Source organism: Chiroxiphia lanceolata, chromosome 3, assembly GCF_009829145.1.
Source record: "Chiroxiphia lanceolata isolate bChiLan1 chromosome 3, bChiLan1.pri, whole genome shotgun sequence".
NCBI lineage: Eukaryota > Metazoa > Chordata > Aves > Passeriformes > Pipridae > Chiroxiphia > Chiroxiphia lanceolata.
The window spans coordinates 92,878,720-92,950,808 of record NC_045639.1 but is presented as its reverse complement, the minus strand read 5'-3'; the positions used below and the strand labels follow the sequence as shown (position 1 = coordinate 92,950,808).

Sequence of the window (72,089 nt, the reverse complement as noted above, 5' to 3'; positions counted from 1 at the left end):
CTTAATTTCTTTCTTATATTGTGATGACCAGAAGTGCACACAATAGTCAAGGTGAGGCCGCAGAGCAAAGTGGGACAATCCCCTCCCTCGAGCAACTGGCAATGCTGTGCCTGCTTCCCCCACCTTTTTGTTTTAAAACCCAAATCTCCATTTCCCTGAAGAACCAAACCTCTGTATGCCTTGTGTGTCTGTGATTTGAGGCTTTGTAGCAGTTTTCAGTAAGGTGTGAGCACTCACAACAGTCCTTGCCTGTGTGTTTTAACACTTTATGAAAAAAAAAAAAATTGTGAAAACCAACACAACTCTCAGTGAGTTTGCCTTTCTGGAAGCCTTTTGCCCAAGATTGTTTTGGAAGTCAAGTCATCTTGGTCCTAGTGAAATTAGTGGAATAAGACACAAGTTCCATTTTTTCTCACTTGAGCTAAAATGTCCTGACCTCACTGAAACATCACAACCATTAGGTCTTTTCACATCTTTTACACTTTATTTAAAACACTTTTCAATGTGCTCTAAATAAAGTTCCTTCCCAACAAGAGTACACATTTGTTTCCATGGTTTATTGATGAGAGATGATTGCACTGAGTGTTACTTTCACAGCTAAAACGGCTTTCTAAATCTGGAAGGTGCTTAAATAATTAAGACTCAATCTGGCTGTTTAAACATAAAAAATAAGAACTTCAGATGCAAAAAGGCATGGAGCAGGACATAGGGAGTGTAGGCAGAGAAAGGCTGGTAGTAGGTGAGGAGTGAGCAGTACCCTGTTTGGGAGATGGATGTGCTGCTTCCTGGTCCCCATGCTGTGTCCCACAGTCAGGGGAGCGTGCCCCAAGCCCACCAGAGGCTGGTACGTATCTGCTGTGTCTCCCTTCATTGTGGACCTTGCTTTTCTCGCTTGGTTGGTGGGGTTTTAGTGAGGCTCTGTATGCCCAGGGTGTCAAGCAGCTGGCACTGGAGAGGTAAGACACAGCTGCTGGTGGGGGAAAGGATGAGGCTGGGGGGAGTTTTGGCCTTGCCAGCCCTGCTCCAGCATGAGGCTCTCTGCCCACCTGGTGGGCTGCTGGTTTTTCTACTTCCTGGCCTCCCCAAAGTGCTCATGCTGTTATCAGTAAGAGAACAAAGGCAAGGTCACATAATGGGAAATGTCATTTCAGAATTACACATTTGGGACAACTAAGCAAACAATATCAAATGTTTTGGCACTAAACGTTTAGCATTTAATGAGGTATAGGAGCTGACCAGTGTCATTTTGGGCTGCAAATGTACTCAGTCCCAACATCATCCCTGTCCTCTTGGAGCACCTGCAGGTTTGCCAGGAGTGAAGACATTGCCATTGACCTATTAACCGAGCACTGATGTAATTGCTGCTGGTATATTTGCTCAGGATGGGCTTCAGAGACCTCGTTATCTGAGTGCAATCAATGAGGCTGGGGTTCAGAAAAGGACAAATTAAACATTATTAGAGATTCAGACAGAAGGATTGCTAGGGCAGATGTAACATAAGTTATATCTTGCATTTAATTTTTACTTGTGTCTCATGACTATTATAATCCTGCCTTTTGAGAGAGAAGAGGCAGAATCTCAGCACTGTGGCAAGTTGAGTTCTAAGTGACTCAGTCTAGGCAGCAGCAACAGAGGTGACAAAGAGGCCTCAGCAGACAGGATTATCCTCACTAAATCAATGGTAATCAAAGGAAAGTGGTTAGATGCTAGTGTTTGAGAGTATGGTAGGAGGCGAACAGCTGGAACGACTGAAAGTAGGGTGAAAAGTCAGTGAGGGCTACAGCACTGGGAGAAGGAAAGAGCTTGGAGTAGAAAGCCCATCAGTGTGGTGTTTGAAATCAGCCTGGATAAAGGGGTAGGAAGTGTGTGTTCCAGGGAAGTGAGCCCAAATGGTCTTTTGGGGATGAGCTACCAAATCTGTCTTCTTTTTAAAAAATCTATTAGAAATCCTACCTACTGTAATGAATAGGTCCTTGTTTTGATTAGAAACAATAAATTTTTTCCAGAAATAAATTAACAAATTGAACAGAATAAATAGCCATCGTTTGCCACTCAGTCATCTTAACTGGATTTTTCAGTTCTGCCTGGGTTTGCCTTGGCATCCATCCAAGTTGACTGTGGCAGCTCCATGTTCTTTATCAATGAGATAAGTGGGATGTGATTACTGTTCTTCTTAATCAGTGAACTAAAGAATCAGGCTTGAAATTTCAGCATGTCTTCTGAATATGGTGTTTTCTTCTCTTGTGCAGACCACAAATGCTTCATGCTGTTTATACAACTTTGTCTAACTTTTAAATACTTGATCTTCATAGAAAAAGCTTCCAACCGAGGTTTTCTTCACAGTGTTGTCCTTAGCAGCTCTCAGAAGCAAGTGACTGGAGGAAACTGCTATTTTGAGATTCCAGCACAGAACTGGTGTGAACACGCTCACTCTCTGTTCTGAGGTACGATCATGTCACAAACTGGTGTTACCTTTTGAGGATGTTTTTTGCTTTCTGCCATTGAGAGCAAAATTCTCACAAGCTAGAGTGGAAGCAAATTTATAGCCCTATGTTTTTAATCCAATTTTATGCATTTTATGTTAACAGCAATGACTTTTCTGCATTTCCTCTTCCTCTCACATCTCCTCACAGCGTGCAGTGCTGTAAGCAAATAATTAAATAGAATTGAAAACCCACACTGACTCACCAAACTTACAGTGTATTTTAAGAGCCAGATTTACCCCAAGAGTATCCCACAAGACCAAAATATTTTGTTTCGTGCCAAATAATTGTGGAATTTTCTCTGTCATTGGTGTTAGTATGTTCTCTCTCACCGTGCGCTCATAATCTCAGAGAGACAAACATGATTAATGTCCACCCTTGTCAATGCTGCTAAAGCTTTAATGACCCAAGCTGAGAAAATAACAATCTCCAGGAATCTTGCCACTATATACTAGCTGGTTTGCCCCTATAGCACTGCTGGGGCTGCTAGGAGAAGACGCACAGAGAATAACAAGGTGTTTCTGGTAAGCAAGTAGTAAAGGAGCCAGGTAGTTCCAAAATGGCTGTGAAGAAAGTGGTCACTTAACCCAGAGGCACCTGGAGGTTAATTCAGTTAACACATGTGGGTAGTGCCCATATGTCCTCCTCAGTCTGTCTTCTCTTTCTCAATATCTGCGGTAGAAGTGGCAATCAGTAGTGTCTTGTTCATAACCCTGTACTCAAACCATACCTCTCCTCCTGGAGAGGTGCAAGACACAACCCACCTTAGCCCTGGGCTTTTGCTGGTGGCTGCAGAGTGATGGGGAGGGAGTAGGATGTAAGGGTCACCCTGGTACACCTCTGTCCCACTACTCTGCTGTGACCCCAGAGAGCCCTGTGAGCCCAGCCCTGCTCTCTTTCCCTGCCTGCTTTTGGATGTTCCCCTCACAATTTGGATGCATCTGCAGTTAAGAGTAGAAGCTCTTCAAAGGGGAAAATGTATTGTCACTTCAAGCAGTTTCTGCTGCAATAGAGTGATTTTATAAAAGATAATGGTGATCACAGTAGGTGAATCAAGTATGAACTGCATTATTTTGCATTAGTAATTGGATGCTTGTTCCTTACCTGTTCCTGCTAAGGTGCCTTCTTGTTGACTTACTACGCAGATTACGACATGCGGGTTCTTCCAAATCACCATAGATCCATCATTGTCCACAGCAGCTTGTCACCAATTTTCTGCTTTATCTCAAAACTATTGGGACTGGGATTCAGAGCTGTCATGTTACTCAGTATAAGGGAGCTGGTAAGAGTACAACCCTGTATTTCCATTAAGAGTGTTAGATGTTCTGGTTTGAGAAGCAGTTAAGGGCAGCATTTGCAATCCCTCTTCATGTGTCGTGCTCCCCATCCTTTTGTCTTTAATCACAGACAGTGTAAACTGAGATAATCCTGTTGTGGAGAGAAAACATTGTCTTACTGCTTGGAGGGCACAGTAAATCATGCTGTCTTAATGCAAAAAAGAGATGTGGGAAAGTATTTTTGTAAATGCTCTGATTTGTCTGAAAACACATGCATGAATCTGGATGGTTGTCATTCCGCATTGGAATTTTTCAAGTACTTAATTCATTCAATCTGCTTTGTTGCTGGACCTCATAGTGCCAACTCTTCCTTGATAGTCAACACAGTTATTGTCATCACTGCAGTCATGTTTTTGAGAAGGCTGTTTCCCTACAGAGCACTCAGATCCTGATATAGCTCCTTTCCTCTTTCAGCTTTAAGTGTTCGCAGAAAATCTCTTCTGCATTTTGAGAAAACCATTATACCTGGACATTTCTCCTGAGTTAAAACAATTGTATACAATTTTATTAATCTGTTTTACTGTAGGGTCACTGTCTGTTCAGACCAACCTGCAGCCTGCCTTCCTGGCTGCAGGATACTGAAGCCTCGTTACACAACACTCAGCCCTCCACTGCCCATCTTCCCAGGAGAACCTGCGAATCCAACATGCTGTCTCTGCTGCTTGCTCAGCCCACGTCCTAAGGTGAGAGTAACCTTTTTACCTGATATAAAGTGTTCAGATATCCTTTCCCACTTCTAAAGATTGTCCCAGCTCTCACCTGGAAAGGCAGAACCTGCCTTTACCTTCTGGCCTCTGCAATCTTCTTGGGACCTCCACTCACATGGCCTGGGAAAAAGGAAGGCTGGGAACATATTTTACAGGCAATTGGAAAAAAGAAAAAAAGCCAAGAAAAAGATTAAACATTCAAAATAACTGGTGTTTTAGGGTTTTTCACCTTCTCACTGATCATCTTCAGAGAGCCCTCTGCAGATGTGCAGCTGAAAAGTGAACCACCCAAAGCAGTGACTGCTGTTGATATTTCCAACCCTGCTGCTGTCCTCAGGAGAACTGTTAGGGGACCCTGTGTCAGTTCCTCAAACGTAAGCTGCCAGCAGCACACTGCCAGCTATTGGGAATAATCTTTGATAGCAACCGATCCAGGTCAGGTTTTGTGTAGGAGGTATTTTAACATAAGCTTACTTCTTATTAGTTGAAAAGGAGTTTGGTTTTCTCTAGGAAGGAGAGCTGGTTTGGCTTTTTTCTCCAAGGAACACATTTTTTTCTCAGCTGTGAACAATACTGGATGTAAGTAGACACTGAGATAAATAATGGTGGATATTCCTCTCTTCCTCCCTCATTCTTTGCTTGTTTTGACCACTTACATTGTAAACTGAGGGCAGGGACTCTTTCCCACTATGTGCATGCAGAGTACACCTCAAATATTCAGGAGATAGGAGAAGGGTATGGAAATGTCTTAAAGATGATTGAATCCATTCCCTCACCTAGTGAGATTTTCCTAGGCATATCCAAAGATATTAAACTATTCCTGTTGTGCAAAGTTAGCAGCCAAAAAGAACATCCCCAGCCACACAGATTCCCACATCCCAAGTGTATATGTTGAGACTGTGCCTGCCAACCAAAGTCATGTTAAAGTCCACAGGAGGTCATGATGGGGTCCTGGGAAAGAAGAGGAGTTCTTGCTTGGAGCAGAAGCTGCCGTCTCTGGGGGCTGGGTACTGCTGCTCTTCAAAGAAACAAACCTGACTGACATTTTTGAAAATAAATTATATTAAAAACAATGCTCTGGTCAGTCTTATTCATTTCTTCTTGAATCCTGTGCCTTCCTCCAACTGTGTTTAAGCAAAGTATCTACCAATGACTTCAGCATGAAAAAATATTTAATATACTCGGATTTGTTTCCAAAACTATTTTTTTCATGCTGCTGAGGTGACATTTCTCCAAAGACTCTTCTTTTATGAATAAATGCATTTGAGTTTACAGTCCTGTCTTTTAGCTTTACTTTTTTTTTTTATTAAGCCTTACACCTATTTTGATGACACCTAACATTTGTCCTGTGCCTCTGGTAAATAATTTGGTCTATAATCTTAATTCCAAATTCCTGCTTTCATAATTTTTTCCATTTATAGCATTTCCAAGCTGCAGTCTGCTAAAGCTTGTTTATTTCTCTGCCGTAATTTTTGTTTCTAGTCCTTTGACACAAATTTTCATTTTGGTACTTGAGCAGCCTGGATAACAATAATTAGGGTTTCTTGCATTTGTTGGTCTATTTGAAAAGGAGGATGGCATGATTACAGTATTGTCATAAACTAGGTACTGGCCTTTCACATCCATATCCATCCTATTCAGCTGCAGGGTGCTGCTGATGTGATGTGGGTGCTGCAGGTGCTGCTGCTGATGTGCTGACTGCTTCCCTGAGTAGAAGTCTAGTACATCCACATCTGTAACCAACCACTTTCATGAAAGTATTGAAATTATGAGATCCAGTCCTTGTTTTTTGTCTGTCCTTATTTCTCTCACATAACTCCATTTTAAATGAAGCAAGTTCCTCTTTTTGGGCCTTGTTACAGTTTTATCTCTCGAATTTATTTTTTTTTTTTTTTTGTGATTTCTGTGGTAAAAGATTCTGTTTCTGAACTTCATCTTATTTTCTGGTTGGCTGTATCACTGTCTAATAGCTGTTATGATTTGATGACTTTAAATACTAAGTTTGTATCTAGTCGAATTTTAGAGGCATTTTGTATTCTTGTAGTTGTCTCTTTGTCCTTCAAAAGGAAGCTATTTGGTATGGTTGGACTAGAGGCTGTTTTTATTTTATTGTTGGAGTAATTTTATGCACTGAATTTTTCTGAAGTTGAAAGTTGTTGTGCCTTGTTCACTGCTGCCCCAAGCCTCTGTGTGGGAGTGGTTGTTGTGGGATGTCCCTGGAGCCTTTCATCTCCAGGATGGCTTCTCTTGCGTCAGGACAAAACAGCTGGAACTCAGAAATGCCAAATTACTGCTCTTCAATGAGTTATCACATTACTTCATCAGAGAATCAAGTTGTTTGTGCTCTTACTTCCTGTTGGAAATGAGAAATGAAGTATATCAGCCTAAACCTTTGCAGATCAAAGATACCATGCTCTGCTTTTGCTGGGGACTGAGAGCTTTTAGCTCCCACTCCTGCAAAGGATGTTGGTCAGCTGCAGGCATCTGAGCCCTTACATATATTTTAACAAGAACTAAGTTCAGTGTATACTGAGGACAGTTACTGCTGCTACCAGCTCTCCTTGGCATAGCTCTTCTAGGCATATATATGAGAATGCCTCTGTCCTCATAATTATAGTATCGCTACCAACATGCTATAATTAGACAAGTTAAAAATTGTCTGAGCTCCTACTTATTGCTGCAACGCGCTAAATTCCAGATGCTGTTATCACTGAGAAAAAAAACACTTAGAAGCTGCAGCTCCAGTATAGGTGATATCCTCACACCCTCCTCCCCTTTCTCTTGAACAGAGCTTTTTTTATGTGAACTTAACACACATGGATGGTCTTTGTAAACAGCTCTTCTTCTCTTTTAATTATGTACCAGGAGAAGCATTAGAGGCTCAATGGAGTGTATTTTTTTTTACATAATTCCTTTATGCCACTTGCCAGCCTTACGTGTCAGGGGTTTTTTTATTTTATTTCATTTCATTTTTATTTCGTATTTTATCTTTTATTCTAATGTGTACATGTGTATGTGTACATGTGTATTTTCTGTGTTGGAGGCTGCATAGAGTATCCTCTGGAACTCGGGAAGAATAGCCAGTTCACTCCTTTATTCTGCATGAAATATCCCTGCTCCTTGTTCCTTACCTCTTGCAGATAGCGGGTGCAAGCTCAGGACAGCATGGACAAGAGGTTCTAGCTTTGAACTGCTGCTAAATTCTATGAGCTGCCAGCTTTGATGGATCTTGGATTCTTCAACCTACTTTTATGAGGAAAAAAGGCATTGAGGCCTATTTGTTTTTTGCTATAACCGCTCCTTCTCGTATCATTTTGACAAGGTAGTTGTTATATCCCTTGTATGGATCATTGATCATGTCACTTTTTATAACTGTCACATTTTTGCTCCAGCCCTGCAGTGAGAGCACTAATGACTGGGAAAGGCAGCTCAGAACTCAGACATCTGCCCTGTTCTCACGAATGCAGTAGCAGGAGACTCGTCATCAGAGGCTGTCATCAGAAATCCCCATTCTTTACATAGTTTTGAAGCTCTTGGCAGACTTTCTGCTTCCACCCACACGGTAAAGGCTTGTCTAATAACAGTAACAGCGTGAAGCCCATTAAGATCAGAAAACTAACTGAGCTCAACTCCCCCTTTTGATAGTGGAGAGTTGTTTTCATTAAAGGAAAGCAGGAAAGTGGGTTTCAGTTAATAAAGCTGGCTGGTTTCTGACACTGAAGCAGCAATGCTGGACCCTAAGGTGGGCTGAGGCAGCGCATCTCTTCCTCAGCCAAGTTTCACTATGCCTGCTGCAACGATGTCCTGTCCAATCCACAAGGAGTTCCCATGGGGGCAAGACTACTAACCTCTCCTCCTGCTTCCAACAGGTTGCTTTGTTATGCTCGGACCCTGAGTTTTATTTCAAGATACTGTGCTTGCCTTTGCTCTGTCCTTTCCTCAACCCTAGCCTCTGCCAGACTAACTTAAAAGCTGCAGTTATCTGATTTCTTCTGGAACATCACTCTGATGAGGAGGCTTAGCATTCCCAGTGCTGGAGCTTAAGAGGATGACTGTCCCCAGGGGTGGCAGGATGGAAGGCTTTGAGTTCTACTCTGTGTATATTAGCACCACAGACTGGTGTCTGTGTTTAATACATTAATCAGTGTTTCGTACTGCATTGTTGTACTATACAATTTGTAGAATTGATTTGACATGAATCAGCAGGGGAAGCTTATGCTTCCAAAATGAATGATGTGCATAACATTAGCTTTTTAAAATACTCATCCCTAGTTCCTGAGCACAGCACAGCATCATGCACCTAACAGCACACATGTGGAACTGTGTCAGCAACCTGCCTGGGTAGAGTGCAGTAAAGACCCTGTTGAAACTTACTTAGAAATGTATATTTAGAAGAGAGGGAAACTGTCATGGTGTAGATTTGATGGGTTTCTTTTCTTAAAAAGAGCAGGGCCAAGAGGGAAAGGTCTAGTTTATATTTTTACAGAATCAGGGCTCAGCTTCTTCTTAAACTCAAATTGCCATTGATTTTAACAGCAGAAAGAAATGAGCCTCACATTGATTTACACAATGACTAGAAATTGGATTTCATGTGGCAAACTGTTCTTGGATCATGACTAATTACATCACTCTGGGTAAAAGCTATTAAAAACCCTGTAGCTATCATGTTCCCCTTTTAAATGCTATTTTATTTGAAAAACATCCCTTGTTAAGGGAAAAAACCAAATTCTGTACTCAGTTCAGTTTTATCCACTGGAGAACACTTCTGCATTCTGTAAGAACTGTAAGCAGATGAGTGAAATTGCAGATACCAGGAATGATGGCTGGAGAGCAGGGTCACCCTGGCTTTGTAGGTCAGTGCTTGCCGGTGGACCTACGATGCAGGGAGCAGCACTCCCATCGTGGTATCTGCTTGGAGGGCAGCCGCGGTGACTCAGGTGCGGGCGTTTGGCCCAGCCCTTCAGGGAAGCTTGTGTTTTGTTTTCCGCAGCTTAGTCAGTGCTGCCTCACAGCCTTTTGCCTCAGGATGTGCCATTGCGGGCCACTCCCTGAGGTACTTCAAGGCATGTTTTTTGCTGGTGACGCCAAAAGTTTTGGTTAAAGGCAGGGACAGGTTGGGCTTGGCTTGGTTCAATGCTGCCTCCTCTTCTGGGAGCGCCTGGGGAGGTGCCCAGGGTGCAGCTTGAGCTGCTGATAACATCCCAGCAGATCTGTAGGGACTAATTATTCATGTCATGCCCTCTTCACATTGCTTTAGCCTTAGCTGAGATGCTCAAGGCAAGTGGTGCCAGGGCACAGCAAGAATGTCTCTGGGGTGCATGGTGGAGATGGGAAGGCAGCACAGGGCTCCTGAAATGAACAGGAGGGGCAAAGTTCTGAGTGTAGTCTTGAAACGGAAAACAAGGACTGGAAAGGAAGTATCTTATGAGACTTCTGCAAACCTTCTGAACCTTAAGGGAGAAAATCAGTGGCATTATTCAGAGCCTCTGCTGAGCACAGTGTTTGTAGAGTAGGTATCATTAGCAGAAGCTTTGGTTGGTAAGAGAGCGACAAGTCTCTGCTTGTGTTTAAACGGTCCAGATTTTTGTTATAATTTAAATTTAATTATTTTAATTCTAGCAACCCGTGCTAGACATGGCTGTCCTGATGCCATACCTGGCACAGCATCTCAGCCAGCACCACAGGTAAGACTTGCTCTTACCTGTTGGGAAGGGTAGTTGGCTGGGGCTCAATGGACATGAGTCAAATAGAAGTTTGGGACCCAAATTGCCTCCATCCTTGTCTAGTACCTAGTCTGTTGGTCTCACTTGTGTCCAGGTCAGTTTTGTGTTAGTAACATGAATCTCCACTTGGGATTTTCTACCCCTACTGACTGTCCCACTGACTGATGCCTCTTCCAGTCTAATTATCTATGCTCTTCTAACCATGACTATTAAGTGCACCCTTACAGCCCAGCACAGGGATGTTTCAGCCTTGTTCACCAGAGGAACACAAAAGTCTCTTTCTTCACACTGTATTTGCCTCTTAAATTAAGAACAAACTGATCTCTGTAGTCAAGACCAAAGTTCCTCTGTCAGAACAGTTTGATCCCTCAGATGAAACCAGATCATAAAATCATTCACCCATTGCATATGCAATTTTTTTCAACACCAATACCGGCATTGCTGGCCTCTCTCTGCAGGTACTTTCAGAACATCCTGTTTTTCTTCTAAATATATGTACTTCCTTCCTGTGCCTCCCTCCTTTTTACATTACATGGTATCACTAAAATCACAAATATTTATGGTGTTGGCTGATCAGTTTAGTTAGCTGAGAAAACGAATCAAAAAGGAAGGTCATAAAGTAAAACTGAAAGCTGATGGAACACTGGAAAGAAAACAAAAGGAAGTTATCTTAAGGGGAAAGCTGAGGAGCAGAAAGAAATCAGGTAAGGTTTGAAGATATGGTAACAAGGGAATGCTGCCTGGAAAAGAAGATGACATTTTGAACAGTCTAAATAAACTGTAGAACTGCAAAGAATGCAGCCATTCACATAAAATCTATTGTAACATTCTCTTTTTGAAATGCTCTGGTGGCAAACCCCAGAACCATATCTTATTTTAAAACAACAACAGAAGTTGTAAGCTTAACTTTCTTGGAAACCTTTGCTAGCACCAGCAGTCCAGCCAGCTGAAGGCCAACCATCTCCATGGCTTCACCAAGCACCTGAATCCTCCTACTGCCAAAGAAAGGCAAAAGACCAGAAGCGAAAGATACCAGGGGCTGTCACCACCAGCTGGTCACGATGCAAAGGGCAAATAGTGGGAGAGCTGCTGAGCGTGGTAGGAAACACAGCACCCTGTGCTCCAAGCCCAGCAGCAGCTCATCAAAAAGCCCTCATCCTTACTGATCCCTGGTGCTTTTTTTGTAGAATGCTAATCATCATCTGGGCAGTTTTCCAGCCCACGTGATTGCAAACTGCCGGCTGAAATTACCTTCAGCAGTTTGAACTGAATTTGATATCTTTCTGCATGTCCTAGGAGTGCTGGGGAGATGTCTTCATATCATGTCGTGACTGCAGCTCCTGACTGAAGGCATGTAGGTGATGCCCTCCTCCCTCTACCTTTGTCATTTTTTTCATGTCTTAGAGCAAGGTGGTTAATAATGTTGCAGTGGTTTCAGATCACACAACTGGAAATTGCTTTCAAGGTTCAAAATGTAGCCTTATTAAGAGCTATATGCTTCCAGACAGAAGAAATCCCATATAAGCGCTACCTAGTATTTAAGGAAGTGTAAGTGCAGGAAATTTGACAGAAGTGCCTTGGCAGCTTCCCAGGTGACTGCTTCTGTCACCTGTTTGCTGTCAGCCTGCGGGATGATCATGTAAAACCTGTTGGCTGGAGGGATGTAAATAACTAGTCCTCTGTCAGAACTGCCACAGGCAAAGGCAGGGCAGGACTCATCCATGCTACAAGCAAGGCCCAGCAGCAGCCCATGGCAGCAAGCCAGGAGAGCCATGGGCCACCTGCCTCCGGTGCACTGACTCCCAAAATCCTAGGACTTGCCTGCTTGGGTCCTGCTTTGCTCTTCCACCTCTCTGCAGGACCATAAGCAAAGTGTCTACAGTCTTGAATTTTGCTTATGCTGATGAGAAATCTGGAGCTGCTGTCATGTGTCCAGATTGCAAATGGTAACTCATTAATCACAGTGCTTTACCCTGAGCATACTACTACAAGAAAAGGGACCAAATTCTTCTACTGGCTCTGTTTGGGCAGTTGCACAACTTCCAGGAGATTAGATGAGGATCTGGCCCCTAATCTACCAGGAGAGTCACAGTTACTGTTCAGAACTCCTCCTCCCAAATCCTTTGAGCTCTCAGGCAGTTTTCCTGTTGCAAATTGCCTTGAAAGTATAAAAAAAGAGTAATCTGTTGAGGCAAGCTCGGCTGAATGTTTCATTGTTCCTTTGTTTCTAAACACGTGGAAGCTGGTTTACTTCTGCTAGTATCCCATTAGAGAGGAACAACTGCTTTAAAAAAAATGTGGGAAACACAAGGGAAAACAATTCTGGTTTAAACATGATTGACCATAAACCTAAATAGATACATGTCTGACAAAGAAGAAAAACTAAATAGATTTATTCCAGCTATCTATGAAGCAAACTGTATATTTTTAAATCTGTAAGAACAGATTGTTTTCAATGCATGTTCAAAAACAGTGGCATTGGTAGCAGGGAGAAAAAGTTTTAATGCTTTGCTGGGGGAAAATGGCAATGGCACTTTCCGTCTTTTTCAGCAAACCATTCTCCAGCTGTGGCAAACAGCCAGGCATGGCTGGGGCACACTTGCATTTCTCCCAAAAGCCATGTTTCCACTTTCCCCTCCCAGCTGTAGAATTCAATGCTTGCTCTGAGGTCACTGAGTAAGCCTGTTAGACAAACACAAAGTATTATTAAACTTGAAATATTCCTGAGCTGTTCTTGTGATTTTTTACAATATTACCAAGGATATGCTAGTGCAATATTTCTTTCCAGGCAGGAATTGCAGAAGCCAAACACACGATGATAACTACAGATATATTTTGTCATCCACATAGGGCTTTACTGAAAGTACAAGAACGAGCTCTAATGCCTGCACACTCCTGTGCTTGATTTCTTACTCTTTCTTCCAGAATCCACAAGGAATTTAGCTTGCAGCAAGAGGTAATTTTGGGTTTGCTATGAAAACAGCACAAAAGAGTAGTTTTCACCTTAAAATCTTAAATTGTTTGCGAATCTTAACTACCAGAAGATGAGACTAATTTAAGAAGACCACTTAAAGCACTTTATGACCTAATTACACTTTCATGTCCTCTGGCTTTAAAGGGGCTTTAAAATGTGGATATGCTGCAGGCTATTTTACCTTGCCAGAAAGATGTGTATGTAAATACATGTGTAAGTAGTGCAATAACCACCATCTTCTGTTGCAGTAATTTGAAATTTTGTGCCTTTCTCTTACACCTTCTGCGAAAGGGACTATTGAGGACATGGCCTAAATGCAGTCACCTACTGTACTTTCTAGATTTTATAAAGGGTGAAGCTTTTATCAAAATTAAGTTTTTTGTGGCTTTTGTATTGCTTTCCCTGTTCTTTTAAAATGCACAATTCAAATGCAACATTCAGAAGGGGTGAATGCTCTTCAGAAACAGCTTTCTCTCTCCACATATTTGATACTAATATTTACTGTAGTGAAAAGGACTGGGCAGCAGGCAAGCATGATGTACTCTTGGTCTGCCTTCTTCTTTTAAAAATGTTAAACAAACTGTTTCCCAAAATATATTCCATGTATTTGCAAAGGACTTTAAGGATATTGTCTTCCTACATTAAAACAAACCCTGAGTGCGGGTGTAGGTTATGTAACATCACCAGCAAATGCATAAGCAGACAAGAACAACAAAAGATAATCTGTTTACCCATTCCAATTGCAAAACCCTCCTGCTGGATGACTCTCTACTGTCACTTATTGTCTGTGTAATGCTGAGGTAACCTCAGTGCTGTAACTCTGCATTTATAGCAAAGGTGAGAGAACTCAAATTTAGCAGCCTGTCTCATGTTGATTTAAAATGCTCTGGACATCCATTACTGTCAGGCAATGGTTTGCACATAAGGGCAAAATTGGGGAATGAAGCATTAGGTCAATAGCACTGGAAACATATCTTGCTCTGGAAATTCCTGTGAAGGAAGAGGGGAGGTGCATTTGTGTTTAGAAGATCAGGAGGGTTTCTCCAAGTACTGCACATGATCTAGGAAAAGGGTACCAAACTGGAAGCTGAAAGCAAGCATCAGCAGAAATGAGGATGTGAGGATATCGCTTATCACAAATTCGGAATATAAGGAGATGCGAATGTTTTGTTCTGAATTAGGTAAAATCAAATTGTTGATGTGACTACCTGTCTGTCATCTGACACAGGTAAAGACCCCACAAAACATTTACAGATACAATCAGATTTGAATGTACAAATTTGAGGAAGCATGATAACTCCCATTAAAACTCCTTTGTCTTCTGTCCTTTATCCTCCCCTCTGTGCTGCTCCCTCTCTCTTTCTCCTTTCCACCACTCATTCCACCTCAGGCCTTCAGAGGAAGGAAGATCTGCTTTTCTGCTGCCAGCTACACTCTTACCCCTGGCTGCAGGTTGCTACCAGATGTAAGATATGTGAACTCCTGTCAACTCTGCAGCTTTCCAGAGGTGCTGGCATTTTTGTGGGTCCTGAATACACCCAGAAACAGAGGAGCAGGGAGTCAGGGAGTAGGGACATCTTTTCTGGAGATATCCACCTTCTAAACATCAGGACATGCTCCTTACATCCTCTCCAAACTTTCTGATGCAATATTTAGGGCTCAACAAACTTCACCTCTGCTCAGCATTGGTGAGACCACCTGGCATGTTTTGTCCAGTGCTGGGCTCTCCTGGACAAGAAAGGTGTGACCTTACTGGATTGGGTCCCGTGAAGTGTCTGAGAGATGATTAAGGGACAGGAGCATTTGTCATATGCAGAGAGAAAGGCAGAGAGAGCTGGGACTGTTCGGGCTGGAGAAGAAAAAGCTTGGGGGACATCTTGTTGGTGGGTATAAATATCTGATGGGACGGTATGAAGAAGGCAGACCATCTTCTCAGGGTTGCCCACTGACAGGGAGAGAGGCAATGGGCACATACTCAAGCACAGGAAATTCTATCTGAAATAAGAAAACACTTTTTTACTGTGAGGGTGGTCAAATACTGGCACAGGTGGCCTGGAGAGAGTGTGGAGCCTCCATCTCTGGAAATACTCAAAAGCCACATAGTCCTGGGTGGCCTGTTCTAGCCAACCCTGTGTTGAGAAGTGGGGCATGGAGTAGACCAAATGATGTCCAGAGGTCTCTTTCAACCCCAACTGTTATGTGCTTCTGTTATGTAATTTCCAAATTGCTATGCTTTTTAACTGCACTTTCTTTTATCAGGAAAGCAAATCAGTTCCCTCGCTCTACAGGGAACAGGCAGTGATATTAGACCCTCTCCATGCATGAGAACATCTGTTTCCTATTTCAGACACAAAGTCAAGATGCAGCTTTCAGATGTTTTACAAGAAGTTGGACTTGAAGACAGTGTGTGTAAAAAGAACGTTTGTTATATGAGACTCAAATGATGCTTCATTTTCACAAGGTTGAATCATAAATTTCAGAGGCTTCATTGTTGCCTGGAGCTGTAGTGCTTTATCAGCCTCCTCATCTGTGAAGGGCTCCTTTGGTCCTGTATAGTACGTGATGCACCATCAAGTACTGCTGGATGTAACCACAGAGGCATCACATACCTCTAGTTCTGTAGAGAGTCTGGTAGCAAAACCAAGAAAATATTTGGGTACATGGAATTTAAGATGTGATTCTGTGTAATTGGTAGATATAACCTGGTTTTGCCAGTGGAAGTTGCTGGGAGGCACATATGCTACATCTGCACTAGAAAATAAAACAGTCCAAGGGGGCCAACACACCTTAAGGCCAGTTCAGCCTGTATCCATATGCTGGTTTTAGCTAGGGTAATTTTTTTCACAGTGGCTGGTATAGGGCCATGTTTTGCATTTGTGCTGAACACAGGGTTGATTAATATAGAGATGTTTTTGTTAGTGCTGAGCAGGGCTTACACAGAGCCAAGGCCTTTTTTGCTTTTCGTACTGCCACGCTGGCAAGGAGGCTGGGGTTGCGTGAGAGGCTGGGAGGAGACACAGCTGGGACAGGTGACCCAAACTGATCAAAGGGATATTCCATAGCATATGACATCATGCTCAGTGTATAAACTGGGGGGAAGAAGTAGGAAGAGGGGGACATTTGGAGTGATGACATTTGTCTTCCCGAGTAATGGTTGCATGTGATGGGACCCTGCTCTCCTGGAAATGTCTGAACACCTGCCTGCACATGGGAAGCAGTGAATTAATTCCATGTTTTGCTTGAGTGAGTGGCTTTTCTGTTCCCTATTAAACTGTCTTTGTCTTAACCCATGAGTTTTCTAGCTTTTGCCCTTCCAATTCTCTCCTCCATCCCACTGGTGGGGGAGTGAACAAGGAGCTGTATGGGGCTTAGTTGCTGGCTGGGGTTAAACCACAACACCATACAGCTGAATTCTCCCCCTCTTTGAGCAGTGTGGCTGCATCCTGCCTGCCTGTGAGACTCTCAGGCCAAGCCTGCAGAGTGCAGGGCAGCTCAGGCTAGGACCATGCAGGGAATAAGATAACTATATGTTTTGTGTGCATACATGGCCAGCCAGGATGGTTTGCTTTCCTTGGACTGTATGTGAGCCTCAAATGTTTTCCACCTAATGGTACAGCTAGGTATCTGTTCCATGGTTCCAAGCAACCAGTAATTCTGTCAAAGTGGCTAGTTAATATTAACAAGCTGTTAAAACAGTGTTGCCCAAGATGTGACCTGTACCCATTAATCAGGTTATAAGGCATGATTGGGAAGGTAGTTGGGGCATGAGAAAGAGCAAGTAGAGATGGATTAATACATTACTTGAGTAGTTAGGGAGAAGGATATGAATGACTCAGTTCATCTAGAGCAGGAGCATGGAGCAAAACAGTTGAAAATGCACTGAGGCTTTCCTTATATCCTGCTTAGTCAAGGCTGTTAGAGAGGTAGTTGGTAGTCCTGTGAGAGCCCTGAGTCAACCCAAGAGATAAGCATCTACCTATTCTGTGTGGCTGCTGTGAGGGCTGGCCAGGCTTCACCCTGCTGTCAAGGAACAGAGTAACATAGCTGTGTCTGGTTTAGCTGTCTCCTGTGCAATGCTAGTGTTTAGAGGGCTCACTCAGAAAGCTGAAGATTAATTCAGTTGCATGCTCAGCCACTAACAGCCACCACAGGAGGAGCCACCAGGCATGGGCAAGGCTCCCACCAGAGAAGGGCATGTGCATGCTGGTGATCGGGAGTTTACCTGCTAGGGGACCTTTTCTGAGTAGCCTGTATTCTCTTCTTCTGTAGACTACTAGTGACTGCTTGAATTCTGATACAGCTCCCAAAGCCCAGGACTCCTAACCCAATGCCTACCTGCTAGGCTGAAGTCTGTCCTTTCTCCTATGCCTGCTTCCCAAGTAACACTGAATTTTGTAAGAACATAACTCAGTCAGACCAGAGAACCCATGTTTTCTCCCTGGCAGATGTGGATGCTTAGAGAAAGAACACAAGAAACAGCCACTGCAGAATTATCCTTCCCTGACATATTTACCATGTTTCGGCAGCCTGTGTGTGTGGATTTCCTTGGACAGAGATGGCACCAGACAATGGTAACCAGAACACTGAATATTAAACCAGATAATGACAATAATAATAATGACAATTATCATGCCACTATGCTAACTACTGTAGCCACATCTTTTCCATTAATTTGACTGATCGCCTGGCAAGCCCTTTCATATTTTGCAATGATCAATTCTGCAATTTACTTAAATGATTTAATTGTATGTACCTCTATCATGCTCACCCCTCAGACACCTATTTTACAGGACAACAATTTCTAACTTACTTTATCTCCCTTATTACAAAAGACCTTCTATTTTTCTGAAAATTCCCCTTTGGCCTTGGCCATTGCTCGCTCTGTTTCATGTGCTTTTAGATTAGGTAGGAAGAAGAGAAGATACAGTAGTGAAGTTGTCAGCACAATGCATATTCATGCATAGATTTACAAAGATCTTCTGTTTTGTTCTCTGTGGTATCAGAGTCCAATAAAGAGGATGGAGAATTTCCATCATGTCCTCTCTCTCCACCAGAAACCCTTTAGAAACTACATTAAGGAATTGATTTAGATACTCTGTGTGGAGATTATGTGGACTTGAACCCTCAGATGCAGCAGCACATCTGACCTTCCACTTTCTAGAAGTGCCCTAAACACAGGGGTCTAATAAGAACTTTGAAGATAAGCCCTTCTCAGAAAACAGAGAGTGACCACTATTGCAGTTTGTGGATTGCCTGTTGCTTACCTTCCAAACTGAATCCCTCTGGGACTTGGGCATTACTGGTTTGGGCAGTGACTGGACCTACACAGGTCTCTTGGTGCTCTCCTCTGTCTGGAGAGCTGTGTGCTGAGATGCCTGGCAAACTTGGAGGTCAAATGTGAGATGAGTCTGAAGCTCAGATCCTTGTAGAGGACAACAAATGAGCAAGGGTCTGATGCCTCAACCCATCTTGGAAAAAAAAGTCAACATAAACAGACTTTTATCCCTCCTGATCTAGGTAAAAAATTGCTGCAAGCCTGCAAAAGCCTAAGTCCATGTTAAGATCACTGCCACAAGCAACGTAAAGCTTCACCTGCTGTCCCATGGCTGCAGGACACAGCCATCAGCACAGTGCTGCATAACTCAGCTGCTTCCCAGTCTCACCATGAGAAGCTCCCTCTCAGCACTAAGTCCTGACGTTTCAACTGAGGCCATTTTCATTTTACCTCAGAAATACTGCATTCTTTTTTTTTTTTTGTTTCTATCTGCCACACAGAGAGAAGCAGAGGGAGGATGGAAATTCTAGCTTTTCTTGGGAAGAAGGAATTGCTAGGCTTTTTTAGCCTAGAAAAGAGTTGCCAGTTGCATACCCAAAACCGGTTCCACGGTAGCCAGACACAGAGAAGTTCCTGCCTGCCTTGCTGCATGCCAAAGAAACGAGCTAAGAATATGAAAGCATTCCTTGGCAATCACTTGACAATGTCTAAATTGGAAGGAGTGGCTTAAAATTAGAGAAGCTTTTTTTTTTTAATTTTCTTTTAAAGATAAAATTTTGCAAACACAAAAAGGCCTTCCAACCCAAATTACATGCCAGCCTTATATCCCTTGAACCATCAGGCTTCACAGACACTGCCAAACTCTCGCTACTGTCTACATCTTCCCTGGCTTTCTTCTCTTTTGCTCACTCTTGGGTTGCCTCCTGATTATCTCCTCAATTTATCAGATGGGTTAACCCTTTGGTGGGTTATCCTCATCTTCTCACCACCCCTATATGTCCTGCAGGTCTCCATTTCAGCTGTCTATTCTCCTGTCTCTGAATAAAAGCAGAATTTCTTTCACTTGTCTCCTCCAGACAATTTACAGCTCACTCACTCTTTAGGCCACACCAGCCTTCTGTGCACACTGAAATCTGAGCTGCCACATAGACTGAGTTTGGACAAACTACCAGAGCTCTTCAGCACCTCCCTCTTTTCCTTTTTCCTTTTTTTTTTTTTTTTTTTTTTGTTAACCATGGACAAAAAAGGACACACACAGTCTTGTAGCTTGTGCACTGAGTCCTCATGTCTAGGCTGCCTAAGCCTTGCAGAGTCTTCTTTCATAATGACAAGTAATGAGGCATTTTTAGAGGACTATTGTGTGGCTCATGCTCATGTCTGCCTTCACAAGCTTTTTGTGTCTCTTCCACAACTTGGGCAATGGAAGCAGGCACAGCTTTGCATCCTACGGGTGCAGGGCTGCTGATGTGGAGCTGCAGAGGGGCAGGAAGGCAAACGGGGTAAAATCAGGTGGCAGAGTTTATGCAGGAGCAAAAGAAGCAGCTGAACAGGAGATTCAACCATGGAGATGTGCTACCTGGGGAGAGGAGCAGGGAGTCAGGTTGCAGTCCTGAAGAAGAAGGTAAGGCTGACAAAGAGGGAAATAGTGGCAAAACTAGCCTTTTTCCCTGGAAATCATCTTTGCAGTTCCTCTCAACTAGGTTTAGCTTTGCTTCTTGGAGCAGGCAGAGCTCATGGGAGCACTAGGACAGAGGAGCTGGGATATGATGGATATATGTTATTGAGATTTTTTTTCAATTCCTATCCCCACAGAAATCATCAGGCAAGTCACAGAACTGGGAACTTGGTGTTATGTTAGTGTTTCCTGCCCCACTGAAAACATTTTTGAAAGTAGCTGCTAAATCACCAACTCCTGTTGTAGGGCCTATCATAGCAGCTGATCTCCAACTGGAGGTATGCCATGGAGACACAGTACTAGTATTTATCGATTTCAGTACTGTCTGTAGTGTCCTTTGGGAGGTACATGCCACCTGTGGTGTCGCAGGACACAGCCCATAGATGTCTTTTCATGACAGGTACCAGAGAAACACAAATCTGGCTGATTTTGAGCCAGTGGGCTCCACCAGTAAAAGTTGTTTACAAGGAAGTAGCTAGTACAGACCCTTTGTATTTGTTGATGATAAAAGATAGGAAATGGGTGTACATAGGCTGTCACTATGTCATTTCTCTCAAACTTTAGGCACAGATGAGGAGAAGTTGTAAAGACAGAGCAGTTCTATGACAAAATCTATCATAATGTTTTTCACTTCAACTGCAATGAGAGCATCAGACTCACCACATCACATCATCCTGTGGGCATATCTAGAACAGCATCGTGCCTCTGGTTGCTGTATGTCAGCTCTGTGGTGTCACAGCATGCCATTGCAACAGCCAACTTGGTACCAAAGTTTTCACATTACAAAGCTCTGTTGGCTGCATCAGGACAAAAGGGAGATAAAACCTCCCTTTCAGGATGGAAGCAGAGCTGGACAGAGAAAACTCTTCTGCTGACATCCTGATTGCTGATGTGCCTGGTAGATGATCCCCTGTGGACAGCATGGTCCTGGAGGATGTGTTCTTCTCCTCTGGAGAACTGCTTGCCCTGGTATATCTTGAAAACCAGTACAGAGCTTTGTACAAACATACAAGCACAGAAGGCACACAATGAGAAAAATGGCAACCTGCAAAGCTTTTCCCTGGATGCTCTTGTTGCATGGTTGGAATCCTCTGAGTTTCCTTTCTGTTCTGTAGATTTTGCTTTTCCAAGGTAGGGTAAGAAATACTTTGTCCTAGCAGTGGGTTGGGACTCAGGGCAAGCATCACACTTTCTCAGCTCAAGGCAAGGCCAAACATGCCACTGAAAGCCAGAGTCACAGCTGGAGGGACTGAAGTGGGTGTATGGATGCCTTCTCCCCTCCTGGGCATGCCACCTCTTTGAACCCCTGTGGCCTGAGTGGGAATGGTCAGGCACTGATGACACCGCATGTGCTGGGATGACTGGGAAGTGGAAAGTCAGGGACATGTGGGCACTCCCTTCTGGAGCTCTGCTTTTCACATGTACCTCTGGAAGTGGCTGAATCCCCCCCCCAGAGGAAGTTTTGGGATATGTGCCGGTAGGGCTGCTCTGCAAGTAAAGGGAAAAAGACAAAAATCTGAAATATGCTGATTTGTGCCACTCTCTGAGGAGGCCTGGACAGAGTTTTTTAAAACAGTGAAGTTTGTTGTCTAGAATTGATTATTTTAAGAGCAAGACCTAACTGTATTTAAAAGGAGAATTCTCCTTCTCACCTCACATGGTTGTTCAGGAGGTGTCATGTCTGGAAGCACTGGGGATATTACGTGTTTTAATTTGGACTGTGGTAGTTTTGCTCTCAGCAGTGCAATTGTATGGCTGAAACAAATGTTGGAAAGGGACAGGCTGGTCTGTTTTCCAGCCTGTGCCACAGAATGCCTTTAAACACATACAGAGGGTCTACCCTGCTCGTGGGGCATCTACACAGCACATCTGCCTGGAGGTCTCCCGCCTGGGGTGACCCCGGGCAGTCTCACCACTGGCTTCAGCTTCCCTTCACGCCTTCCCAAAGGCAATGCAGCAGGCGAGGGTTGCGGAGTCACCGTGGCTGCTCCGCTTAGTGACCCCACCGGGACACAGGGACGTGAGGAGTTTGCACCGGCTGCACGGGCTGGGGATAAGCCCACGAGTAGCAACCCGGGCATAAATCCACAAAGGATTTTGACCTGGAATACCGCTGTGGCTCTGGCTCCTTTCCCCCTTTATTCCCCCGAGAACAGCTATTTTCTCCTTCAGCTCACTGCACCGCCTCTTACCTTACGAGGACACCTAGGGCTGGCCCTGGGCTTAGCAATGAGCTCCGTCCAACCTCATCCCCGCTCTACGAGCACACCCCAGCGAGAACACTGCCTGGTTTTCTGCTCTCTGTGCCGACGTTATTTCACTTTGCTGGCGATGTTCACGCCGCCGAAGCTCAGGGCTCAATCACATCGGAGTTCCTATTACATTGCTCTGTTTCATCCTGTCGGGGTGAGAAACAGGCAGAAGTGGTTTGTGATCAGTGGTCCAGTTTGTGTGCAGCCACATCTCCTGCTCCCCACAGTCTGGAGCGGGGTCTGGAGAACTTGCTGCCGGCTTGATCTGTCTCCGGTAACATCCCATGCCATCCTCTGTCCTACTGCTCTGTAATATCAGATGCCCTGCAGCTGATACCAGAGGGATGAGTAACGCACAGGAATGCTGTAGGGTGGGATGAAGGGTAGGAAATGTGGGTGATGCCAAGCCTTGCTTCTCCTCAGCAGAGAGGTTTTGTTTTTTTCTGGAAGGCTTTCCTGTTTTTCATTAGGCAGCTGTGTGACGGTCTCTGGGCAAGGAGTCCTAGTCCCTTACACTGCCAAGAAAAACACGGCAAGTTCTTGGCCTCTGAATGCCCATGTTGTGAGTAAGCTGGCAAGGATTAGATGTCCAGCTCTGCCTGTGCATGCATGGATGGGAACAGACAGGAAGGCATATAGTCCAACATAGAAAATGGTTGAAGGGAAAGAAAAAACGTAACTGAAAAGTGTTGAACTTGAGGTCATCTTGGCACAGATGCTTCCCTAGTGCAAATCAAAGAGTGGGGAGAAAACGGGACGTCTCAGAGATGGCTTCTCTCCTTCATTCTTTCCTCCTCGCTGCCCCCAGCCACCTCTTGTGAATGTGACCTGCCAGAGCAACACACAGCAACCTACTCCTTGCTGCCACACAGATTGGCTGCAGTCAGATAACAAGGCACTCTTTCAGATCTTCCATCAAAATCTGTACCATCATCCTGTACTATCAGATAAAAATCTGCTTACTTTTGATCTAATTGCATTTAATAGGAGCTTGGACTTCTTCCAGAGTAAGAACAGTTGTTGCTTAAATATTTTATAAACTAGCATTTTTCCAACCAGAACACAAACACTTAGAAGTCAATGATGAGGAACCATCATGCACTAGCACTATTTTTTAGCACAATGTGTCTCTGGGTATTACTTTCACTTTCCTTCACTGGGAAGTGAAGGAAAATTCACTTTTTACCTTCTCACTGTCAGCATGATTATAGATTTCCCTTTGGGCCACGTCACAGGGGTAGTTTTTTGGAGTAACTTTGAGATACATAACTAATTTCGAGGGCTAAATTAACAGATTGTTTTCTAAGACTGAGAAAGTATAGCCATCTCTTGCTTAACATAAGCCATAGTATCTCACCCAGCAATTTGTAGCTAGCATCTATGCACAGTTATGCTTTTCTTCTGGAAAGACATTGGGTTGTTCAAAGGGAGACAAGATGCTGCTAGTCCCATCCCTAAGCCCTTGCAGCAGGGATGGCAGGGTGAGTGGTGCAGCAGCAGGACCCCCCAGCTGCAGGGCACTGTGGAGCTGCTGCCAGCACCTGGATCCTGCCAGTGGCTCCAGCCAAGTGTGGTGCTAGGGGATACTTCATTATTTCTGTTCAGCACAGTGGTATCTCAGCAAGAAGGACCCAGAAACACCCCAAGTGGAGTGTGGCTCAAGCAGTGCTGTCTGCAGCTCTGCAGGGTTCACCTTCAGGGCTACCCAGCTTACAGCCTTCACACTCTAGTTTACACAACCTAGTTGGGATGGAGTAAATAAAATAAATCAGGGGCATTTTCAGGAAACAATTTCTAATATAATTTTTCCAATATGGTCGGAATAAATATTTGATAAAGTCCTACCAGAAACTAAGTGGGCTTCTGTCTTACTCCAGTGAACAGTGTATGGGGTTCATGTGGCAAGGTTTTGGTATAAGGGGTGGCTTCCGTGAGAAGCTGCTAGAAGTTGCCCCCTGTGTGTGACAGAGCCAATACCAGGTGGCTCCATGATGGACCCACTGCTGGCTGTAAAGTAAGATACACAGGTATCTCCAGAAATGCCAAGGCAGTGGAAAGAATTCAAAAGTTTATTCAGGAGGCCAGAACATGAAAAAACTTACAAATACCTCACAGTGCTGCTAAACACTGGGCCCCAGGGAGAAAAACACAGCTCTCTCTGCAACCCCCTCTGCACGGCAGAAGGGAAAAAAACATCTAATGCTCTTGAGAAGGCACTTCGCAGGCTTCCTGAGCAAAAACAAGTTTCTAGCTTTCCCATTACGAATTCTTCTGAAATCACAACTCTTCCCTACACTGGCCATGGCTGAGCCCATCAGCAGTGGTGGTAGCACCTCTGGGATAAATATATTTAAGAAGAAGGGAAAAAACTGCACAACAGCACTGCAGCCAGAAGAGAGAAGTGAGAAAATGTGAGAGGCACAGCTCTGCAGGCACCAAGGTCAGAGAAAGAGGAGGTGCTCCAGGTGTGGAAGCAGTCTTTCCCTGCAGCCTGTGGTGAAGACCATGGTGAGGCAGGCTGTCCCCCTGCAGCCCATGGAGCTCCATAGTGGAGCAGATATCCACATGCAGCTCCTAGAGGACCCCACTGAAGCAGATGGATGCCCAAAGGAGGCTGTGATACCATAGGAAGCCCACACTGGAGCAGGCTCCTGGCAGGACATGTGGCCCTACAGGGGATCCACAGTGGAGCCCTTACTTTCGAGATTTAGTTTTTATTTCTCATTATGCTACTCTGCTTTGATTGGTAATACATTAATTTTTAATGTGTTGCTACCTACAAGCCCATCGTTTGGGGGTGCCACTGGCTTGCTAGTATCTACCCAAGTTCGTTGGAGCTCTGCTGGCATTCTTAATGCTGTTCTACAGCTCTGGACCCCAGAGACAAACCAAGAAATTGGCCCTGAGAGGAAGCAATGTAAGTTCACTGAGGCACAGCAGTGCATTTATATTTCATGCAACTATTTGTAGCAGAAAAGGAGAGGGGTTTGGGACCAGATGCTTGGGACACTGCACCTTGCTTTTAATGCAAACATCATAATTCACATTAAAATTCAAGACCCTGGGGAAGAGCACAGTAGAGCAGAAGTCCGTGGGGTTTAGCCCCAGTGGCAGGGAGAGGTATGAGTTCTGCTGCTGCCATCTCCAGGGCTCTGCTCAATGGCTGCAGGAACCGCCACCAGGAGGCACCAAGGACAACTACCCACACACCAAATCCCAAGTTGATCTCGATACTGGCCCACATCCATCAAGAAAAGCTACGCTGTGGCACTCACAAGGATTTGAGTTTCACTGAGCTGTTTTACCCAATTGCTGCGGCCTTCAAAGGAAGGTACAGATAACACTTTAATTTTTTTCTAAATGAAGTGATGGAAAAAACCATGGAAATCCCTGTTGCTGTCATAGCTATGTACAGGGAGCACTGCATGAGTGGGGAGAAGAGACTGAATCAAAACCACAGAAATATTGAGTTTGGATGCTCTAATTGGGGATTACTGCCCTAAATTTGCCAGCTATAGCCCTGGAGCTCTAGCTCTGTCTAGGCTTTAAGCAACTGTGGCTCTCACTGCAGCCAGTCCCATCCAGCACCAAATTCTTGCATCACCTTTGCCAGAGTAAGCCCATGGTTCCAGCATGTTTTCAGAAAAGCCAAAATTTTCAGGAGAGTTTGCAGAGGGATTTTCACTTATTTGGCACTGCATAACCTAAACAGAGCTGCTTAATTTCTCTTTGCCTCATTGCCCCTTATTCTTCCCTAATTTCTTCTGTAGAATTCAGAAAGCACTTTGATGTCTCATGATGTTGTGTTTTGGTTATTTTATGCCAGTACAATATTTTGATTATATGATGTTTTACATAAGAAAAGGCTAAGGACCACTTTCCCCTCACCTGAGGAGTAGGGGATGCAGGAGGTGGCTGTCATGGGGGAATATCCAGGGCTACCAGTGTCTGCTCCCACCTGACCTGTATATGTTAAAGACACCATAATTCAGTTCTTAATTTGCAGCTCATTGAATTCTGATAGAGAAAGTGTAAAGCATATAAAACATAGTCAGAGGGGGAAACCCCAATATCCCAACCTCTTGCTCACAGTGATGCTGTGCAGGCTGTAGGAGGGCAGTTGGGGGAACTGGGAAGTGACCTAGCTGGGGAGGACAGCTGCTCCCTGGGATGGTCTTTTCCCTTCCCTTCCCTTCCCTTCCCTTCCCTTCCCTTCCCTTCCCTTCCCTTCCCTTCCCTTCCCTTCCCTTCCCTTCCCTTCCCTTCCCTTCCCTTCCCTTCCCTTCCCTTCCCTTCCCTTCCCTTCCTTCCCTTCCCTTCCCTTCCCTTCCCTTCCCTTCCCTTCCCTTCCCTTCCCTTCCCTTCCCTTCCCTTCCCTTCCCTTCCCTTCCCTTCCCTTCCCTTCCCTTCCCTTCCCTTCCCTTCCCTTCCCTTCCCTTCCCTTCCCTTCCCTTCCCTTCCCTTCCCCCTCTCCCTTCCCCCTCTCCCTCTCCCTCTCCCTCTCCCTCTCCCTCTCCCTCTCCCTCTCCCTCTCCCTCCTCCCCTTTCCCCTTCCTTCTTCCCCCTTCCCAGCAGCTTGTGCGATGCTCTGCTTCCCACTTGTGGCTAAAATAGTGTCGGTGACCCACCGAGGCTGGGGCTGTTGCTGAGCAGGGATTGCACAGTGGCAAGGCCATTGCTGTTTCCCACTCTGTCCCTGGCTCTTGGAAAAGGATTGCAGAAATCCTTTCCTGCTGGAACTCAGCTCACACCATCTAGATAAATGCTGCAATAACCTGAGCTGTCACAGCTCCTATGACCAACTTCCCGTGCAGGAGGAAGACACCACCTAGCAGGAGGTGCCTTTCCAATTTGCTGCAAAACCACATTAGTGCATCAAATATAATCCACTTAAAAATAAACAAAATAACTGCAAACAAGAATCTTCAAGTGCAACTTCCACAAGTTGCATGATGCTAGTTTCAGAGGTTAGGTTGCTTTTACAGAATCAAAGTATTATATGAAGCTCTTGCTGCATCACTTCCAGAAAGGCAAGCTGCTTGCAGAGCTCTGTGCACACACAGAAGGAGCCAGCCATGTTTTAAGGATTTAGGCCATAATAAAAGCATGGCTAAAATAATCCAGAAATAAATACACTTGTACATAAGTACTCTGACTCTCTAGAGAAAACTGGCATCAGAATACTGTTTATAGCATCAAGAGCTCTGGAAATCATAGCAGGATTTAGCTGAAAACTGAGTGGAAGGCATGAAACTATATTACTGGGGCTGAACTGGGGCCAACACATTAGCAATCACAGGAAATGCCATGACTGATGCACTCCTAAAGTATTTGGACAAGGAATCATCACAGTTCACCTCAGCTACTTGATGCTTCTCCTCCCTTTTTACTCAGGTGACTGTTGGAAAGGTCATTAATCCCATGAAAGCACTTGATGACTGCAGGACCAAAAATCCCAAATTCATAGCTCAAGGGAGTTTCTCATGTTCTCTGCAATAGTCAGCCAGAGCTTGAGGCTTGCCCTAGGGTTTGCTTCCCCACCTTGGAGTGGGTGCAGATACCACAGAGCCACCTCTAAGGTATATTCAAAACCAGTAGCAAAGTCTGCCTCCCCTCTCTGCAGCAACTCTGGTTTGCCCTCGTGAGAGTCCTCACTATGCCTTGCCATAAAGAGCAGGCTGGAGCACATACTTAACTCTTCATCTAGTGAATGTAAACTGCTTGGATACTGCAACCATGGATGTCTCAACAAACAGCAGCAGCTCCATGTTTGATGCTTCTCATTCCTTCTGAAAACATGCATACAAGAAGTCATGAGGGAAACTGCCAGCCACAACTTTTAGGGCATCATGACAAAATGTTCTCTCACTTACAGGACACATAGTAGGCCAGAAGGGTAATTTGATATCAACTGAAATGGAATAAGGACAGGTATTGATGCAGTACCAGCAGGAAAGCACTCTAACTATTTTTAGGGGTCTTCCAAGCATAGCGGCTCATGCTGTGCAATCAGCCAGATGCTACCTTGACAAGGGCAAGGATTTCTCTGTTGCAGGGGTGGCAGATCATTTGCCATTAGTCCTGAGAAGCTCCACTGTGACAAAAGTGAGTCTGGATGACTTGTACTTGCCAGGTAGACAACTCCTCCTTTTTTGAATCTGAAAATGTGGGCTCAAGTCATGCAAGTGACTAACACATACTGCAAATTTTATTTTTATTTCCTTATTACAGAAACTAAATCAGCATATGCCTACATCTTAAGTAAAACAAATTCACCACTGCAGAAAAAGAGCATTCTTTTTATTCTCTAAAGAACACCTGTGAACACAGAACAAAATCTATTTCAGTACATAAAAGCTTCTTCTTAGTGCACCTCTTCATTGCAGTTTCTCCATTAGTTCTTTTAAAAAAATCATTACACCTCAAGTATTTATATATGCTTGCATTGAGCTTTGCATCATCTACCCATAATGCAATTCACATCTAGAAGTCAGTTACGAAGCTAAATCAAAAAGGCCCCTTAAGTTGGCTTTATTTACAGTTGCAATGGCTAAATTTTAAATACTTTACAGTCACTCCCAGCACCTGCTCCAAATTCAAAGGATTAGTGCATTCCAAAATTTCTCTTTGTAACTATTTTCTAGAGGAGATTAAGTTGTCCAAAACTACAGCTATGTAGGTACCCTCAGCTACCAACATAATGTACCTTTTTAGGAAATAAACATGCTGACAAAAATATTTATAATAATGAATGACAAAATGAGAAACTCAACCTTTTGGAAGTATGGACATGAGTTTGGTTTTGTGCTGCAGTCACTGTCAACTGTGGGAACATCAGCAATGTGGGAGAAACAGGAAACAAGGAATGCCAAAGTCCAGAGTGGGTGTCTCTGGTTCCTTTGTGAAGAGAGCTTTTCCTCCTCTATTTCACCATATCTCCCGTTACTACATTTTTGTTAAATCCTTGGGCAAATTTCTGAACTGTGATAACACACAGATTTATTTCAGAGGGGAAGAAAATAATGATGCATCTGCAGGCAGGCTGACTTGCATTATCTGAATAAATACAGATCTGTTCCTCTGAGTTTTACAGTTTACAAGTAGATGCAAATCTTGTGGCAACCGAGAAACTGCTGTAAAGATTAACAATTAGGATGCACATGCATTTATCTGTTCTTACATACTTTCAAAACCCAAATGGAAGGAAAAAGTTTCTGTGATTCAGTTAGATCCAGAAGAATTGTTTTTTTCTTACACAATAAGGTAAATTACTTAGCACATTCCAGGTTAAAAAAATTACAGTAAACATTCAGTAACTGGAATGCATATAATATACAAGTAACATTACATTTACAAAGCTGTTCAGGGCGATTTTTCTTTCTAGAATAAGCATAAAAAAGTTACAAGCTAATTCACAATAACTTTAGTTACAATGTTATTAAAATACATTGATGTTAATCATAAAAATATTTTACTATTTACATGTATATTGTATAAACCTCAGCAATAAGAATATGCCTATTTCAGGATGCCTTAAACGAATATTTAGGCAGATCGGCCCATTTTATAGTGCAGTAACCCTGTTTTGGTCTTCACACCATGAAACTGTATCAGATTCACAGCATCTTTGCTAGTGCTTTGCTAAAAGGCTTAAACTTTTTTTTTATTTAAGAAGCATTCATTCATTACAAAGAGTCAGTTTTGTTTCCACTTTGTTTCTTATTAAATCCCGCCCCCAACAGTTCAGGACACTCTGCCTGGCCTTGTGCGATTTGGTTGCATTTCCAAATAAGGCTGTAAGTCATTTCGTCAGTTATCACACTGTCTTGCTTGTAGGCTGGATGCTGTGCGATAAATTCCCTCATCCATCGAGCAACTGTCATTAATTCTCCTGTGGGCAAGGGGAAGTCAAATGTCACAGTTTATATATCTAATTTAGCACCTACAGTTCTCTGCATTATATACACAGTTAAAGAGTAGTCCATGCTTTCACGAGAAACACTTCTTGTTTTTCAAATATGGGTAAACTGCGGGCATAGTTAAGCTGACATACCAGTGGTGATCTAAAAGCCATTCATCTGGTGCAATCTTCAAACTTTCAGATGTTGCAATGACACAGTGCAGAGAGAAGTAGCTACTGGAACAGGTATTACCAAAAGACTGTACAGCAAGATGTCCTAAACATTTCATTTAACAGAATCTGACTGAGATGAGCCAACAGACACCTCTACACAACTATATATATACAAAATAATTTTGTAGTTCATCCATCCAGCTCCGCTGCTAGTTTTGATCTGTCTACCTTTGCTTACTATTCTTTCTCCCTCTGGCAGCTACTCTAGCAAAAACAAGGCAGGTTCCCAATTGTACCAATTTCTGGTTTGTACACACTACCTCTGCTTCACTACACAATACTTTGAGTGGTCAGCAAGTGCCTAAAGGTCCCCAACACTTCTGTACAGGGTCATTGAAGAGCACACACCACTTGCAGAGAACTGACATTCCTAGAAAGTAGCAGCTGGAGGCCAGGCTGCTAAATCTTGCTCCTGAATGCTGCATATGCAGGCAAACCTTAACTACTACAAGTTTAAGGTAACTCTGACAGCAAGACATTAAGATAGGCTGATGGGATGCTCAAAGAGCCTAGCAAAACTTTTATGGCTAGCTACTGGAATATCAGTTTCCTCATGAGAGTGGAAAGAATCAAGGACTTCCAGCACAGAAGTTTTCAGTTTAAGAATATTATAAAAAGAAAGAGGAATCTAGTTGGAGAAAGCATGGAGGAGCACACAATAAAAAGTAAAAAGCATCCAAGACTGTTTAAAAATATGCTAGCAGTGGTTTTGGACAGAGGTACATGAACACAAATGAGAAAAATTGCAAAAAATACAGGAAAGAAAAGCAGAATAAAAAAGGTTCTTAGAAATAAAAATGTCCTTCAAAAACCAGAAGTCATGTTTTAAGGAATGAGGCTAAAATTTCTATAGAAGAAGAGGGCAGAAAAAAAAACAATACCCAAGAAACATTTTTTATTGAAGACAATAAAAACTCACAGGAAAACTTTCTCATACCAACAAGAAGCAGGAGGCCTGCAAGAAAAGCAGTGGAGCCAGGAGATGAGCAGAGTAAGGCATAAAAAAGAGACACATTCCTGGACTGAAAGCCTTACAGGTTGTCTATGCAGGAGGAGCTGGGAGCAGTCCAGTGCACACCAACATAGACACCTAGTGGCCAGGCACTCCCCATCCTTGTCACAGTGTAAACGTGCAGCACAGCCTGTGGCTCTCAAAGATCCTACAGGGATAAGGCACCATAGACAAAAGGTGCGAGACAACTTCCAAGCAAGGAGAGACAAGACAAAGGGAATCACAAGCTCAGACGCAACTGAAGCTGTTCAGAAGTACTGGAGAGGTCTGAACAATTATGAATGTTGATGAGAATTGAGTAGAAAAATGTGCTCCTACAACATAGGAACTAGAAGGCATATCATGGAATAACTGGGAAGAGCATTTAAACTAAACACTCAAAACTACAGGAACTACTTTTTTGAAGTGCATATAATAGAACTGTGGCATTTCTTACTGTATGACTTTATGGGAACCAAAAGTGTAACTGCTTCAAGGGCAAGGCAAAGATCATGGAAATCACATTTGTGACCGTTCATCAAGCACTGTGACTACTGCACCAGCGTCGGCAGAGAGAGCTCCCACACTGCAGGCAGCCGGGAGCCAGGAGAGCACAGCAGGACAAGGATTGCTTGATGCTTCTATCTCAATACTGCTCTCATTAATATTTGGTGGTGGTCAGCACCTGCTGCCTGCCTACCAAATCTGTAGTCTCACTGAGTGGTGGCAGTCACACACCACCTAGACAGAGACCAGGAGGGCAATACCCAGCTGTGCTGCAAGAGAGCATGTAATTGAATCTCAGATGGATGGTATCAGGGCAAGGTTACAGCCACAGCAGCTAAGGTGTCAGTGTTTAACTCACGAGTGCTGTGTTCACCATTTGAGGAGAGAAATCAGAAAAATGGCCACTCTTTGTGGACATGACATGCTAGACAGGCTGCAGATCAGGAACATTTGATTTAAGATTGAGAGTAAACTGGAATAATCTAAAGCTCACAACTGAGAAACATCGCGGCACAGTAATACAATAACTAATGCTTTTTATTCTGTGAATTCTGGCTCTTAAGAAGCATCATTTAAAAGTCATTTCAGTTCATTAGAGCTAAACTATAAACCCTAGATTCTTATCTACCTCGCTCTCACACATTTTAGGTCTGTGTAAATACATGAACTGACTTTTGACATGATTGCAACTTTGCATACCAGGTAGCAAAGCTGTTATTTGGAGGGAAACACCTGCCACTAGGGGTTGGACCCAGGTCACTTATGCATTCCTTGTTTTTTCAACAGCATTTCTCTGAAGGGGAAAAACCAACAACAGACAAGCAAATATTTAAAAACTTATTACCATTCTGAAGTACTGCTAAAGTACTGAATTACCAGGCGAGAGAAAGTCCAGATTTCCAGCTCAGCTTTGAAAAGGTCTTTACTTAGAATACCCATGCTGTAGAAGTTTCTACAGCAATTTTCAAGAACTAAAAAGGAATGCAATACTTCAACTTAAAATTGGGGAGGAAAAAAAAAGAAAAAAAGTCTTGAATTATTTACTGCAAGGCAGGTGTTCAAGGGATTTGCAAAGAAAAAGTTAAAAAGCTGCTGAAGTCTGTGCTAAGTGCTCAGTTCTGAATTAAAGTTCAGCCTACATCTTTTACTCATTATACTGCCGCATTTTAAGAAGGAAAATAGTCTTTATACCACGTGTCTTGAAAAACATTACAACATGGGAAAGACAGCAGAAAAGCCTGGTTTGCTCTGTGTTGAAGGAGTTTTGCTACTTACAGAAGGACTTCCTTATCAGGCAGCTAAAGCCTATGTCCTATGCTCTGGCATACCTGAGTTTAGACTTATGAATCCTTTGGAGCAGCATGCTTTGTAGTCACACCAGTAACACCAAGCAGGCTACCAGACCCAGCCTCACTCTTACAGCTCCCAAGTGACAGGGAAAAGTGGGTTAGTATATGTACAAACTACTACAAAGTGGACAATACACTGGCAAAAGCAGCAGTAAGTGGTGCTGAACAGAGAAATCTTGGATTGGACATATGCTACCCTCTAAACCGTAACTGTTTCTTTATTGGTTACTAATTTAAATTCTAAAATGGATCACTAAACATTAATAATCAAAATTAAACAGGATCAGATTAAAGCCAGAGAACACACTCCAGTCCTTTACTTTCATGATTCAACACTTAAACCAGACAGCCACCACTGCCATCAGTTTTACCCAACTGAAAGCAGGAAAATGCCAGGAAAATCAATGTCCAAAAATGTCAAACATACCAGAGGCTCTCTTTTTTATTAGCTTCAGGTAGTTTAGGATGGTGCACCTTGTGTCCACATCCACTTCCATATTTTCAAGATAGGAATTCAAAACTGGGATCAAACCAGGAAAGACTCCTTCCTGTGTAAGAGAACAGAATCAGCATAAAACACTCTCAGTCTGGTTTCTGGGAGGGCAGAATAGAATAGAGTGTGTTCCAAGTAGAAGAGGCTATGACCTTTCCGTTGATAATAGTATCAATGCTCATCAAGGTGTACTCTTCTGTGTCAGTGCTTGTCCCATTCTGTGCAGAGCCACATCCATCTACAACAGCATTTCCTCCTTCATGGGTGACAAAAGGAAAGGACGAAATGGTTAGAAGGCAGCAGATGCATTTACCATTGACAACAGTGTTAGTCAGATTGCTTGTTGTGATACCTTTGCATATATCTTTCCTGAAGTAAAACATTCCCTGTCGGACAGCATCTCTTTTCTGGGCCACTTTCATGTTTTCATCCACCTGGCAAAAGAAGTATTTCAGAGATGTGTGACCCTTTGGAGCAGTAGGACTCTACCAAACTCTCACATTTTGGTTTCATAAGTTGAAACATCTACTATGTTTCTTATTATTTCATCGCACAGGTCAAGTTGTGGAGATAAGTTTGATTTCATTCTTCAGTGTCCAGTACAAACCCACAAAGAGACGACTTTTTATGAAACTGGGTCTCCAGCGGAAAAAGGTAATGGTTTCCTGTTAGAACATGCTATGCTAAATTAAGTTTGGATGAAAACACGGGAAAATTTGTGATTAACAGGTTGCATCCCATGTGGCAGACTTCTTTGCATATTTAGGTGCAATTCAAATGAGTACAGAAGAAGAAAATTGCTATTTCCCTAGCCACAGCTTGCTTCTTTTATTAACAAAATCATTGCTGCCTTTAGAAGAGTTATCACCGTATTAAACAAACTTTTGGAAACAGCATTCAAGTAACTTTGTATGGGAATTGTATCTATTCCATTCCCAAACATCTGTTAGATATTTCAACTTAAGATTGCTAACAAAGAAGTTCTAAATTGCAGACTTCTCAAAAATTCTGCAAATGACAAAGTACATGTGCTCTGTAAATGACATATGCATTGCTCTGTCTTTCTGGATGGAAGATTTTGTCCAACTTATTTGGTTGGTATGTTCTCAGGGAATTAACATCATACAGCTTTAGGACATCGGCTTTACCGTATTGTCTTCAGAAGAAAGGATATGGATTTGCTGAATTCTTTGTCTGACCTTTAATTAAGGGCAATGCAAAATCTTTACTTCTTACCTTTCAAAGCTTTGCTTTCAAATGTCTATTTTTATTCATATTATGAAACTTATTTACACAACAGGCTGTTTTGAAAGTTTGAAAGAACTCCAGTCCCAGCTGATGAGTGTTCAACCGCATTCAATCAGACAGCAAAGATTAGTGTGAGATTAGCCCCATAACTCCCTATTATTTTACTTGAAAGAGGCAGGCTTACCAATGGTTGTGCAATTCTATGTTGCATTACCTGCCAAATTACTTGGTGAGCTCAAGCAGTTTTAAGCCCACCAGTCCCCCAGTTCTGTTCAGGTTCTTTCAGCACCTAATCTCTTTTTCACTTTTAACTAGTAGTTAAAAATTGTGTCATTTTGAGACACTTCAAATAACAATGTAACTATGTAATAGAAGTGCTAAATTGCTGCATTATTTATCAAGTCTGAACTCCCCGACATCTCATTTTAGAAGTCATACCAAATGTATGGTATCATTACTGTAAATTTACAACTTCAGTGTTTTTCTCCAGCTTAATTAGAAAACACTATGAAAAGCCATAGGATACACGGCTATGCTGTAGCCAACACAAGCAGGATTTTCCAGTATAGAGTTTGTCAAAAGCCTTCTGCACTACAAGACCTTTTTTAAAGTTACCTATAACACTGCAAGAATATACATCTAAAAAGACATTTTTTGGTCAAGAGCCTCAGAAAGAGGATATGCAGGGACAGTTTCACACAAAACAGTTCAGCAATTTTGAGGATAAGATTAAGGCAAAAGCACATTTTGCATGGCTGGTCTGTCTAAATACAAGTCACAGCTGTGACCAGAATCAGCAATATTTGTTTCCACTCAAATACTGTGTAACACCAAGCATGCTGACTCCTCCTTTCCCTCTCCACCAGATACAAACAAAACAGAGAATAATAGCATGAGACATAGGCAACAGTCATGCTAAAATAAGTATCTAAAGCTTTTATTTTGTCCTCCACGGGTTATTTCCCCGACCACGTAAAATAGTCCAAACACGCCCTTTTCCCAGCCTCCAAACAGCCTTGTGGCAATGGTATTTCTTGACATTTCTGCAGTAGTCAGACACTGCTAGGCATCACAGAAATTCCTACAGCATTTGTCTTAAGTTTAATTCCATGAGACAGCAGTAAAATTGTTTAATACTGTAGAGTTGACATCAATTCAAAGTACTGCTATAAATGAAAACTGACTGAAAGATAAAATGACTATTCTGTAAGTGCACAAATATTATTTCCTAGCTTGCGGGGGATAAAAATCAGGCAAATACATTGCATTTATTTCTAATGGATCTGATCTTTCACACCTACCTTGGACAAAGGAATGAGAAAATCCAGTTTATACGACAGAATCACTCTGGTTAGCAATACCACAAACACAACATACGCAGAGTTTTCAAAGTCTGTTAACTGGACCTAGACATGAAAGGATTAGAAATTCAATTACTGTAGTGAGAACACGCTCGTGCAAGCAGTCAAATATTGAGGACAGTTTAAAACACTTTGACTCGAATGTTCACGTTGGTGCTTGTATTCACACACACCCCCACCCCTCACCAAGATGGTGACGCACACACAGGAATCATCAGCAGTGACTTGAAATGCACAATGCACACACATGCTTCAACAAACTCAACCTTCAATTCGATACCAAAACACACTTGTGTTTCAAAAGACTATCTAATAAGCTGCACCTTCAGGCTCTCTGTCTAATTACAGATGTATAGTAGCTTTTAAATTTCCACTCCTTAAAGGGATTAAATTCAGAGAGCTCAGAAACTGACAGCTACAGAATTAAAGCACTCGTGAAAAACAAAACAATGACAGTAGAATTGTTCAGTACCAGGAAATGTACTGGAAAAATAGTTTCTAGAAGCTAAATGGGGCTTTGTTTACTGTTGCTTTAATACAAGCCTAATTCCTTTCCCCATCACCCCAAATCCATTAGCATGCGTTGCTGTGCTGCAGTGGATTCACCTGTCAGTTACATTCCCACAGTTCACGTCTGATTAAACACTGCTGTCCACTTCACTTGCATCTAGCAATTCAGAGGGGAGAAACCACAGCACAAGTAATAAGAGTTTGATACTGGATGGCATAATGCCTGGTACTTTTCCACTTAAAAGGAAATGTGCTCTTGTGCATACTGACGTCTTTCTTACCTCCATAGGTCTGAATTCCACTCTCCATCCAATATCTGAATTGGGAGGTGGTGGCTTAAATCTCATTGTCTGCCAGTTTGTAGACTGAATATTCTGCAAAGCACATGAAATAATCTGTCACAGTCAAGATACACATAATTCTATAATATAATCAAAGAAAAATAAGCAGATAAACTAGAGTCCTGTTTCCTTGGAACAGCCAATCAAGTTAGAGAAGTGCTTCCAAAGTGGCATGACTTCCTAAAACCCCCAATACAAGTACCCATTCTAGGAGCAAATACGTTACACTTTCTCATGCAATTGTGGTTGAGTATTATGTACAAGATACTAGGGCATCAGCATATAGCTGACTTTTTTTTTATGAAGGGTTGACACATCCCAAACTAAAAATACCTAATATCACCATAGCTATTATCTCACAAAACTATAAAAGAGAGACATTTGTACATAACTAAAATGGAAACCAGTTTTTAGGAGGCCTCAAAACCAGACAGTTCCCCTTAACACTTATATACATAGCTATAAATTGGGCTCTTCTTATTTTATTTGGTTTAAAGTATAAGCCATCACCTTCTAAATAAAAGATAAAAAAAAGAAATAATATGCTTATAACTGCAAAGTCATGCTAAAGAACTAGTTGAAGTGAAAGTGCAATGAAAAAATTCTTAGCTAATACAGCCATCCTCCAGTTAAGCAGTACTAAAGAATAAACAACTATATATATGAAAATATTTACTAAATTCCTCCAAATCAGACATAACCTCAAAATGGTCGGATTCATTTGCATCATCTAGATGTATTCTCTCCTCAAACAAAGTCAATGGGTCTCGAATGAACAAGTGTGCAATATGCTGTGCCAAAAGGTGGTCAATACCTACAAAATGAAAATTCAAACAATTCACACATATCAAAACAGGCTCTAGGAAAAATTTTTTTACAAGACTGAAAACATCCAACTCTGCAATACTACCTTCAACCCACCACATCCTGTTAAAGTTTAAATGATGACTTCAGGAAGGAAGGAAATGATTAAAGAGAAAAAACAAAAAAGAACAGGTTCTTGTTTGGAAGTGGCAGCTGAATATTGGTGTGGCTGCCTGTTTCTTCCTGTTTTCTGATGCACTCTGTGCCATGTTTCCTAAAGCAGTTCTGCTCTCTCCATAAAGATAAAATATTAACTCCAGCTTGAGAAACTCAGTGTTATGCATTAGGGACAGTTTCGGTTATAAATGAATCCTTTTTAAAAAACTCTCAAGACCACACTACACAGATACTTCCTGAGTAGGAGTAACTCTGAGGGCTGCACAATCACTGTAACAAACAAGAACAAAACCAAAATATCCCCACACACTGCAAACATAATTCTTAACCTGCTCATAATGAAGCAAGCACTTACCTTCCTTTATTAGGTGCTCGTAGATATCTTTGTCTATTGTCAAATCAATGTCATTGTATTTCTCACCACATTCAGATAGATAACTGTCTATGGAATCATATCTGGATTTACTGATTCTATAATGGTTGTTCTTCAGTGGCTATATAATTTAAGAATACAATATTTTAACAGCTTGTTAACAATGTTACCTAAGTTTCGCTCACTAATGACACTTATGTGAGAATTATTACCCTGTTTAAAAAGGCCCTGCAGTCTCAATTAAAATTATTAAAAAAGCATGAGTCTTAAATAGGATCAATAGAAAGCAGTCCTGGAATTATGACTATTTTGTTTGCAGACATATGTATCTGAGCAAAAAACCAGTCATCACACATTGACTAGAATTCTCTAGAAGTGGAAACTTCTTCCTGATGTAATATACCATTACCCCAAGTACCTGGAAAGCATTATTACAACTATTGCAACACCTACCAATACAGTTTCACCAATACAGTTTCACTACATGTACGTTGTTAGAGATGCTTTTAAATTTCAAGTAGATTTTTAAAACGATTTATTATTAAAACTATTTTCTAAGTGCCTTGAATGCAAACTCCTTCTTAGAGAAACTTTAGGTTCGAGTTCTGACATCTGGCTCTCTTCACATAGTTCTAGTTTATATTACTCGGCAGCACCTGCTATTTAATCCAGAGCAATTTTTGCCTTTTGGGCTCAAGCACAAACTGAGAAGTTTCATCACAGGGGGCCCTTTTCAGCAAGCTGTGGAGGACTGGGATTCCATACCTAATTAAAAATATATATTTGCTAAGACAAACTATACAACCAAGGTGAGTGTTTACACCATCTTTCCTATATTTTCCAAAAAAACCACTATATTCCCTCTTTATGGATTCTGATGAGCACAAGCAGAATCTGATGCTAAAGGAGATTGAACTTTTTTACCTGAAAAAACCCAGACATCTACAACCTAACATTACTCACCTCTAGCCCTCTCTCTTCGCGTGTTCGATCATCTACAGATGCAGAGATTACTCCCCAGCGACAGTCAATATCAGACACGTAGCCTCTGTAGAATGGAGATGCAGCACTCAATGCCATCTAAAATAAAACAGTCTCATATGAAAACAAAGGACAGGTCAAGGAACCAAAAGCAAAATACAGCCCTACTGGAAAGGGAAACATGCTGGTCCAGAAGTAACTCAAGTATATACTTCAGTGTAACGTACAGCCAAAGCCTGTATAACCGAAAATTTCTCAACTGCTACCTCCAGAAAATGCTTAGATGGAGGGCTGCATTACTGAAGTGGCATCTGACACTCTCCAAATGTTTTTACCTCTACAGATCAGCATTTAAGGAACACAAAAATGACATAGGCAGAAGCAATTTTGTGACAAATCAGCAAGTATTCTGCTTGCACACTTTGAAACTTTACAAATTCACCTGGTAGGCATTTTATTTTGTTAATTTTTGTTTGGCCAAGCACCTTAGCAACACAGCTGGAACATACCTCACTCAGGGCAGGATCTGCTCATCATCCAGACCACAGAGATACTTTATTTCTGTAACACCTGCTATAAATATCTGTTTATGACCACATGCTTACAAAAGGGACACCTTTAAACAACTTAAGCTGAAATCCTCTGTAACACCAGTGCAGAGTTGAAAAATTAAAAACTGTTTTCAGGAGTGAACTTGCCTTGATTCCAAGAAAAACCACCCCAAATGTATTTTTAGAACTACTCAACAGGAGTCTTGTGCATGTGGGAGTGAGGGCAGAGGAGAAGAAACAGATATGAGGACCAGGAAAGAACAGGTATCATCTGTTTTGTGGTGTCGTTTGCACATTAAATAGATAACACAACTCACGTGACAACCTAGAAATAGTCTGACACTTCTCCCAGAGCACCAAATTTGTGAGCTTGTAATTTAAATTTTATTTTTTTTACACATAGCGGCTTTTGACACTAAGGAAGAGTTCATCAGACACATGTCCATTACTTACCACAATGGGACAAATTGTGGCGAGCTGATCATAGAGATACCTTGCTTCGGAAATGCTGCAAGCCTGGAATGTTACCTGTTGGAAGTAGTACAGTCGCTATCACCATTTCTATAATCACACTACAAGCATCGTCTTCCTAGATTTAAAAATCAATGATATAATAAAATGATTTAAATACCAAAAATTATAGATTTTTTTTGTTTGGTTGGTTGACTTTGGGTGGGGTTTTTTTGTGTGGATCCCCCTCCTACGTCTTGGACACATTTTTGCCCCACCTATCAGTAGCATTTATAGTACAAGCTTTTTTTCCACGCTGTTTCCATGTTTATTAAAAGATTGCAGACCATAAGTCTTCCATGATGAGGCTAAATATACAAACACTTGCCAGAATCAAAGAAAACTGAGTTAACATCTACAATACACATGGGTTGGTAATGCACCTTCAGGAAATAAGCCAGGAACCTACTTACTTAGAACAACAGTCAGACTTTACTGTAGATCTAACATTTGTTTTATGTGACGCTAATCCTGTTTAAAAGAACATTTTAAGATGCCTTTGATCCCGCAAAACTGCAAAAAAATAAATATCCGTGTGTCTACTGTAACTTTCATTAAAAAAAAAGTCCAGCTTTGCCTGTTTCAGAGGTCAGAACACAGCAAAAGATGGAAAAGAAATGTTAATTGCAGAAGCCATTAATACTGTGGAAATCCTACCACATATAGGCCACTGGAAAATATAACTGCTTTGTAATCTTTTTGTGAAATTTGCTGAGAGCAGCATCAAACACAAGATACATTTCTAGTAGCAGACCTTACCCTCTAGACTTCTCAAACCGACATTTTATGCATTTTAAAAATGCAGAGTGATCAATCACCTCAAAAGTCTCTTCATCTTAGCAGTTTACATATTTACATATCAGAGGATAACTCAGTTGGGAGTGTACCCCTGTACCACTACCACTACATTATACAACACACTTCAGTTCTAGATCACCATCACTGCTTTTTGTCCTGAAGAATGCCAGTTGAACACAGACTTTCCTGTTCCACAGATAATAATTAGAGTTCCACAAAACATAAATGTTCTCAGCTTGCCACTGAAAACCAATACAACCTCAGGTTAAGACTTGAAAAAACCCAAACCCAACCAACAAATCCCTCCAAAACCCCTGAGTTCACTGGTGCCTCAATGGTGGGTTTTTCTAGGGGGGTGTTGGTGACGGTGGTGTAGGAAGAATATGGGATTTGTTTGTATTTGTTTTGTTTGTCTTTTTAAATCTGCAGCCAACATTCACTAAAACATTCTAAGTTAGAAAAGGTTGTGCTGTAGACAATATATTTCTTCTGTGTCTATCCTTCAAGTGGCTATCACAAAAAAATTCAAGCAAACAAAAATCCACACTTTAAAAGGACAAGATTATTTAATTCTCTTGCAGAGAAGCAGCTAAGTATGATTTCTTATCACTAACTTGGGACATTCGGCACTAGAGAGCTAGCCTTGGAGTGGAGGTGGGTTGACAGCCACCTATACTCTCTCCCCAGACACTGATATTTGCTTCCCCTTCTACGTTTATTCCAAACCACAATAAATATGATATTCAACATGGTTTCTAGACAAACATCCCATTACAGAGAAAAAGGGCATGGCTGTCTTCTCCAGAGGAGGGCTACAGGCACTGCAGGGGCAGCACCTCTCACCCCACTGCCAGTGCAGGCTGTCCCAGCTGAGCTCATCAGGACATTATTTTTAACCCTGGAAATACATCACACCAAGTTGTAGCTTGGTGCACAGTAAGAAAAAAGGGACAAAACAAAAACCAAACCAACAGAACCACTCCCAAAACACAAAAGGAAGTAGGCATACTGCAAACTATTTTATAAAAAATAGGTGGGGAAAACATGTTTTCTTCTAGTCAGTTATCAGGAATTATCAGTTGATCCAGAAGCAGCTGCCAGCCTTGTTTTCATCCTCCCTTTGATGATAACAGGACTACCAAATTTGAATTTGGCCACTGATTACAAGAATGGGGACTAGTGAAATGGTATTCCTTAAACAGGAATTTACTAATTTTTTTTGAAGTTCGTACAATGACTAAACGATAAGGTTGGATTTCTTTTTTTGGTCTTAAATAAGAGAGAAATGATACAAAATATGCCATACCAAACTTAACACTTTGTAAAACCACACAGTATTATGTACACTTCACTACTTCATCAGATTCTCCCTAACTTGCCCTTACTGACAAGAAACCATACTTAGCAGCTGTCAGTAACTTCTATTTATTCAGCTTTTGTAGTTTTTCAGTCTCAAAGTGAAGTGCTTTTTATGGGGTTATTTCTGCCACTGCTATGAAACAAGAAGAGCCTGGAGAATTTCCCTTAATCCCATAAAGACTTAACACTAGCCTCTTCCTAGCTCTGCTTCCAACATGGTGGTGGCAACAGGCACATTTTATCAATGTCAAATATACTGCAACTACCTAAGGCATCAGTCAGCCCCCAGCATCAGGTTGACAGAGAAACATTAAAAACAAACAGAAATTGGAAGGATTAAAGCACTCCCAATATTCAGCAGCTGGATTTAAAGGGAAGATACTGTAAGATAGGAGTAACTCAGCAAATGAATGAAAATAGAAAACAGGACCAAGAATGTCTCCCAACACAGAGTAACAGAAGATAGCTATCCATGTGGATTTGATAGGTTCATGGTACAAGTCCTTATCAGATAGATAAAATATTTAAGAATGAGAAACTTTATACAGGAGTTCATGATGTTTATAAATAAAATAAAATTATACAAGAACAGAAAGCTATTTATTTTAAAAAGTATTCCTATGACCTCTTGCCACTCCCTCCTTTGCTGTTCTAAGAATACGGAAGAGGAAAAATACCCAAAATGAATAACCAAAAACTCCCTCACATTCCTACAAGACAGCTCAGTTTCCATCTTCACAGTGTCCTTTGGTCATGCCTGAAAGATGACCAGAATGGAAAATGATCTTTTACACTTGGAAAGTGCTGGAGTTCTAGGAGCAAGTACTTGATCAAATGTGGTTTGACCCTTCCAGCAAGTCATCTAACCACATTTGAATATCAGCAGAAAATAAACATAGTGCAAACAAATAAACTTGATGTGTTGGATTAACCCTGGCTGGATGCCAGGTGTCCACCAAAGCCACCTTGCCTCCTCAGCTGGACAGGGAAGAGAAAATGTGACGAAAGGCTCATGGATAGAGATAAGGACAGGGAGAGATCACAGAATCAACTAGCTTGGAAAAGACTTCTGAGATCATTGAGTCCAGCCCATGACTGAGCACCACCAAGTCAACTAGACCATGGCACTAAGTGCCATGTCCAGTCTTTCCTTAAACACTTCCAGGGACGATGACTCTATCACCTTGCTGGGCAGCCCATTTCAGTGTCTAACCATCTCACCTGTAAAGAATTTTTTCCTAAACTTCCCCTGGTGAAGCTTAAGACTCTTGCCTGTCACTAGTTGCCTGGGAGAAGAGGCTGACCCCCATCTGGCTACACCCTCTTTTCAGGCAGTTGTAGAGAGTGATAAGGCCTCCCCTGAGCCTCCTCTTCTCCAGGCTAAACACCCCCAGCTCCCTCAGTCACTCCTCACAGTACATGCGCTCCAGAACCTTCACCAGCTTCACTGCCCTTCTCTGGACACACTCCAGCACCTCAGTGTCCTTCCTGAATTGAGCGGCCCAGAACTGAACAAAGTACTTGAGATGTGGCCTCACCAGTGCTGAGTACATGGGAAGAATCACTGTCCTGGTCCTGCTGGTGACACTATTCCTGATATAGGCCAGGATGTCATTGGCCTTCTTGGCCACCTGGGCACACTGTTGGCTCATGTTCAGCTGGCAGTCAATCAGCACACCAAAGCCCCTTTCTGATGGGCAGCTTTCCAGCCACTCTGGCCCCAGCCTGTAGCACTGCCTGGGGTTTCTGTGGCCAAAGTGCAGGATCCAGTGCTTGGTTGTGTTGAACCTCATGCCATTGGTCTCAGCCCATCTATCCAGTCTGTCCAGGTCCCTCTGCAGGCCTTCCTACTCTCCAGTAGATCCACACTCTGACCCAACTCAGTGAGGTGAGATTCACCAGTTACTGTCACAGGCAAAACAGGCTTGACGTGGGGAAATTAGCTGAATTACTAGTCAAATCAGAGTAGAATAATGAGAAATAAAAACTAAAACACCCAGTCCTCCCTTCTTCCTAGGCTCAACTTCACTCCCAAATTCTCTACCTTTTCCTGTCCCAGCAGTGCAGGGGGACAGGGAATGGGAGCTGGGGTCAGTTCATCACATGTTCTCTCTGCTGCTCCTTCCTTCTCAGGGGGAGGACTTCTCACACTTTTCCCCTGCTCCATAATGGGCTGCTTCCCATGGGACAGTCCTCTGAAAACTGCTCCAATAGCAGTCCTTGTCCTGGCTTCAGCTGGGACAGTTAATTTTGTTCTTAATGGCTGGAACAGTGCTGTGTTTTGGATTGTATGAGAATAATGTTGATAACACACTGATGTTGCTGAGCAGGGCTTACTCTAAATCAAGGACTTCTCAGTTTCCCATGCTCTGTCAGAGAGCAGGTGCACAGAAAGCCAGGAGGGAGCACAGCCAGGACCCCAGCTGGCCACAGGGATATCCCATACCATACGACATCATGCTCAGTACATAAACTGGGGGGAGTTAGTTGCGAGGGGCCGATTACTGCTCAGTGACTGGCTGGGCATTTGGCAGCAGGTTGTGAGCAACTGTATCACTGAGTATCACTTTTCTGTTGAGTTTTATTCCCCTCTCTCTCATTTTCATTACTAGTACAATTATATTCTGGATTATTAAGCTGTTCTTATCCCAATCCATGAGTTTCACCTTTTTCTGACCCTCCTCCTCACACCACCAGGGGTGGGGGTGTACATGTGTATGAGGGAGCAACTGCATGGTATTTATTTACTGGGTGAGTTTAAACCACGACAGCCCTTCCCATGGGCTACACTTCATGAACTGCTCCATAGGGTGTAGGCCTTCAGGAACTGACTGCTCCAGCATGGGTGCTCCATGGGGTGACAGGTCCTGCTAGGAACCTGCTCCATTGCAGGCTTCCCACAGGTCTCCATGCATCCACCTGTTTCGGTGTAAGGTCCTCCAACAGCTGCAGGTGGATTTCTGCTCCACTGTCATTCTCCTGCCTCATCATGGTCTTCACTGCAGGCTCCAGAGGAATCTCAGCTCTGTCACCCAGAGCACCTCCTCACCATCCTTCTTCACTGACCTTGGTGCCTGCAGAGCTCTTCCTCTCACATGTTCTCACTCCTATCTTTGGTTGCAGTGCCGTTGGGCAGTTTTTTCCCTCCTTCTTAATGTATTATCCCAGAGGTGCTACCACTGTTGCTGATGGACTCGGCCTTGGCCAGTGCTGGGTCTGTCTTGGAACCAGCTGGCATTGGCTCTCTTGGACACAGGGGAAGCTTCCAGCCGCTTCTCAGAACAGCCATCCCTTCAGCCCCTCTGTGACCAAAACCTGGCCAGCCAAACTCAATATACCCGGATTTTAAAACTAGATTACCAGACATAACATTATATTTGTTCTTCTATCTCCCCTTTTGCCCCAGTGATGGAAAATGCATCAGTTGAATTAAGAAAGCGAAAGTAGACATAAGGCAAGTCTTAAAACGGGAAGCATTTAGGGGAAAAAACACGCAGAAACATCTTGAAAGCATATGCACTTTACCTGGAGACAACAGTTTCCCATTCCAAAACCCATAGCATCCATGTATATATAGTCTGGCTTAGCTGCCTTTGCTGCTTCTCCATCATCATTAGGAAACGTTTCGATAAATGGCGATGGTGTGTTCTTATCTTTAAATACTGTGTGAAAAACACAGGTAACAGTAACTCAGAGCAGGAGATTGAACAATTATTTTAAAAAAGCAAAAAGAAAGATTGAATTTACTCACTTGGTACATTTATCACAACCTTTTCTCCCCTTCGGTGTCGAATGTTTCTGGTCAGTGTACTACAACAAAAAAAAGTTTGTGGAATTATCTGAAATTTTCTCTTTATGTAAATGTTTTTGCAGTTAATTGCTTAACAATTCTGAATGTCAACAAATTCAGAATGTCAACTTCCTATTTATTTTGAGCATTTTCCTTCAGGATGGTTCTTTTCCTGGTTTAAGGTAGACAGCACCGATTTTTTATCCTGTGAAGTCAGTCTTATTTTGATGGACTTCACAGTACTATGCTGATAAAATAGTCAGAAGTAAAAGGTAAAGACCTGAAGAACAAAAGGGCAAGTTAAAAGGTGTGCTTAGTTTTTAAATAGAATAATTTTCATTTTTCAAAGTCTCACCTTACAGTGAAAACCCCTCTCAGACTATAGAAGTACAACATGATCCATTTCAGAGTAACTAGGGCAAGCTACTGCGTACACTGAGATGTCGCTGTGACATACCTGAGAGCTGGATTAACCATGATGAGAAGCATTTAGTCACACAATTTCAAACCGGAAACAATTTGGCAGCAGCAAAATCAAAACCTTTTGCCCCGTAACAGCATGAACTACTATATAAGGTACTTGAACTTAACAGTTTACTTTCTTAAATCACTTTGAAAAGAAAAAACATGTCATCACAACCATTTCTGTCCAAGTCCTTACGATATCTGCAGCAACTAGACACAGTGCTCTCTATTCCAGTAATGTAAAGAATTTGCAGGTGTGTCTAAGATACTTAGGCAAAGAAAAAATATTCAGCTTCTCATCAGACTTCCCAAATATTCTTACCTAAATCTAGGATGTTTATTGATGGCTTCATCTGGAAAAAAGAGGGATTTTGACGCTCCTCCTTCTACTGGTGTTGGTTTATATTCCGGCAGTGTAAACCCAGGACACCCTAACCTATGTAACACAACAATGAGATCCAAGCTGTAATGAAAACAGACTGTGATTTTAAAATGGTCAGATGAACAGAGATTAGGATCCTAGTAGACAACCAGCCAACAACTAGCTTCCATGGTGGTTAAGACAGCCTTTTTTTTTATTTTTTCAAACCACTAGTCTACCATTACGGACATTTTCAGTGGCTGAAGCAGGAGACTTCACAGTATTGCGTAGAGTATATACACATGTTAGAGTGTGTCAGCGCTCGTCATTAATACTGACATGCAACTGCATTCTGTGTCTTCAAGAGTTTCTCTAGAGGATACAGGTTAATGCTGACTGCTGAAGTCATTTATCCAGCTCTGCTCCCAACAATCTACCCCTGTTAAAATATATACCTAACCAACTCTGTAAGAATCAGAAGTACTTTCAAGTGATACGTCCTGAGTTTCATAGCAGCTTGTAATTCTAGAACTCTGAAAATTCCTATGAGTGGAATGTAATAACCAAAGAAAAAATGCAGCTATTAGGTGTAAAATATTGAGAGAAATGCAAGCTAATCAGAATATAACTCTCCCCTTTGGGAAACTCCATTTAAGTTTCAGAGTCACCTGAAACAAAAATTAGCTTTCAGTACAGTTTAGACAAAGGAACCTTTGGCAAGGTGGAGGTAAAGAAGCAGAAAATTAATTTTTCCATGCTGCCCAGTAAAAAGGGCAAAGATTATGTTATCTTGAGAGGTTCTAGTATTTAGATGGATAAAAAAAAGTTAGCTGATAAAGCTATAAACAAAGTACACAAAATACTAGGAAACACATTTCTAAAAATATAATTTATTCTCAGCATGTATTTTACTACTGTTTTCTTCTTCGTAGTTTATGTATACAAGTTGTCCTGCAACTTGTAAACCCAGCTTCATTACCTATGAAAGTGCTACACTGCAAACTGCATCCCTCCAGTCCTCAAGACAGAAAACAACTTTCTGGTCCAGCAGCAGGGGCTCACAAATTTAAGAACTAGAGACGCCTAGCATCTAAGCTAGAAATTTTTAATATTTAAGCGTTTTCAGGTTGTTAATTTTTAACTGAGTTATTTTAATTTGAATAAACTTACTTCTTTACCTTTCTTCTGTCAGCACTCTGACAAGTTTTTTTTTCCTTTTCAAATGCACACTTTTTTTATTATACACACGTGTACATGCACAGATGCATACAGGCATATGTACACGTCGTTGTAGAGAGAATGTGGCATAAAACTCCAAACCCATGATACCTCAGAAATATATTAGCAAGACTCCAGTCAAACCAACAGGCTTTGAATTGTAAGATAGCGAAAGATGCAAGAAGTAAACTAAATTAGGTTAGCCTGGGGAGAGTAACCTCTGAGGTACGAAACTATGTTTGGGAGGATGCATAAGTAATAAACAAACTACATTTTATTATTTACTAGCTTTTACTGAGCTTTTAGCAACACATTTACTGAGGTGCAATGTCTTGCTCCTACAGTGATGTAAGAAGTATCTATTTGTATCTATAAAGTGATGAAGAACTCTCCCTTTATTCCCTGCAAGACTGGGTCAAAAATGTTTGTACAGAAAATTTATTTAATGACATAATATATTTATAAGGTTACAGGGAAAAACCCCCACAGTTCTGTAATACACTGAGAACTACTTAACCACTGGACTTTAGGTAAGTTCTTATTACACCTAGTACAGCTCCGATAAAGAGAAAACAGCATTCATGGTGCTTAATGCAGGCATTTTCGCACCTGAACTTCACTGCTAAGTCATATTTTGTATTGTTCCTGCTCTCAGCAAGAATTTAGGGCCACTGCAATCTGTATTACCCAAGAAACTAGCCAGTAAGGTCAGCTCCTTCTCTTCTACTGCAGAGCAACTTTTTTACCATTATAAGCATAACTATCTTCATTCACTTCACTGACCAGGCTAGTTAGAACGAACATAATAAATCCCTGCCTAGAATTATGTTTGAAAGGAATGCATAAAGTACAATTTCTCCTAGGTAATGAAGTACATCTTGAATTTAATTTCTTCAGGTATGTCTTAATAACAATAAAAAGGAGGAAAACTACCCTTTTTTGTGAGGGTATTATTCACCCAGGAGAGACGCTCTCCCTTCTAGATTCAGTAAGTACAGTATTGTATTATAGAAGTCTTAAGTCTGTGTGTTCCAAACTACCAGAAGCTTACATGCACTTCAGTGAAAAAGTAGTGTTAAAAAATTGATCAGGTTAGCCATATTTTGCAAAACTGCTATTTATAAAGATTAAAGGTAAAGATTAATAGGTAAAGAGAAACCTTTTATATATGATTTGCTCTATCAACTCAAGATGGCAGACTATTCTATATACAACATATAGAATATATGTTATGAATATTCGGGTATTCTCTCCTAATACAAAATTGTCACAGGTTAGAAGCACGTTAAAAATATAAAAGATGCTTATTTGCTTGTCTTGTCGCAATGAAAACTTTAGGAAACATGACTGGAACATCAAGCCAAAGTACTTCAACTGAATCATGTTTTTCTCTATTTCATTGTACAGTTAGCTATATGCAGTAAGGAGAAAAACTGTATAAGGAGAATAGGAAACATGGCATTACACTTCAATAACCATCTCACCTTGGAAATGATGTCACAGTGCAAATAGCCTCATTTTCTTTGAGTACAGAAGCAGCCTCTTGACGTCTTTTCCTCATGTTGTCTTGCACAGTGTTAAAATCGGACATGGTTCCCCCATATGGCTGCCCAGGTGTCCCCTCAATCATGTAACTTCCATATTCTGGTCTCCAGAGTGTTGGGTGGCTATAATAAAATGTAAATGTTTCAGCAACTTTAAAAAAGATTAATTATTTGGGAGAATTACAGAAATTAATACCACTTGCAAGAAAAACCTCCTAAATTTGATTATTTGAGAGTAACACAATGTACCTCACCGCCAGGAGGCAGTACAAAGAAAATAAGGCACAGTTTGGCAGTGATAGTGTTGCTGTATAGTGCAGCAAGCAGAATTTGCTTACGTCATCAAATTGCAATCACCTTTAGTATCTGTCTCAAGCTTTGTTTCTTGGGGTTTTAACTAAAACTGGAAAGTACAGAACCCTCTACTGCTTTCACAGTGCAAGGTATGACAAAAGTTCTGTTCCATTTCTTATTTTTACTGCCTGTCCTGTTTTACAAATTTATCGGGTTAAGATTAAAATGCAGTTTAAGTGCACCTCACCCCTAAAAAGAAGTACCTTCCCATGCCCTTGTGAAGCCATGCCTACTCTGTGGAGCACACCCTACCACAGGCAGAGCAACTTCTTACTATTCTCCTGACAGCAGCCATCTTGATGCTAAAAGCAAAGGGGTTCCTTCTCGTAGGCTTTCACTAGTCCCCCTACCAAGAAAGATAGAAAGGGAAGCCTTACTGGAAGAGGAGGTTAAAGCAGATAGAGAGAAGCTGACAGGCCCAGGGGACAAAAGCCTTTCCTCTCTACCCTCCTGTAAGCTGTGACCTGCTTTTGGCTCTCTTCAGCCAAAACACTTTGCTGTCTCTGGTCTCATTTCTCTGTTGCCATCAATTAGAAGGTAATTCACAGTTCTCTGAATAGTTGAAATAGGGACATATTCTAATTATTCCTCAAAACTCCATAGCGGAGGATAGGGAAAAACTTTCCTGCCAACCTTACATCTACATTCCTAATTCTTCCACAAATGGGAGAGTGCTCCTACAGACAACAGGCTTCCCTATACAGCTCTCACTTGCTCCTGTAGTCAGACATACAGGAACAAGTGCACACACACATATGCTTTATGGGGCAGGGATTACTGTGTACACACAGAGACAAAATCAGAGCAAGACAAAAAAATACCCAAACTACAACTTCTGTGGGCTCACCATTATATCCTCATTTTTTTCAAAGCATAATATAAAAAGCACATGGACTGCCTGCAAGTGTGCTCAAAATCTTTCACTTCCTGAACCCCAGATTTATCTGAAAATATCAGTATCTGTGGTTTACAGTTTTACCAACAGCAGATTTGAACATTAAGCCAGGTTTACAAAATTATGTACAGTACCGTAGCAGGAGGATTTAAAAAAAAAAAAAAAAAAGAAACAGGAAACAGCTACTCACTTTGGGTTTACCTTCTCCCCCTTTTCTTGCAGTGTTTGAAGAACTTCTTCACCACAGAGTGCCAGGCGCACTTTCTTATTCTCATGGTCAAATTTTACTAACATATATTCCACCTTGTAAATAATAAAACCAAAACAAACAATTAAACAGTAAGGTTTTGTTCTGACACAAACACAGTGGCACACAGTTTTAAGCATCAACTGGAAAAAAAGATGTCACACTGAACTTTACATAAGCTTAAAAACGATCACTAACTACGAATGCGGTAAGCAGTATTGATGAAGATGTATGCTGGCTTATTTCATCTTGAATTAAAAATGTAAATTCCTTGAAATCAGCGTTGAAATTTCTTTCTCTCCATTTCTAATTTGGGATATTTCACCAAAAAAAACCCTGAATTTGTATTTGCCTCCACACTATTTTTAGACAAGAAAAAATTAAAACCCAGCATCCCAGCTGGGTGATGCATCCCAGCACTAGAGAATATTGTTTCCCTAAAGGAGATTATCTGAAAGTAGCCAAACTTGGGACACCCTCATCTCAAACTTTCTAATCTCCATGCATACTTGCTGTCAAAGCTCCCGTAAAGACTTCTAGAGTGCTACCCAGCACAGCAATCTAACAGCCTCCTGGATCTTGCAGCCCTTAAATACTTACTGATACACTCTGTTTCCTAACACCTATTTGGTAGGGGTTGCTTTGCGATGTTCTGGGAAGTGTGAAAGACAAACCATTGCCCAAGTGCAATGTATTGCCTATCATGTAAAACCAGAAGTCACACACAGAAATGTGTTACCAGGATACTGTTTTTCAAACCCCCTGACTGGACCAGCGGGCATATCCAGTGCTTTTGTTAGAGGTTCTCAAACTGCTGCCTCCAAGACTTCCATAAATCATCTACTTGAAACATCAACTTACAGTTAAAAATTCAGGCTGTAGTTTCACAGTTAGAACTTGTCAAGGTTTTGCACTGTGCTCCTCTGTTTCATTTTCCAACACTGTCTAGAGCCACATCCTTCTGTACTTTACAGATATGACTGCTCCAGCTCCAGGAGATCAGATTCATGCAAGATGCTGATGGATACCGACTCATGGTAACTTCTGTTTTGTATAGAAGTCTGATATGTACAGGAAAGCAACTTGCCAAAACACAGAGAACTTTTGCCATGTTTTCCAGCATGCTGGAAGTGGATTTGTAGGCTTCATCTTTGTTGGCTGCTTCAGTGTCCATGGAAGAATTATTGCTTGCTACTGCGATAAAAAATACAATCCACTGCTGGGATTTGCAATTGAATCTCAAGCAGCATTATCCAAGAGTGTTTGTAGTTCTACAGAATCTGATCAGACACAAACTCTGGAAGGACTCATTCAGCAATTTTTTAAGATCAAATTTTAATTCCCTAAAGAAAAATAACGATTTCTAGTTTCTGTGCAAGACAACACTTCTTTATGTAGTGTACTTTGTGGTTTGCGTGTACTATGCCACCATAATCTTCACCATTATCTTGAGATAACTACAGACTATAGTCAACCAGAACATATTCCAATACTGATTTAATTATTACCTAGTACCAATCTCTCCAGTAACACTTGACCCTGATTACTGGCAAGAAAAATGGACTTTCACACCTTCCAGTCTCCTACACGTTCAACATCATCTGCTGCTTTGTAAAAGCATTCTCACCAGTAGCCAGCCTAAACTAGAGAGGGTATGTGAGTCCACAGGTGTGAGCCACACATATGGACACAGAATGGGCATCAAGCCCACCACGTGCATGGTGAATACATAAATATGCTACTACCATTAGCCTCCTGTCTTAGAAATCCCCCTCCAAAGGTAGCTGTAATGAGCTGCTGGTGAGAACACTGTACTTCTCTATAAATGGAATTACAAGTTTCACAAAAGAAAATAATCCAAAAGGGTAAAGAAACATTAAGTCAAGAAGGCAAACCCAAAGAAATCAGTGTTTCATATTCCAAGTACAGTAGTGAATATACTGTATTTATGCACCTAGCTTTAGAAACAATTATTACTCTTGCCTCCAGAAACATTGACTAAATCTTCAAAGCTGTCTTAACACAGGGAAGATCTGCCATTAATTTTAATGAGAAAAGAAAAAAAACTTCAGACGGCCGCCAACAGTTCCAAGTAACCCACAGAGTATCCTGACAACAGAGGGACTGACTGAAGGGGCATCCTTAAAGAATGTAATTTAGGCTCATCAAAAGATTTATCCTACAGCTACAAAGAAAAAAAAAAACAAATGCAGAGTTCACTCATTTTTACATTCAACTTCAGCTCATCATTCACAGCCTTCTCACATGTTTTTGATCTACAATAAAGTTTAGAGAAATGCAGCCAAGTTGAGAGAATTGGCATGCCTGGCAGCGATTCGAGTCCAAGGGCCACCAAATATGTGGGGTTTCACCCAACATTCATAATTCATCATTTTGCCAAGCTCTTCAGAGTTCACTTTTCCCTCTAATTTTAACTATTTTAACTAAGGCTCTTTAGCAAGCAGTAAAATACATATCAGGTCAAACTACTGATGCAGATGGCTGACTTAGAGCCAGCTAGGACAGTGCACACTGCTGTGGTAAGGAAGGCGGCCACTTTGGACCCAAGTTCCCAGTCAGTGCTCTCACCCCGCAGCAAACCCTACATATCTCTATCCTCTGGCCAGTACCTGCTGCAAGGCTGCTGAGGACAACATACTGGAAAGCAGTGCCACGGAAAGGGATCTGGGGATCCTGGTTGATGGCAAGTTGAATATGAGTCAGCAGTGCCCTGGCAGCCAGGAAGGCCAACTGTGTCCAGGGGGGCATCAGGCAAAGCATTTCCAGCCGGTCGAGGGAGGGAATTGTCCCGCTCTGTTCTGCACCTTGAATATTGTGTGCACTTTTGGGCACCACAATATAAGAAAGATATTAAGCCATTAAGGAGTGCCCAAAGGAGGGTAGTGAGGATGGTGAAGAGCCTGGAGGGGAAGCTGTATGAGGAACGGCTGAGGTCACTTGGTCTGTTCAGCCTGGAGAAGACAAGACTGAATGGAGACCTCCTTGCAGTCTACAACTTCCTCATGAGTGGAAGACGAGGGATGGGTGCTGATCTCTTCTCTGTGGTGATCAGTGACAGAATCCAAGGGAATGAAGTTGTGTCAGGGGAGGCTTAGGTTGGATATTAAGAAAAGGTTCTTCACCCAGAGGGTGAAGGGTACTGGAACAGGCTCCCCAGGGAAATGTTCACAGCACCAAGCCTGACAGAGTTCAAGAAGCGTTTGGACAATGCTCTCAGGCACATGCTCTCAGGTGTGACTCTTGGGGATGGTCCTGTGCAAGGCTAGGAGTTGGACTCAATGATTCTTGTGGGGTCCTTCCAATTCAGCATATTCTGTGTGTGATTTTGTGTGAAGATGTGGTCTCCCAGCTTCTCCCTGCAGCCAGCCATGCTCAGCACAGTCTCAGTGGACAAATCTCTCCGACAAGCCCAAGTCTGTCTTGCTCTGAGAAGTGCTGTAACACCTTACCAGGCAAAGGAACAATAGTATGGCCAGCAAGGTTGCAAAGGGAAAGCTTTAAATTCACACACACATAGAGCAAGCCTAAAAAAATGTATTGTTCATAGTTAAATGCGTTAGAAAAGCAAATAAATTCTTTGTTCAAGCAAATACTCTAACAGAACTACCCATGAGCCAACATAAAGAAAGACTGTTCTTTACAGGTTTCCTTTCTCTCAACTACTGGCTTGCAATGTACTGCATCTACAAAGTACTTCCACGCCAGCTCAACTCCACTGCTGAATCTTCTCGGGAAGCAGAATGCACCATTAGCTTGATAGCAGAACAGCCCCCAGAACGGCATTACTTCACTTACTACGATTATTTCTCCAAGTTTGCTACAAAGAAAATTTCAGGCTTTTGAAAATTCTTTGATGTCGCCTCTGTAAATACAAGAGAGACCTTGAAGCCTCTCAGCTGTGAAGAACCACAACCACTCTCCATTCATTAAGTCAAACAGTTCTGGTAGTCTTGCCTGGTGGCAAAGTGAAAGATGATAGTTCTGTGGCAATGGGTAAGCATGTCTGAAATTGTGTTTGAATGCCTGAGTTATTTGCCATAACTACACATATATTATTTCTGCATAAAGTGCGCTTCTTAAAAACGAAGGTGTTATCAGTCAAACAATCCTTTAGTACTAATTCCAAGGAACGAGGAGAACCGAAATTGTCACACATGCTACACTGTTGTCTTCAATGCAGGCTCACTGCCTGGTGTGTAGTGCCAATTCACACACCAAGACAAGGTATTTCTGTTTAATCACAGAATTGTCAAGGTTGGAAGAGACCTTTAAGATCATCCAGTCCAATCATCAGCCCAGCACTATCACTGTAATCACTCAATTGTATCACGCACTGCCAGATCCAGACACCTCTTAAGCACCTCAAGGAATGGTGACTCCATTACCTCCCTGGGCAACCTATTCCAATGTCTGACCACCCTAACAGTGAAAAACTTTTTTCTAATATCTAATCTGAATCTCCCCTCTCTCAGTTTAAGGCTTTATTCTTAATTTGTGCAAAGTAGGGAGCTAGGTGGTAACCCACAAAAGGCTAGCTACCTGATCATCAAAACTTTATACCATTTATACATTTTAGCAAACGAAGAAATCACAGTTCATTGACCACAAGTTACATAGTTCTCTTATTAATTAGTACTCTACCTTCTATTGGTTAAATTACTCTCTTGCTTTTCATGCTAATTAGTCCGCATGCTTGGTCTTTCTCTTCTTTTGGGTTGGTTGGTTTCCTGAGTTGGTGGGTTGTGAGTCAGTGCTGGGAAGCTCCCTCTGCCAAAATTACCTTTTATCCAGTTGGAGCCGATCTCAGCACAGTTGCTGAGTTGGTTTTGTTAGTTTTTTCCTTATCTTGGGAGTTGTGCCAAATGTCCTTGTGGCCTGTAAATTCTGTGTTCTTTGTGCCCGCTATCAGTAGTACATCCTTCTGCCCAAGCTTTACTAACCTTTCCTCCTAGATCTGAGATCACTGAGTATGTCAAGCCCTAAACCTTAACAAGGCAATTCTACCGACAAGTAATTTGTCTTTCCGGCACCTGGACATCAACATTGTATCAATTGTCCAAATACTTGCCTTGGCAGTGGTCTGCTTCCCAATATCAAATCCCTCCTCAAACACAGCTTAACACCATCACGCTAAGTACACAGGGAACAAAAAATATGTAACAGCTGAGAGTAAAATCTCTGCTCTAGAGTTAAGGTTAAAATTCTTTTAACAAGTATTTTCCACGAGTTACTTCTGCCTACCAGAACATAAGAAAGTACAGAGTCTGGACTCGAGTAAGCTCAGAAGTAAGGTGCTGAGAAGATGACAGAAGAGATGAAAATAGTTTAGAAGAATTATCTGAAGAAAACCTTTTTTGAGAGAAAAGCAATGCAAGCTTGCACACTCTGTAGCTGTGAAAAACAGTACCTCGTATTAGCCTTGTACCACACTCCTGACCGTCCATCTCAGATGTAGATGCCCCATGTCTGGAAGTGTTCAAGGCCAGTTTCGAAGGAGCTTTTAGCAACTTCGTATAATGGAAGATGTCCTTGCCCACAACATGGAGTTCAAGTAGATGATCTTCAAAGGTCCCTTCCAACTCAAACCATTCTGTGCTTCTAAAAAACCTCATCACAAGGGACTCATGGTCCACTGCTGTTTCTCAAAGGCAATCTTAATGACAGTTTCCTTCTCCTTCCACTTGGCAGCTATTGCCACACACACTTGGAGAAATTGTTAGCAATCTCTTCATACAAGCCTTCCCTCAGGCATGCAGCTCTACAAGAAACTGAAATTTTTCCCTAAACGTCCAATGAGGTCTCATGGCTTTGTTTACTACTACCAGAAGCCACTACCAACACTTAAGTATTATCATGTACTATGCCTCATATATTTATGCAGACAGTAGAAAACAAAAACTAAGGTAAACTTTCCTCTCAAGAGCATCAATGAAACAAACCCCTTTTCCCCAGTTATTAAGCTCACATGGGAAAAAAAAAGTAGTTCCTCTATATATTTGGTCAGTTAATGTATCATTAAAATACCACTATGATTAAATGACAGCCTAGAGAACAAACTTTTAATAACTTGACTGTTCATTAAAGAACCTCTGCCACAGTGTTAGATGGAAAAAGCAAGTATTTTCTGTAAGTACAAATACTTCTGACGCATGTAGAGCATAATATTCAAGATGGTTTTTTTAATGTAGTTATTTTCTTACTACTGCTGTGATAAAACATGGAGCCACAGAAATAATCAGCTGGTAATATACTGTTAATGAAAGGTTTACTGGCTTACAAGGGTGAGTTTAAGCCCCGAGGGAGGTAAATTCAGAGAGAAACAAGTCTGGAAGTGCCACAAAGACTGCTTACCCCACTTCTAGCCAGCAAGCCCCAAAACTGCACGCTGGCATGACACAAGGAATGTCCACACTCATGAAATTACTATGGATGTTCTCTGCAACAGAAATAATTGCAAAAATCTGCCACAAACAGCTGAACCAAGATTCAAATATAATTCCCAAAATGCTTAATTTTGATTAAGCAGATTTGAAGTGGTCAATCCAACAAACAAAGCACCATCACCAGCTCTGAAGAAAACCAACTCAGAGAAACCACGTCCCAGAAACAAAGTACAACTCTTGTTTTCCATTATTTAGACAATAATAAAAAAAACACAAGAACTTCTATGCCACAATAAAGATGACCATAGATTAAAAAAACAAAGAGGATGCAGGGGCTCTCATCTCAGTAAATAGAGCAAGCCCCAGCTAAGTGCTCTTGCCTGTCTCTCTTCCTAAGTCCCAACATCAGGGCTGCAGATTTTCTTTTGCACATGACACAACGTGAATAGAGGACGTTCTTTGCTGCACACACCACAAACCAGGAAGCTGGGTTACTAAAAATTAAAATCGAGAAGGTATAAACATTTGCATGATTCTAAAGAAGTAAAGATGTAGTGCATTACAGAAAAAAAGTGTCTTCTTTAACTGCTGTACTATGTAACACCTGAGGTTAATACTGTTAAAAAGACTGGGATAATGTTAATTTTAGATTTCTGCAGCAAAGACAACTTTATTTTTTATTTATTCAGCTGTGAAACAAGATGCAGCAAGCTTCTAAGTTGCCTTTTGCATCATAAAGCAAGAGTAGAAAAACCAAACATGCAAATATGCAACATCAACAACAAAATCTTTCTTGTACTCATCCTTCTAATTCATCCTTTCTCATACTGTTAACTAAAATAAGGCATCTGCACAGTAAGAATAGGTCCTGTGGGAAAAGAGGAATTACAATAGAAAATATCCCATGATAAAACCACAACAATCCACCACTTGACATCCACAGAAGGAAGTCCACTGTGAACAGAATATTTCATTGTCAGAAATATAAAAACAGTTGGTAATTTAAGCTTCTCTTATTAAAATCTGAGATTAAAAAGGAGGAAATCAATGTTGACCATGGGGGCTGGTCACTATTTATGACAAACTGCAGCTTGCTTTGGGAAAAAAAAGAAATAAAAAAAGACAAGTAAAAACTCCACAACAAAAAAAACCCCCAAACCTCCAAACTGGTTTTCATTAATTACAAAATTAACTTTTCAAAGAGCATCTCAGTATAAACTACACTAAGTCCTGTACTGTCCCATGCACAGTGCATCCGGCACCAAAGCTCTCAGGTAGGTCACTAGTGCTGCACTACAACCCATACATATCTTGCCACCCAGACATGGAAGAATTGAGCAGGGGGGAGATGAAGCAAAATTATCAGCCACTGGGTGGGTTAACACACTGTGCATGTTTTGAGAGCTAGAGGGTTTAGTTTAGGTTTTCCCTGACATGAGGATTAAAGCCAGTCAGAAAAGGTAGTTTCTGTCAGAAAAAGTGACTGTCAGTCCAGGTAACCAGGGAAGGAATAAACACAAAGACTCTTCAAGGCCACCTATCTTGTTCGAGTCAAGATTTAAAGAGTTATATTTACATGCAGTCGTGTATTCGTTTTATAGGTTGCATATATACGCTCAGAGCTGTCACGAAGTGTGAGCTGAGGCACTAACATCATACCTTCAGACCCTGCCCCAGCAGCACTGCTATTTTAAACAGCAAGTATCCATACCAAAAGGTATTAAGGAAGCACTAAATCTTATTGTAAACAAATAATTCCACTGTCCCTTTATTTAGCCAAATAAAGCTCAGAGAGAAAGGATGAACAAGCAGACACGTGACAACCAAATCGTTCAAGTACTGCTTCCCCCCCAGCGGCCAGCAGGCAAGCACATCGATTAAGACAGCTCCCATTGAGATGCATCCACACATGCCACATTTGGCAGGGGCCATCATGAGGAATTTCTGCATGAAAGAAATTCAAAAACGCATTCTGTTTGAGGAATTTTGCTGGGGGAGGGCAAGACTAAAAGCATTTGTCTTAAAATGACAAGAACTCAAATTAAAAAAATAATTCATAAGCTTTAGGCCATGCTAGCTCTATTATAAGCACAAGACTCCCAGGAAAAGCTTTAAAACAAAGCTATTTCAGCACACTGGTATATTGCAGCAGTTTGTACGAAGTGAGAACGTGAGATCATCACAATAGGGATGATGAATCTGTATAACGATTTGGTTGAATTTTTTTTAAAGACCCCCTATTACTGACATTCAGAAAAATGCAACCACTGTTTTTTGTGATTCTGTTTTATTCATAAGATATACAACAAAGAGCAAGTTAGAAAGCTTCAGACAAACACTAAAGAAACCCTGCAAGTCACCTACAATTATCTAAGTGGTTTGGATAAATGGACAAACATCTTGCAGCACATGGAGTTTAAAAAAATCCTAATAAACTGTCTATTCTTGTTGTTCCTGTAACTGTCTATCTCAGCTTCAAAGCTATCATGTGGCATCTTGTTCTACAGGACACCTAGGTTTTGTAAAGTAAATAACTATATTAAAAGGACATCTTCTGCTTTTCTGTTCTATTAGGTTAGTCAGATTTCTTGTAAAGAACACCATCTTTCCTGTACACTATGATGCTCTCTGAACCTATTCCTTTGTTTATCATTTCTGGTCCTTTCTTATCTCTTTTTGAACATTTTTGTGCACAAGTGTCTCTCACTAAGCCTCACTGTTGTCTTTTAGCAAAGAGATGACTAAAACTTCAACTGTGTATTTTAGAGATAGTAGCTGTACTTATTTTATACAGCTGGTGAGCTAGATTCACCATTGCTAAAAAATGCCCTAGATTTTTTCCTGGTTTTAAATGGGTAACAGACAAACCAGAGTCTCAAATTGTGTGCATTTGAACCCCAATCCACTTCCTTAGGATGCAGCAATAATTTTACCAGTCTGAAGTTCTGCAGACTGTAAAGTAACATCTCTGATCTTATCACTTATATATTGTTACTGCCCTGAAAAAAACCAAAACCAGAACAGGCTATAAACTCTAGCAAGACATTAATGCAACTGCTAGTTACCTAGGAAGAATCACTCAAAAGGAAATGCAGCTCTTTTCACAGCCCAGCCTTTCATTAGGAAAAGGGAGAAAGCTTTAAAGAGTCACGCATGTTCTAAACAGGAGCAATACCTTTGGGACATTCTGGTAAGAAACCTCTGGCCTCTTGCAGCACCTGAGAAGGGCTGCTTTGCTTCTTGCATGAGGAAGTGCTGATTAGCAGCTGTTCTTTTTAGTTCTCATTTAACTTATTTACAAGGTATAATTAAAAAACTAAAAGATAAGGAGGGGAATAAATCAAATGTACAGGACAAAGACCAAAGGAAACTTAAAAGGGCTGAGAAAGAAGTAACAGGAAGAAAATAAAACAAACAACCAAATCCAAAACCAAACTAGAATTGACTCAGTAAGATTTCAACTTGCAAGCAGTGCAGTGGCACATTTTTCATGCTGCCTCATACACATCATTATCAAACCTATTTAAGGGTCTCCAAATTTCACTTCGAGTTTCCATTAAGAAAACAAGTTTTTAAAAGCTGAAGATGCTTATTGTGTGCTGGGTTCCAACACTGACAGGAATAAGACCCATATACAACAAAAGGGTCATTATGTCCAATTTCACTAAACAAGGCTGAGAAAGTCAGATTCCCATTTCATTCACATATACTTTCAAACGAAATTGTTGTGTTTTGCCCATGCTTGCTTTTTACATCCCCTCCTTCTGAGGGGATCTCCCTCCAGCACACCTTTCTTGAAATTTTCATATGCTGAAGCAGCTCCTCCTTAGTCTTTGCAGACTGTGGAAGACAAGTATTACATGCACATATGAACACATGTATCTGTAGTTAAGCATGAGCTGCCGTGACTCGTACACTTGTGTGCACACTCAGAACAAAGCAGCAGCAGCGAGCCCAGCCAAGGGCCAGCCATTCCACTTGTCTGATCTGAGTGTCCGCATAAAGCTGCAAAGAGAAATTTAAGCAACGTCCATCACTTAGAGGAATGCAATCAGCACACAAGAGGCACTAAACAGCACAGGAGACTAATAATGCACTGGCACAGAAGAGAGCTTTTTGGGACAAAAGTAGGAAGTGGCAGATAGGCTTTGGCTAAAACCCTTTAAACTCTTCTAGTTTTAAACTACTAAGATCTGCCAAGCTGCACAAACTAATTGTTTCACATAGTATCTGCTAACTCTACTGCAGTCCTAACACACAATATTGAAAAGTTGCAGGTTTTTAATTCTGAAATAAAAACCAAAACAAAATAAAACTTAATGATCATGACTCTGCAAATCCAAAGTTTAGCATACATTATTGCATGGAAGAGGAAGATGAAAACACAAGGAGATTATACTTGTTAACTGACAGGGTCTCATCAGCAGATCTAATTGCTGCCCAATTTTTGTGAGCATTAAGGCACGGATAGCAAAGCAGGGTTTGATGAGGGATAATGAGATAGTTCACTGTTTTGTATTCCCCACAGTCAGGAGAAGTCAAGCATAAACAGAGAGGCCAACTGTCAGTTTTAAATGAGGTAGAAGGATGATTAAGAGGCAAAAGACCTTACCTGCAAATGCAGATTCAAGGAGACCTTTTTTAAAGCAAGTCTTATTCTGTTGCAGTCACATTTTGTAGGCTTTTTTTTTTACCATTGCAAAGACTTCACGGTTGCAGAAAACAGAGTAAAAAAAACTTACCTCAAAAGAGATAACAGCTCTTGGTTCTACTCACCCTGCAAGCAGTAAGAGAGCTGACTTTTCAAGAGGCAGCATAAACAGTGTTTTGACCTTTCCAGCTCTTTACTCAGGAGAAGACAAGAGTATTAGGGAATGCTACGCTGAAATGCAAGTTGTGATGCTGCCTTGCTCCCTTCCAAACAGATGCCACCAGCCATTAGCACTTAGCCTCAACACTTCTGCCTGGCACCCAAGGAACAGAAAGCACACGATGATTTCCCAGTTTCATTCCCTTGGGATCTCAGGGAATGGAGGCCCTAATCCTTGAGATTAGCTCAGTTGGTTAGAGCCTGGTACTAACAACGCCAGGGTTGTGGGTTTGATCCCTGCATGGGTCACTCACTTAAGAGTTGGTCTTGATGATCCCTGTGGGTCCCTTCCAACTCAGAATATTCTGTGATCCCAAAGGACCACCACAGTTTTATAATGAGTTTTACAACACACACTGAAAAGTGGAGTCCTGTTGAAAACAAAACCAAAGCAAAGGCTAGTTCTATACCACTGAGTAAACACAGTACTTCCTTTTCACAATGGCATCACCTAAATGGTGACAACCTTTAAAGTATTCACACATATGCCCTGAAAGACAAACTCAGCATGTACTAACAAAGTTGGCTTTTTTCCTCATGAGCATTCCTTAAAAAAATTAGAAAATACATTTTTCACCAAACATTGTCTCAGAAACATCTCTTGAACACAAAAGTAATTTTGTTTTTTCTGATTTTATCTCTACCATTACATGAGGGGTGTCATCTTTATTCTTGATTTCTATCTTCAAGAAGTTTTTAAAATAATTAAACACCCTCAGGCTATGACTTTACACATGAAGGTCAAAGTGCACAAAAGGCTTTTTACGAAAACTGTCCAATTAGTCAGTTGATTCATCTAAGCTGCATATAAACGTGGCGCCACTTTCTAATAACTACATATTTGAGAGGAAAAATGGAAAAGAAATTTACTGCTTTCTGCACTAGTCTATCTACAGCATAGCTCAAGGAAGTTATGGGCAGAGGTACAGTTTTGTGTTTGCACAACAAGAGCAGACTGGCTACAAGTCCCTGGTCCATTAACACACTCTTAAATGCTGTGTTACATAAAAATATATAATTGCACAACACGGTAGAACAAAGGTAAGTTGCCACACCTGAGTTTATTATCATTTGTTAAAATGAAGAGGTAGTTGATGAACTGGGTTACCTGACCTTCTCTGAATGCTCACAGGCATTTCAAAAACTGCTCTTACTTCTCATCAAAATAATAGCTTTAATGATACTGCTCTTAAAATTCTGCCTCTTGCCATGCTGGGCATGATAGAAGAAAACTGTGAATCTCCTTAAACATAATGTACTGCTATTTACTGAGCATAAATACTTTGTTCAGTACGGTCCCCCAGCTGAAGGAAGAAAGAGGCTGCCAGAGTCCAGTCTCACCATACAGCTAAGATTACCAAGTGACCACCTGTGGGTGCTGCAGAGGCTGGTTCTGCATGACCCTTTCCTCCACACGCTCCTGCTGCTTTCCTCACATTAAGCACAGTTCGTTGGATCTAGCAGTGAAACAGCTGAAGTTCTGCTGAGAAAACAAACCATCCTCAAAACTGAACGGGAGAAGAGTTTTCTGCTGGGTTAACTTTTCGAACTCAGATGGCCAGTAAAAACATAAGGCAGGCAGCAGAAACACAAGTCTGGAGCCTGGAAGGGAAGCTTGCTAATGGATGAACCTTAGATGTCTTGTGAAATCTCACTCTGAGAAAGCAAGGAGAACTAAAATCTAACACCCACAGAAAAATGAGCATCCTATCTTCAAGATAAATGAGAAAACCCTCAAGCTAAGTCTCAGAGCAATATGCAGACTGTCTATATTCCTGGACTCAAGGCTGTGAGGCTTTTTTGTCAGCATAATTTCAGTCATATAAGACGTAGGAACACAGAGACATCAGACAGGGGTAGATAAAAGTATATTTAAATCTCCTGAGTCCATGCCACTCTGGCTGCAAAACTCTGTCGTGCAGACAACACATATTTTCACTGAACAGATTTTAGTAGCCAAGCCCCCATTCACTCACAGAAGCAGCTCCTGCTGTTACGTGAACAGTGACAGGAATTCCTTAAAAGACGTACAGACTTTAAGAGACAAGTTCTCTCAAAGTGCTCATGGTGAACAGCATTTTCCTTTGGCAAAGAGCATCTGTGAACAGCTACTGGTACCACCTGGATAAAGTTTTCTCACAAGTCCCTTTGCCATTCAGAAAGCAAACTGTGCAAGACAGAGAGATGTAATGGCCAAGTTCCCACGTTGTTCACATCCTACTCTGCTATTCCAACTGCCCTGCAGTCACATCACAGGCACCTCTTAAGTGACCAACGCTGGACCTCACCAACACCACGATCAAGAATAGCCACTACTGCAGCACATGTGAAGCTGCTCCCTGTCTCCAGGGAAAGCTGGGTCCCTCGGCCAGTCCTACGGATCAATAGAGGAGACTCTGCTCCTCGCAGAGTGCTGTCAGGCTGTGGCGCAATTCAGCACAGGTTTACAAGGCAATACGCCTAAGACCTGTGGCTAAAGTTACGGTGCTCGAGCACAAAGCACCTGTAACAAAGTTCCAGTCATGACCCAAGTAATCATCCTGATCCTTGTTTGGAAGGCAGGCTGACATGTACAGGACGCCCGGGAGACTCTGGGGTAAAGCAAGGCTCGGCAGGTCTCTTTCCACGGGGATCAGGAGGGACACTGCGCGGCGAGAGGGCCGCCACTGCAGAGCCACTCGCACATCCTCGGTCCTGCTTCCCTCGCTCGCCTCCCAAAAACCGAGTCTGGGGCTGAGCTGGCACTGCTGTGGAGTCTAGGCACACACATGCTTCACTCAGACCTCGCTCCAGAGAACGTAAACTCCGGGGAAGGAGCGAGTGCTGCCGGGCATCACCGCCCCGGGAATACACCTCCCGAGGGGCTGCCCAGGCCAACCGACCGTTGCCAGGCGGGAACACTGGAAGTTGTGTTAGCGTTTCAGAAACGCTCAGAGTGGGGCAGCCGTGCTGGTAACGAGAGGTAATGCGATGGCAGCCGTGCTGCGCAACGACAGGCGGCGAGCGTGTGTGTGTGTGCGGGGTAAACAAAGCCCCGCCGGGCAGCCCTGCACCGTCCCCTCCCGCAGAGCCGCCGCGGCCGAGGGTCGGGCCCTCCCCGGGCACTGCGGCGGGCACGGCCCGGCCCGCACCCGAGCGGCACCTGCGCCCGCCCGCGCGGGCGGCGGAGGCCGCGGCGGAGGCCGCGCCCGGCCGAGGTCTCACCCACCTCGTCGCCCCACTTGAGCACGTCCTTGTGGCGGTCGCGCAGGGCGCGGTAGATGTGGAGGAACTGGAGGATGCCGTGCCGCCGCACGTGCTCCGCGTGCCGCCGCGTCTCCTCCCAGCTCAGCGGCGAGCCCTGCGACAGCAGCCCCATGCCGGCCGGGAGCGGGGGAGGCCCGGGAGGCGAGCGGAGCCGTAGCGAGCGGAGCGGGTGCGCTCCGAGCCGCGGGTGCGCTCTGCACCCTGAGCCGCTGCGGCGGCCGCCCCGATCCCGGCGCCGCACGTGACGGCGGCCGCGCGTCAGGCCGTGACTCAGCACTTTCCGTCTGCAGGCACCGCCCCCGCGGGCTGAGCACGGCCCGGCGGCCCCGAGGTGTCCTCAGCGCGGGGCTGACGGGGGAAGAACGGAGGCAGAGCCCTCGGGAAAGCGAATGCGGGAAACGGCTGCGCCGGCAGCGCCCGCGAGCGCCGCTGCCCCGCTCTCTCCGCGCACGCCCCGGGCACGGGGGAGGAGGCGTCGCTCGCGTGCGCAAGGCGACATGGCGGCGGGAGGGTGCCGGCAGCCCGGCCGGGGCAGCGCAGGGCAGGGCTGGTGTTCCGAGCGGAAAGAGACCCTTGTGTGACTGAAAGCGCCTAAATAAAGGTCCTTAGTGAAATCACGGACGGTGTGTGAGCGCTGCTGTGTATTTATTATAGATCAGAGCACACATCGCAAAGAAAATTATGATTGGAGTGGAGGGAGTGAGACCCAGAGAGGTGACGCCTCATCTCCAGGAGACGACCTTTTCTGCCTCTCTTGGGTTGCCGAACCCACATCTCGTGGTGCCAAGCACAGGCCCGTCTCGTGAAGTTGCTGAAAATGTGTCTGTTACCCGGGAATTGTCCTGGACCCGGGAATTGTCCTGGACCGAATCAGAACAGCACTGTCTCAGGAAAGAGGATGTGGGAGCATGTCAAGGCGTTGACACAAAATAGAGGGAAGGCCTATCAGTGCTATGTCTTTACAAAACGAAGAGACAAAAGGCACTGAACATTAATGTGAAGGGAAAGGCTCTTGCTGCTGAGCAGCAGAAATTCATTACTCCTGGACTCTTTTTGTTGTATACACAGAGCTCTTCATAGGCCTTAGGGACCAGCACGGCTAGTATGCAGTAGGATAAGCTAAGGCTTTGCGAATTTGTAAGGTATTTAAATTGTGGTATAGCCCACTAATGGATGAACTGTATTGTTAGATATTTCATTAACTGAATGACGATACTCACAAGAACTGCCTACTTGTCTTTCCTCCAGGATATGAGGTGCCTCAAAGCTCCCAACACATTAGAATGATATATCTAAAATGCATTAGTGGAAGATATCAAATATTACAGTAAAACCACTCAAAAATATTTTTTTAATGATTTAAGTTTCTACAGAAAGGGCAGCATTGACAGAACAAGAACAAGCAGTGACCATTAAAATTACAAACATTTAATTTATACTGTGCTGTTCTTAAGGGCTCATGACTTTTTAAAAAGTCATGTTTTTTACTGAAATTGTAAAGGCTGATCTAATTGAAAGCAATGCTGTTGTTGGTACTATTGTAGATCTGGAGATGGCTGGTTGGGTTAGTTTGAGGGAGAAGAAAATAATATTTTCTTCTAGTTGAAAACATCCCTCAGCCTTTTTTATTTTTGAAAAGTCAGGAGGTCAGAAGTCTCATACTTGGCAATGGGAGTCTGATGAGGTGTATCACTCATGCAAAAGCCAAGCTGTACTTTATTTCAGACCTGAGGGGATAAAGAGGCTTCATGCACCGCCCTGCATGTTGCATGTTGGGCAGTTGCACCAAAAGATCAAGATTCCACATTGGTCCCACTGTGCTGTTACTCAGCCTCAGGTTTTCCACAGCTTTAAGTTGGAGCTGAAGCACCTGAGGAGCCCATGCAGTGACAAGTAGCACCAAGGAGCACAGCTAACAGCTGTGTTAGTCCCATTCCTGCTCTTGGGGCAGTGGAGCCTCGTTTTGGAGCAAACTTTATTATATCAGATCAAACTTAACATTGTTGTCTTATGAATCCAGGCAAACCTGTCCGGGTTATTTGGAATCCATGCTCCCAGTTCACTTGGCTGATAGCGAGAGCACTGTGTTGCTGAGAAAGTTTTTTGAAAAACTGGGTATTTGGTATGATCCCAGATGCTTTGAGTGTGCTGCTGTGTATAATGGACTGTAAACATTTCCAGTAACATACACAAAATTTTGAAACTAAGATTGAAACTGGGATGAGCTTTATTATAATGCAGGCTGCTATTATGCAGTCTGCACTCCTCAGCTGACCACTAATGCTACTCTTTGACCTGAAATTCAAGAGCACATTTTCAGTGTCTGTCTTTCTCGACATTTAAACTCAGCTCATTTTTTTGTTATTTTAGTGCCAATATCTGCTCTATTTCCAGTCCCGTGTGCTTAGTCTTATCAACAATAGAGCTAATACATTGTTTATAACAGAAACCCAAAATAATTTCCTTCTGCATCAGTAAAACTGATAAAGATATAAATCTTTTCTCACAGTGTAATCTCTAGTGTAACAGCGTGACAAATCGGGTCTGTTTATGAGGTGTTCACCACCTTCAGCTGAAGCTTTTTTCCCTTCAGTTCCAATGAATGTGTTCTGGCGGTGTAGGGCGATCCGTAGTCTTTTTCCTTTGCAGGAAACTGTGGAACAGGGAAGGACTAAGGCATTCTAAGACTGACAGTATCATATGCAGAAGTGTTCATTTGCACATCACCCAAAATATGACTTCAAGACAAACCATCATTGTATAATATCTGCCTGCATGCATAATGTTGTATAATTATTTCCAGTACAGTGAGTATCATGTGCAATTAGTTCCAATATACTTAATATGAAAAAAAAAGCTTTTCTAAAAATACAGGCTGTACTTTGGATGATGTTATTACTTTACTCCATACCCACATTCCCAGCCCCAAGACTTGACTAGTTTCTCTGTACAGTCCAAAGGAAAATTGAGCTTTTGTTTTTTGTTCTCCTCCCTTCTCCATCAGAAACTTAATGGAGAAGCCTTGCCTTGGGTGAAAAAGAACACATATTTTCTGCATCAAATTGTAAAAAGCAAATACTATTTATTTTTTACAGAGATAGAAAAATTGTTTCCAGGTGAGATTCAGCTATTTTTTTATGATAGTGTTGATGCAGCATGACAGCACCCAGAAATGTCTGTGCTAGGAAACAAAAATACTCTAAAAAATTAAGATATACTAAAGCTACAAAATCATAGGAGATTTTACTGGTCATTGCGTTGAAAACCATTAGAAAGACATCAGCTGTTAGAATTTAGATGAAGATCAGTAGGGATCTGGAAATGCTTTATAGTTGGAATAGTTAAGGGAAAAGGCTGATGTACTTTTAATTTAGAGATAGTAAATAGGTGGGAGGAGAATATGTGACTTGGAACCTGCACAATGAGGAGCTGTTTCTCATGTTCCTGCCTTTCTCCACAGAGGATAACTCATTTTGTGTTTTGTGTAGCTGCAAAGCTATTCAAATCAGCTGCCACTAAATCTAAATAGAGTAGCTTGGCAATTTGAGAATATACCCACTGGGAGAGATGAAAGATATATAGACTCATAGGTGAGGCCACTTCTACAGAATCCTTTCTTTTACTGGCTGTCAGTAGAAGTAATAAGTAAAAAGCAGATGTCTTGTGATGAGGCTGTTATTACAAGGAAGAAAGAGAGATTTGTTTTACTTCATGAATCATCTGCAAAAAGAATTTTAAAGCAGCTTTGTTTGAGGTGATTGTTGAGCTGGCATTGCTGAATATTGTATTACTCTCTGAGTAAAATGAAAACACTTCAGATTAACCAATCCACTTTCAAAGTTTTGGAATGGTATGTTTGGTAGAAAAAAAGATCCTTATAATTTTTTTGATCACATTTTTATGCTTCCAGGTCTATAATTTGTGATGTGCACTTGTGCCCAGTACAATTGACTCAGATGAGCAGCAGATGCAATAACTGCTTCGTTTTGAGTGAGGAGGTCTCCAGGCATTTCCTGAGGCACTGGAGAGATCTTAATGCAGAAAGTCTTGCTGACTAGCAGCTTGGATTAAATAATCTGTTTGAAGGGGAGAAGGAAGTCAGGACACTGAAAAGATTCAAGTGAAAGATCTTTTGATGTATCTTCATGTTCAAGTCTTCCTACTTTGCAGTGAGGAATTTGACCAGCAGAGACTTATTCCAGTCTAAGTTATAGTGCTGAGTCCTCTTTAAGCTAACTTCTCAATTAGTGTGTGAAAGACACTGTTGTGGCTTGTCAGTATTGCTTTAAAATTTCGTTTTCTTGCTGTCACCTGGTGTGGAAATGACTGCAGTAGAATTAAGTAATGTCATGAGTCTGAGTGGTCTATTTCTAGGATTTCTTTTTTGTGAATTTCTCATTGATAGATGGTTTTGAGGGTCAGAGTTTTTTACTTACTTCAGTAGGGATGAATTGAGCATTTCAGTCTATAAAGTTTCACGTGTTTATGTAAAAAGTGAATATCATCACATTTTTTCACCACTTTGGTCTGTATGAGCATGTTTCTTTTGCAAAGAACTTGAATTTCTCATTTCTTAGTATCCCACATATTCTTTTGCTGCATCTGTGCTCCTGATTATGGTGCCTTGATTGAGTCTGCCATATCTAATCATGTCATGAATGCTGAAAGTAACAGCAGAGGTTGTAGTGTGTGAGTTGTTCTGTATGCAAATTGCTGAGCTGCTGCCTCTCAGAGTGGTCTGGCATGGTGACTGGCACCCATTGCATCCTGTTCACCTTTTCTCCTGCCACTACCAGTTTCCTTGGAGGTGCCCTGTCCTACCAATTTACCTGTCACTGTGTCTGAATCTCTCCTAAAGAGGGCTCTTTGATGATATCCATAAGATACAAAGTACTTCCACAGGAAGTAAGAACTTCCAAATTATTTCCTGGTTTATTTTCTTTCCAGCGTCTTCTAAACTGGAGAGCCTTTATTATAGGATTATCTTTATGTTGTTTTCCACAGGCTGACCTGTGGGGTGTATATAACAACTGTGTAATATAAAATAAAAGAATACCAGGTGCTCAATAACAAAACAGAAGACTGACTACCTTCTCATCCTCTCTGCATGCCGAGTTGTTTTCTTTAATGCAACATTTCATTCATTGTGAATATCAGCAGTGAAATTCCTTTTTAGACATAAGGTAAGAGACACAATAGAGACACTACCTTAAACAGAGGCTGTGTGAAAAGTCCTTCCAAAGACTTTGTTGACAACTAGGCTTTACCAAGACCTGAATTCAGATGTGGAATTCAGTCAGTTACTTAATCTTAATTCCCCCCACAGGCAGGTGTGCTTTTCTTGCACTGAAAAGATACACCAAAAAGTCCTAATTCCATTATCAATATCTCCTAACAAGAATCCACAACCCACCCCCCCCCAAATATTAGTTGAATATTAGCATTCAAAAGCAGAATAAAAAAATGATATTTTTCTCTTTAGCAACTGTCTCATTTTTCTTGCCACACTCAAGCTGTAGCATATTTTTTCACATAGAGAAGTTTAGCAGCTAAGAATAAAATACAGATCCATAGTGAAAAAGTAGCAGAATTCCTAAGTAAAATGCATTAGTAGCAGCTTTTATATCTATTTTAACACCAGTTTTCAGCATTAACTGTTTTCCAGACTGGGAAATAAAAGCAGAACCAGCGAGCTGCTCTGCCAGCTACACCCCTAGCCACTGAAAGGCAGAGGGGCCATAGCACTGTCCTGTGCTCCTGCCTTGGGGTGGACCAGGGCAGG

General features: G+C 42.1%; 1 protein-coding gene across 2 annotated transcripts; it reads right to left on the bottom strand.

Moving 5' to 3' along the window:
* Positions 1-28,623: 28,623 nt before the first annotated feature.
* GCLC (glutamate-cysteine ligase catalytic subunit) lies at positions 28,624-66,645 on the bottom strand. Of its 2 annotated transcripts, XM_032681844.1 has the most exons (16): positions 66,270-66,641; positions 51,731-51,843; positions 50,232-50,414; positions 47,491-47,604; positions 46,665-46,723; positions 46,439-46,575; positions 40,700-40,774; positions 39,678-39,794; positions 38,697-38,835; positions 38,062-38,174; positions 37,301-37,393; positions 36,450-36,554; positions 34,253-34,334; positions 34,053-34,156; positions 33,835-33,955; positions 28,624-30,317 (listed from the first exon to the last, which is right to left on the bottom strand). In XM_032681844.1, exons 1-16 carry the CDS (start codon positions 66,417-66,419, stop codon positions 30,112-30,114), a joined length of 1,911 nt encoding a protein of 636 aa, XP_032537735.1. In that variant the 5' UTR covers positions 66,420-66,641; the 3' UTR covers positions 28,624-30,111. The 2 variants fall into 2 exon arrangements, with proteins under 2 accessions (XP_032537735.1, XP_032537736.1); XM_032681845.1 differs by lacking the exons at positions 38,062-38,174; positions 38,697-38,835 and having other exon boundaries at positions 66,270-66,645.
* Positions 66,646-72,089: the final 5,444 nt, after the last annotated feature.

What these genes read in the sequence shown, in the direction of transcription:
- GCLC (XM_032681844.1), bottom strand. Translation starts at nt 66,419, where the DNA reads ATGGGGCTGCTGTCGCAGGGCTCGCCGCTGAGCTGGGAGGAGACGCGG. An exon ending in GCGAAGAGAGAGGGCTAGAG is followed by an intron (nt 38,836 to 39,677) that starts GTGAGTAATGTT and finishes TAAATTATATAG; the next exon opens with CCACTGAAGAACAACCATTA. An exon ending in TGGAATTCAGACCTATGGAG is followed by an intron (nt 36,555 to 37,300) that starts GTAAGAAAGACG and finishes TTTCATGTCTAG; the next exon opens with GTCCAGTTAACAGACTTTGA.